This window comes from Chiloscyllium plagiosum, unplaced genomic scaffold, assembly GCF_037043375.1.
Source record: "Chiloscyllium plagiosum isolate Xiang-an unplaced genomic scaffold, Cpla_swu_hap1 HiC_scaffold_11, whole genome shotgun sequence".
NCBI lineage: Eukaryota > Metazoa > Chordata > Chondrichthyes > Orectolobiformes > Hemiscylliidae > Chiloscyllium > Chiloscyllium plagiosum.
In genome coordinates, this window is record NW_028270149.1 from 10,148,494 (window position 1) to 10,220,582 (window position 72,089).

Here is a 72,089-nt window from a genome sequence, read left to right on the forward strand (position 1 = left end):
TGAGAATGTACTCGTGGAAGACCACCATCATCCTGTCAGAGCCCGGTAGCTCTGACATCCATCATTATGAAATGCTTCCGGAGATTAGTTATGCCTCACGTCAACTCCACTAGGTGAAAGTGAGGACTGCAAATACTGGAGATTAGAGTCAATATTAGAATAGTGCTGGAAAAGCATAGCAGGTCAGGCAGCATCTGAGGAGTAGGAAAATCAACATTTCGGGCAGGTGCTAGTCATTGACATCAGGGAGTGGAGTGATCTCTTTCAGCATCAGAGAGTCGAGAGTTTTAAGTTCCTGGCAGGGATGATCACCAATAATCTGTCCTGGTCCACCACATTGATGCTACAGTCAAGAAAGCACAACAACACCTCTACTTCCTCAGGAGGCTAAGGAAATTCAGCATGTCCACAATGACTCTTACCAATTTTTATAGATTCACCATTGAAAGCATCCTGTCTGGTTGCATCACAGTGTGGTATGGCAACTGGTCTTTCCAAAACTACTAGAAACTACAGAGAGACGTGATCACAGCCCAGTCCATCACACAAACCAGCCTTCCATCCATTGACTCCACCCCCAAAGGGGCAGCATGGTGGCTCACTGGTTAGCACTGCTGCCTCATAGCACCAGTGACTCAGGTTTGATTCCTGCCTTGGGCAACTGTCTGTGTGGGGCTTGTACATTTTCCCCAAGTCTGCGTGGGTTTCCTCCGGGTACTCCAGTTTCCTCCTGAGATCCAAAGATGTGCAGGCCAGGTGAATTGACCATGCTAAATTGCCCATGTGATAGGCTCATTAGTCAGGGGTAAATGTAGGAATGGTTCTGGGTGGGTTACCCTTCGGAGGATCGGTGTGGACTTGTTGGGCTGCAGGGCATGTTTCCACATAGTAGGGAATCTAATCTAATCTTTACTTCCCACTGCCTAGGGAAAGCAGCCAACATAATCAAAGACACCTCCTATCCCCGTTAAACGTTTTTCCATCCTTTTCCATTAAGCAGAAGATATAAAATTTTGAATATACATACGAATAGATGCAAGAACAGCTTCTTCCTCTCTGTTATTAGATTAGATTCTCTACAGTGTGGAAATAGGCCCTTCGGCCCAACAAGTCCACACCGACCCTGCAAAGAGCAACCCACCCAGACCCATTCCCCTCTGACTAAGGTACATAACACTACGGGCAATTTAGCATGGCCAATTGACCTAACCTGCACATCTTTGGACTGTGGGAGGAAACCTGAGCACCCAGAGGAAACCCACGCAGACATGGGGAGAATGTGCAAACTCCACACAGACGGTTCCCTGAGGATGGGAATTGAACTCGGGTCCCTGGCGCTGTGAGGCAGCAGTGCTAACCACTGAGCCACCATGTGTTATCAGACTTTTGAATAGACGTCTCAAATGTTAATTCTGATCTCCCTCTCAGCAACTGTCCTGCACTCTTTTCTGCGACCCTGATGCACTTTGTATAGTATGAGCTGCTGGTACAGCACACAAAACAACACTTCTCACTCTGTTTTGCTACATGTGACAACAATGAATCAAACTCAAACTCAAACTTATGATGAGGTAACCTAATTCCGAAATTTCTTGAATTAACCCTCATCACCAGAAGAAACTATTTTTGTATCTAACCTCAGACAGTGAACTGTCAAAAACCTTTCCAATCCAAGGGCTTTCCCCAAAGTGAAAATAAATCAGTTGCTGATTCTTCTGAACCAAAAACAATCTACTGTTTTCCAAAGTTCATAAAACTCTCACAGTGCAAGCAAATTCCCATTATCACTTCAGGAGCTGTTGTCTGACAGATGCTGGTTTCAGACCCATGGCTTTAGAAAGAAGTTAATTATTAAATCCCTCTCATACTCTTGGACAATAAACATATGCCATTTGTTCAAAATCCAACCTTTAAAATAAGTGATATTAAAACATATAAATCACACACCTTACATCAGAAAAGGCAATTTGAGAAGGGCAATAAATGTTTATTTAGTGATATCCTCATCCCATGAATGAATCAAAGAAATTGCAGGTTTTTTGAAAGCTTGGACAAAAAAAAATTGTTGAAAGGATTCTGGAAAATAAATTGCTTTAGCACCTTTAATGCAAAGAGTAAATCATGAGGCATTTCAGAGGAGATAGTCCATGGAAATGGTGTTTGCAAAACTGTCCAAGAAGCTGTTATTTAGAGAAGTGTTTGATGACAGTGAGGAGGGAGGAAGGGAGCACAAAACAGAGGCAAAATAATTCAGACTGATACTCCAGAGACAGTCCAATGAAACACAAAGCATAAAAATAAAAGTTGTTATCTTAAAACTAGTCCTTGGCATATAGAAAATCACAATTTGTAAAATACACTCTGATATTATAATTGACTAGATATACAATGAATAAAGAATCAAATACAATCTCCATTAACGACAAATAATCATCTTCATGCAAATGTTTTTGTGATGGTGATCATAAAATGTTGTAGCTTTGGGACATTTTATGTTACTGAGCAATTTATGAATTCAGTTTTGACCTTGAGAATCCATACAATGAGAAACTATAAAGCGATAAGTTAATGGAGAAGAAATCAGCCCAATGAGTTTGCTCCACCATTCAATCACAGCTGACATGCTTCTCAACCCCACTCTCCTGCCTTCTTCCTGTAACCCTTGATCCCTTTACCCATCAAGAGCCTCTTCAGTACAAAATAAAAACCAAATGGACTGCAGATGCTGGGAATCAGAAACAAATGCTGAAATGTCTGGAAAAGCTTCACAGGCCTGGCAGTATGTTGGAGAGAAAGCAGAGTTAACACTTGGGATCCGGTGATCTGAGTTCTGATGGAAAGTTACTGGACCTGAAATGTCAACTTTGCTTTCTTTCCATCAGTGCTGTTTAGCCAGCTATTTCAGTCTAACAATGGAATATATTGCTACAAGTTGGGCTAGTATCGGTGGTGAGGACAAAGGGAGATTTAGTCAGCAACAGGTAGATGATTGATTTGTGACCAGCTGTGGATGACAAAGGCCATCAGCTTACCAACAACAGCGTGATTGCTTACTGAGTAGTTGAACAACTTGAAGATGTGAATGTGTTGCCTGTGAAATATGCTATATAGACACTTTTATCATGTTGTTATTCATAAAACACATTTACCCACATTTAATGTTTGCGACAATCAAAGGACTGTGATTCAAAATTAGTTTTATCAACATACTCACATGTTAAAGAAACAGCTCTTACACAAACTAAGCTCACTCTTCCCAGAGAAGGTTAACTTGATTGGGCAGCTAGATTCAATTTGCTGAGCTCTGTCAACAAGTGAATTCAGGGTCTTCTTTGTTCTCACATGGAGTCTTCACCGGATGAGTTTTCTCTGAAATTATGGTCACCAAATATCCCTGTTATCCCCCCTATCTGAGCCTTTCTGGAATGTTCTCTGGCTTCAGCCAATGGGGTCACAGGACATAAGTCACAGCATCACAATGTGATTAGGTCAGGTCATCCTAGGTGTACCGGTTCAAGAGATGATTATTCCATGCTTTCAAGGGGTCTAGCCAAAACTGGGGGTTATACAAACATAATATAGATCCGTATTGTTCTTGTTGAATGTGTTTCAGATCAACTCCACCATTGTTCAATATGCAATATAGATCTGTTCTGGTCTTTGTCTGCTTTTGAATTGTGGTAAAATTGGCCTCTTGGCTTTCCATCTGCCTTGCTTGCAAGAAACTGTTTAGTCGATTTTATATTTGGCCTTGTTGTTTGGGTCCTTAGCCACAAATGATATTGCCATTAGCCTTCAGATTTCTGGAAGTAGAGATGGTGTCTCTCTCTGCAGTAGAAAGCTGCCAAAGCCTGAAGTATGCCATCTCATTTTCCCTCACCATTTGCTGTAAGGTGTTTTTTTCCACCAATGAGTCAGTGTCTTTCTAAATTGTCAATTATAAATGGATGGCAGCAGTTCAAGAAGGCGACTCAGCAGCACCTACTCAAGGGCAGTTAAGGATGAATACTGATGCCCATGTCCTGTAAGTGAATTGAAAACAGACTGAGTCACTCTGTATCTCCTGCAAGGAAATGAAACATAATTGAAGAGATTGAAGAACATCAATGCCTGACAAGCAAAAGGATTGTCTTGGGGATGATTTAACTGCCTTCCCAGTTTTTCTCTCCAACCGTAACATCATTTTTTTTTGGTCTGTCTGCATGTGCCTAATAAGTGTGTAAAAAGTTAGAAGTCACGTGCCACCAGAGTAGATTTCTACAGGTTTATTTGAAATTACAAATTTTGGAGCGCTGTTCCTTCATTACTTCACCTGACAGAGGAGCAGCGCTCCGAAAGCCTTTGATTTCAAATAAACCTGTTGGACTATAACCTGGTGTCAGAATTCTGTCTTTGTCCACCCCAGACCAACACTAGGACCTCCACATCATAACTGCACGTAGGTAGAGCTTTATAAGGAAATTAGAGTTTTAGCTCGTAGACTTAAATATCAAAAGTTCATAGTTGTTTCTCTCCAGCTGAAATTGATTTATCAATCATGTCACAGAGTCATAGAGATGTACAGCATGGAAACAGACCCTTTGGTCCAACCCGTCCATGCAGACCAGATATCCCAACCCAATCTAGTCCCACCTGCCAGCACGCATATCCCTCCAAATCCTTCTTATTCATATACCCTTCCAAATGCCTCTTAAATGTTGCAATTGCACCAGCCTCCACCACATTCTCTGGCAGCTCATTCCATACACGTACCACCCTCTGCGTGAAAAAGTTGTCCCTTAGGACTCTTTTATATCTTTCCCCTCTTACCCTAAACCAATGCTCTCTAGTTCTGGATTCTCTGACCCCATGGAAAAGACTTTGCCTATTTATCCTATCCATGCCCCTCATAGTTTTGTAAACCTCTATACGGTCAACAAGTGTACAATGCATTCTGCCAGTGAGGTGTGACAGAGTCAGGGGCTGTTGCCAGGATTCGACTTGGAAACAGGGCCAGTGAGGAATTTGGTGTGGTGTTAGGTAAAAGTCACAGTTTAAAGGAAAGCACCAAGTTCCTGACCGACTGTGCTTCCCAGTCACACATTCCCGACACTGTTCTATCTATCTATCTTTGCCTTAAAAACATGCAACTGCTTCACCTGGGCAGGGAATTCCACAGATTCACAACCCTTTGGATGAAGAAGTTCCCCTTAACTCAGCCCTCAATCTGCTCCCCCTTATTTTGAGGCTATGGTTAATCATATAACTTGGAAAGACATCGATACTTTATTATATGTTCCCTCTTTTAAGGATCTATAAAATTAGTTGTACTCCTTTGCCATTTCCTCATAACTCGGTAACCCTTCTCCTTTCAAGCATGTATCGAATTTCTTTCTGAAAGTTACATTTCAATCTGCTTTACGAAATGGCACTGGAGATGCCAAACGATTGCCCACATGCAGCAGAATTTCCTGAAGGGAACTTTCTAAACCCACATAGTTTGAATTGGTAGAAAATTGGACGTAGCATTGCCTGGCAAAGCTAGGAAGGCATAAATAATTGATGCACTGGGCTGGGACGTGGATTAATGCAAACACAAGAGATGCAAGACATTCAGGGCAGTGACAAATGAAAATCAGGTGTTATCAGGTTACAGTTAAAACAGCTTTAGCGTGAGGGAACATAAAGAAAATTGAGATAGCAGAGAAAGTGAAATGGAAATGAAAAGAATGGAAATGAGACAACCAAAATTAGAATTGCATGAGAGAATGTGAATATAAGCTTAGAATTAGGCAGTTGCAACAGTGGATGTCAAATGCTTAAGCAAGCTGTAATGGGGAGAATCTGAATCATAACTTAAACTCCAGAGATGAAATGCTTGATTGAGAACAGGCCTGATCAAAATTTAAGGCAAAGGATATGGAGCTATCTTTCATGCCATTTGAGAAAATAATTAAACAAATGAATTGGGACAAAAGTAAAACTGGATGCTACTTATGCAGAATAGGTTAACAGGTAAAGTGTAGAAAATTTGTGTCTCAATTCCAGATGAAGTTTATCAAGAATATCACACAAACAAACAAATTCTACTGGCTGGATATGAGCTAATGATTGAGGTATATCAGCAAAGGTTCCAGAACTTAAGGAAGTATATCTGGAAAACTTACATTGAATTTAAAAGGGTTAAACAAAGCAATTTTGACAAGTGGATATGATCACCAGAAATTGAAACTATGTGTGAAACTTTTAGGGAGATTTGGAATTTAAAAGCTCACTACTTTCTGTAATAAGAACCCAAGTTAAGGATCAATTGCTGGACAGGCAGGAATAAGTATTGCTAATTAAGAGCTGACTAACCACTTCCTTTTTCAGTCTCATACACTTGAATGGGATGGAAAATGGGAGAGTGAAAGGAAAGCGAGTAGTCAGAGTGAAGAAGGAATCGTTGGGAATGCCTCGGGCTCTCTTCCGCAGATCAAGGAAGGAAAGTAATGAAGATGGAAATGAAGACCAGAAGACTAGATTTCTCCATCATGACAAGTTGAGGCATATTTGTTCAGAATGCTGGAAATTAGAAGGGAAATCCAGAGTGACTATAGGAGCTCATAAGAATGTTTCCAACAAAAGATGTGGGCAGGCACTCAGAATTCTGGTCTGGGAGATCATCTCAGGATCTGACTCCTCTGGATATTTTTGAAGCAGATTTGAAGGGAGGGTGGGATTGCCATTGTCACTTATAAGCAAATGCCTTGATCTCATTCGGAAACTCATCTGTACACATTTGATTTTTGTAATTGTTCCCAATGAACTGCTTTATTGACAAACAACTCTCAGCTTTTCCAAGTACTTTTCTTTGGTAGTGTTGCATTATGATTCATTTGAGGAGTCTGAGTTGTGATGGTTACAGGCATGTTTCCATGCATGTTTTGGTCTGGGGCTCAGAATGCTGATGGTAAAGCTTCAATGTTCTTCCTATCACACCATTGATCAGGAATCTCCCTCCACCTTACTACGTGTTCTTAACATGTACTGGAAGGATTTTCATGTTCATCCTCTATCTGTTTGGCTGCATTATGAACACACATTCCTTGACTATGAAATCCGAGAGTGGGACTCCAACTGCATCATCTGGCAAAAGAGATGGGAATATGACTCACTACAGCACAAAACCTTCAGATCCATATCTTTTAATTGTTCTTAAGCCTATCTGTTGGGCCAAATGGTGCCATGACAATCACTGTTCTATTGCTTCTTACCCATGGCTACCTTCTGCTGCATTCTGCCTCCAGGAACAGGAGACTTGAAATGTCTCTAATTAACCACTCTCAAATATAAGAACATAAGAAATAGGAACAGGAATAAGCAATCTAGCCTGTTGAGCTTGCTCCACCGTTCAATAAGATTATGGCTAATCTTTTGGTGGACTCAGCTCCACTTACTCACCCACTCGCCACTACCCTTAAATTCCTTTACTGTTCAAAAATCTATTAGGAGAAAGTGAGGACTGCAGATGCTGGAGATCAGAACCGATTGTGTGTTGCTGGGAAAGCACAGCTGGTCAGGCAACATCTGAGGAGCAGGAGAATCAATGTTTCGGGCCAAAGCCCTGACATTCCTGATGAAGGACTTATGCCTGAAACGTCAATTCTCCTGCTCCTTGGATGCTTCCTGACCGGCTGTGCTTTCCCAGTCACACACTTCTGACAGTATTCAAAAATCTATCTATCTTTGCCTTAAAAACATGCAATAAGGTAGCCTCAACTGCTTCATCTGGGCAGGGAATTCCACAGATTCACAACCCTTTGGGTGAAGAAGTTCCCCTTAACTCAGCCCTCAATCTGCTCCCCCTTATTTTGAGGCCATGGTTAATCATATAACTTGGAAAGACATCGCTAGTTTATTGTATGTTCCCTCTTTTAAGGAGCTATAAAATTAGTTGTACTCCCTTGCTGTTTCCCCACAACCTGGCAACCTTTCTCCATTCAAGCATGTATCGAATTTCTTTCTGAAAGTTACAATTGGATCTGCTTCAATTGCCCTTTGAGGCCATACACTCCAAATTGAAATAACGTGCTGAATAAAGTAACTTTCCCTTCAACTCCCCTTGTTCATCGAGCCATTATATGCTTTATTCCAGGAAAAAATACTTGAAATGTTTCACTTAACCATCTGAAATTTGGAAATTACTGTATCGGCAGGCAAATCCATTACATGTTAGTATCAATGTTTTTTTGACCTGTTTCTTGGATTAATGCCACTATTGAAATAGCAGAGAGAGGCCTTTTATTTGCATACTTTATACATTTGAATGCTCAGATAATTCACAGACGTTTCCTGAATATTTTAACAAATCTTGGCTCTGGATTGGACCGATTGAATTATAAAACAGCACGCGATCGTGATGGGATTACTCTTTAATTGTGAATGCACGAGTGAAATGCAGCATTCTAAAGGTCCACATTCTCCTCCTCTCTTTTACTTCTCAATTAGAATGTAAGGGACCACACATTTTCACTCTTTGGACTATAAACTGGAATGAAGTTTGGAGTCAACTGTACAGTTGAGATAACAGGAGAGGTTTGTAACTTAGAAGAATCAAGTGGTGCATATTTTTCGTCGTGCCAGACTACTACAACAGTCAGATTGTTACATAATTGAGTCAGAGCCTGATGACAGCACTCACATTAGACCAGTAACAGTTTATTACAGATCCAATCTTTGACTTCATAGCAAATGGAGACCTCTAGCGCCAGCAAATGGAAAATGTCTCTCACTCCTTTCCCTCAGAAAAATCCCAGTAAAACCCAGGGAAGGTAAGACATTGATCTCCAAAACAAGAGAAGACATAGGTCTATCACATCTAACATTGAAGTGAAGAGCAACCAGCACTTTACATATATTGGCAAGTTGTCATTGCTGGAATAAAAAAGAACTTTGAGAAATATCGCAGTCTACCCATAAAACCCAGCTTTCAGAATTTTCTTCTTCTTGTCTGCATTCTTCCATTTGTACAATTTGTCTCAAATTATCTGCCTGTTGCAATTATGAATGAGAGTGTGTGCCTTTGTGGTTTTAAAGGGATATTGTTCAAGGTGCATAATCATGGATTGGTAATCCTTGCTTTTCTCTGTGATTTATTAAATGTTATAATAACACAAATGAGTTTCTGTTAATGAGGAAACCTGGTGTGAATTAATTTTGTCCTGAAAAGCAGTCAGTTAGTCAGGCAAGTTGGTTGCTTTGGTGGTTTAATTAGGATTAGATATATTTTGAGATGGCTTATGTAACGGGGGGCTTTGATTGTTAGTGGATTTTTCTGGATAATTCATCATGGTGTAAGCTTGTTCTTTACTGCCCCAAACTAATAGATGTTGCTCATGTACTGATTATTTTCAAACCTTACCTCTCACATAAGATGAATTGGCTCATTGTGAGATGCCAAGCTTTTGTATTGAAATTTGTAAGACATTACATCTATGATGGGATTGGCTGGATGGAGTAGTTTGCATCTTCCTATTCACCGTTTGTCATTTCTTCAAATGATTAATAGTAGCTGGCTTTTAGCTCTTCTCTATATGGAACAGGAAAAATGTAAATCGAACTGAATAATTTCTTGACTATGAGAATTTCTTGACTATGAGACAGAAACGGATTCATTTCAGCAGCTTATTCCATGAAATGATGTCTCAAGGAAGAACTTGTTCTGTCAATGTTTACCAACTGTTTGAATTACTGATCTTGAGTTACCAATCTGGACTATGAAACCCTTTCCAAATATATTAAAATAGTCTTTGTGGAATAAACTTCTTCTCTTTATAACATCATTGGACGCAAAAGCAGGCCCTTTATTCCAACCAGTCCATGTCGATCATAATCCCACACTAAACAAAAATATGGAATGCCTCACAAATTTGTATGTTATCTCTGGTATATTTTAAATAACTCCTTTAATTGTTTCTTGTCCTTCCCAACAATTTTGGATCATTTGTGCATTTTTCCAAACTCTCGGTTACATTCAGCGATTTGTTTGGAATAGTTTTTTTTGTCCAATAGTGAAGATAGAGTTGCCACAGTCTTAACAGAGCATAAGGCCGCCCTCTTGCTATGGAGATACAGCTGGTGGTAATTGAACCTGAGGGTCACCATGCCTCAAATGAGGAAAGGGCTTGAGAAGGAGAATGCTTCATGGTGACCTGAGCCAGCGCAAGAACTGAACCTACTCTGTTGGTATCACTCTGCACTATAAACCAGCCGACCAGTCAAACACTTAACTGGAAAGCAAGTGAAGTGAACAGTGCAAAGTAATGTGGTGATGTCCTTAACAATTTAAATTAATTTGTTACCACTGCAATATTCCAACAAGTGAATTTTCCGTGCTCTACATGCTGGTTGCTTGTCTGGGATTAAGGGATAATTTTCAACAATGTGAACACAAGCACTGACTAGATGTTCAATGCTTCTTCTTTTTCCAAAGAGTAGAAAGACCCCGGGGAAATGTTTCAGAGTTGTTTGATAGGTATCTCCAAAGAGTATAAAAGTAGAATGGTTGTGCTAAAACTAAAGAAGGTATTAGTCAGACCACAGCTAGAAGACTGTGAGCAGTTTTATATCAAAGGAAAGACACACGAGCATTGGAGGCAGTCCAGGGAAGAGTGGAATAGCCTACTTCTGCCCTCAGGCCGCATGGTCTTAAGAATAAAAATTCTGGTTGAAAGAAAAAAACGCAGGAAATCACAATGGGTCAGGAAGCATCCATGAAGAGAGAGCAAGTTAACATTTTGAGTTTCGATGATTTTTCATTAGAGCTGAAGAAACTTAAGTAGAAACCCATGTGGGGTAAGTCTCAGTCATCTAGACTCGAAATGTTAGCTTGCCCTGTCTCCATGAATGCTTCCTGACTCACTGTGATCTCCAGCAATTTTGTTTTCAGTACAGATTCCAGCATCTGCGGTAACTTGCTTCTAAAAGTTTTGGACGCTATTTTTTAAAGAACTCCTGAGATTACTTTCGATTCTCTCTTGTCAGTTGGGCCTTACTGACTTCTTATCTCTACTTGTTACAATTTTCTTCACAGAGTGATTTGTTTGGATGTTGACAAATTGTCGTTGAAAATCAATCCTATTCAGCCTATACCCTCTGGAGTTCAGAAGAATGAAAGGAAATTCAATGGAGGGATATAAGATGCTAAATGGCATTGATAAAGTAGACTTAGAAAGGATTTTTGCTCTTGTGCGACACTCGGGACGGCCAGGTCACAGTTTTAGGATAAGCGCGAACAGATTTAAACAGAGATTTAAATTAGTTCTCTCAAAAGACAAAGAATCTGGAATTCTCTACTCCAGAATGTGGTGGTTGCTGAGCAAATTTAAGGAGAAGATAGATTTTTCATTAGAAATTGGGTTGAAGATTTATGGAGGGTAGAGTTGAGGCTGTGATGAGCTCAGCCATTATTGTATTAAATGGTGGAGCAAGCTGGAGGGGCTGAATTACCTACTCCTGCTCCTATTAAAGATAATTCCATTGCTGCAAGTTTGGAGTAACATGTAGGCCAGTTAACTACATTCACAGAATCCCTACAGTGTGAAAGCAGACCACTGGCTCCAAGTCCACACCGCCCCTCTGAAGAGCATCTCACCCAGACTCACCCTCCTAGACCCTAACCCTGAATTTCCCATAGCTAATCCACCTAGCCTGCGTGTCCCTGAATGCAAGGGAGAACTTATCATGGCCAATCCACCCTAACCGCAAGTCATAGAGTCATAGAGATGTACAGCACGGAAACAGACACTTTGGTCCAACTCATCCATGCTGACCAGATATCCCAACCCAATTTAGTCCCAACTGTCAGCACCTGGCCCATGTCCCTCAAAGCCCTTCCTATTCATTTACCCACCCAGATGCCCATTAAATGTTGCAATTGTACCAGCCTCCACCACTTCCTCTGGTAGCTCATTCCATCCATGTACCACCCTCTGAGTGAAAAAGTTGCCTCTTAAGTCTCTTTTATATGTTTCCCCTCTCACCCTAAACCTATGCCCTCTAGTTCTCGACTCCCCCGCCCCAGGGAGAAGACTTTGTATATTTACCCTATCCATGGCCCTCATGATTTTATCAACATCTATAAGGTCCCCCCTCAGTCTCTGATGCTCCAGGGAAAGCAGTCCTAGCCTATTCAACCTCTCCCTATCGCTCAAATCCTCCAACTCTGGCAATATCCTTGTAAAAGCTTTCTGAACCCTTTCAAGTTTCACAACATCTTTCCGATAGGAAGGAGACCAGAATTGCACACAATATTCCAACATTGGCCTAACCAATCTCCTGTACAGCCTTAACCTGTATAACGTAGGACTGTAGATGGGATTCGGAGCACCCAGAGGAAACCCACACAGACACGAAATGCAACCAAGGCTGGAATCAAACCCATGTCCCCCGTGCTGTGAGGCAGCAATGCTAACCACTGAGCCATCATGCCACCCACTTGAAAGACCAGAAGAACTTAATTTTATAACAATTGATGATAGTTCTGCTGTCAATGAAAGTAGTTTTATTTTCCAGATTTATAATTGAATTTAAATTCTTCCAGTTGCTCTTGGTACATTTTAATCCATGCCCTCAGGGCATTTGTCTGGGTCTCTGGATTGCCAAGTAAAGCCACCTAAGCATTTTTGAAATATAGTGAGAATTGCAATACTGGGTCAAGGGAGCCAACATTACATTTCGAAAATACAGTGATGACCAGATAATCTGTTTTATCAATGTTGGCGATGAACGCATATTGACCCAAACTCCAGACTTCTTTAAAGAATTGCATGGGTTGTTTCCATCCATTGATAGGGCCTCAGTGTGCAACTCAGTTGAGGGCAATGCTTCTGACTGTGCTCTGGTCGCTCAGTACTGTATTGTTATCGCAGGCCGAGTACAGTGCTCAAGCCTCAGCCATTAATTAATTATTCATTATTTATTTATTAAAGCATTGAGATGATGAGAGATAATTTGCAATATAGTGGTTACAACAGCTCAACCAGTGTCAGTAATCCTAATATCGAGAGAAAATTCTGTTAACGAGCAAATGACCCCACAAAGTGCTTAAAATAGAATCGTTGAGTACCATTGCACTTTGCAAAGAGAAAAACAGGATAGCTGCATGTGCATCTCAGTCAGATTTGTCAGTTATTTGCACCCAATATGCGGAGAGCATTAAGGCACTGGCATTCAATCTGCACAGATAACACAGAGGAAGTCTAATATTGGTTACAATAGATAAATTCAATAGGCAGCCAATGTCAGGGAAAAATGGATTTATCAAACAATAACTTGCCTTTCAGTGTGCAGATGATGGGGTCTCAATCATGAGAGTTTCACAAACTCAATTTATAGCTAGTGAATAAAGTTCAGAGATTTCAGAGATTTCATTATCACCTAAATTCCATAGATAGGTTTCAAATCTAAAGTTCTTCCTGAGGAGTCATTATCTATTTCACAAAACTACTATACTCCAAAACTACTATACTCCAGATCATCCAACTGGACTAGTCATATTAATACAGTGTTTACAAGAGCAGGTCAGAGGCTAGGAATACTGCAGTAGGTAACTCACACCCTGACGCCCTAACACCTATCCACCAGGTAAAAACAATGACTGCAGATGCTGGAAACCAGATTCTGGATCAGTGGTGCTGGAAGAGCACAGCAATTCAGGCAGCATCCGACGAGCAGCAAAATCGACGTTTCGGGCAAAAGCCCTGATGAAGGGCTTTTGCCCGAAACGTTGATTTTGCTGCTCATCGGATGCTGCCTGAATTGCTGTGCTCTTCCAGCACCACTGATCCAGGACCCTATCCACCAGCTACAAGGCACTAGTCAAGATTGTGACTGAATACTTTCTACTTGTCAATTCTGATGAAGGGTCACTCAACCCAAAACACTGACTTTGATTTCTCTCCACAGATGCTGCCAGTCCTGCTGAGTTTTTCCAGCAATTTCTGTTTTTGTTCCCCACCTGCTTAGTTCAGTGCAGCTCTAGCAACAGTCAAGAAGCTTATCACCACCCAGAACAAAGCAGCCCCCTTGATTAGCACCACTTCCGTAATCATTCACTTCCCCCACCACTGACCCAGTGTGTGCTATCTACAAAATGCACTACAGAAATTCACCAAAGATCCTTTGACAGTGCCTGCAGGGTTACATTGTACTTTGCTCAAAAACTGCATGCATTCATGTAGAACTCTCAGCTCAAAAACTGCATGAATTTATGTAAAACTCCGTTATCTCACCTTTTAGATTAGAATCAATCTAAGCATCATGGCATAGACAGAGAACACAGGGGGCCAACACCTTCAACATATTGTCTAGCTATCACCCATTGTTAACAGCTAACCCGAGAATGCAACTTTTTTAAAAAAGTTTTGTGATTTATACATGAAAGAAGTGAAACTATCACTGTATTCTAACAGATGAAAGGCTTAACAGACAATCAATTTTTCAATGTATAATTACAGTTACATCACACTGTAAATTTTTGCTATAAATTCTGTGTTAGGATTGAGCCCTCCACAATCACCTGATGAAGGACTGTCGCTCCGAAAGCTAGTGTGCTTCCAATTAAACCTGTTGGACTATAACCTGGTGTTGTGTGATTTTTAACTTTGCCCACCCCAATCCAACACCGGCATCTCCAAATCATTCCAAAAACACAACCTCTTCCATTTTCAAGAGCAAGGGCAACAGATACGTGGGGACATCGCTAACTTTGAGGATCCCTTCCAAGCCTCTCACCACCCAAACTTGGAAATATATCACCATTCCATTGGTGTCACTGGATCAAAATCTTGGAGTTCCCTCCCTCACGGCATTGTAGGTCAACCTACAGAACGTGGACTGTCGTAGTTGAAGAAGGCATCTCAGACCTTCTCAAGGGCAACTAGAGGCAGACAGGTCCAGGCAGCAATGCCCAGGTCCCACTAATGAATAAAAAAAACTTCAATTTTCTTTTCTTGTTTTGATTCTCAGCATATGATAACATGATTTGATTTGATTTATGTATGGCCATGTGTACTTTGTTACAAAATAGTCTGGAAAGTGTTCTACATTGTTCGCCACTCCTTAGCATCATGTTAAAACACAGAAATACCAACCAAAACCTAGAACATAAAGGCAGAAAAATAAAGAAATAAGAAGTGTCCAACTTTGCAGTCCTTCTTGTGATATGCTGCATTATGGGCTATGGGCCATTGGCCAAACACTTGTCCCCTTCACCCTGCCATTGCTGCCACAATGGAATTTGCCACCTTCAATGCCATCCTGCCACCATTGATGCCCTCCACACTATGAACCCTTGCTGGACCTCGCCAATGCAGATACCACAATGCTGCCGGGTACCACACCGGCCCAAAGTTGACTCTGCCACTGCCATGAGTCCGCTTCAGGCCCACCGGACCAAAGCAGCCACTGCCAATGTTGTTGGGACTCGCACTGGGCTCAAACTCACCTCCACTGCTATCTCCACCTGCAATGCTACAAGGAACCAAACTCATCTCCGCTGTTGCCGCCTCCAATCTGTGCTGGGCTCAGTTTCCTCGATGCCATTGTGCAACTTAGCTAATCAACAAGAGGTTAAGGACAACCAAAGTGTTAATGCAAAGTAAGTTGCAGGACATTGACCCTGCAACAGAGAAGGAACAACGATATATTCTAAGTCAGGGTGGTGAATGGCTTGGACAGGAACCTGCAGCTAGCGGTGTTCCCATGTACTTTGCTCAAAAACTGCATGCATTCATGTAGAACTCTCAGCTCAAAAACTGCATGAATTTATGTAAAACTCCGTTATCTCACCTTTTAGATTAGAATCAATCTAAGCATCATGGCATAGACAGAGAACACAGGGGGCCAACACCTTCAACATATTGTCTAGCTATCACCCATTGTTAACAGCTAACCCGAGAATGCAACTTTTTTAAAAAAGTTTTGTGATTTATACATGAAAGAAGTGAAACTATCACTGTATTCTAACAGATGAAAGGCTTAACAGACAATCAATTTTTCAATGTATAATTACAGTTACATCACACTGTAAATTTTTGCTATAAATTCTGTGTTAGGATTGAGCCCTCCACAATCACCTGATGAAGGACTGTCGCTCCGAAAGCTAGTGTGCTTCCAATTAAACCTGTTGGACTATAACCTGGTGTTGTGTGATTTTTAACTTTGCCCACCCCAATCCAACACCGGCATCTCCAAATCATTCCAAAAACACAACCTCTTCCATTTTCAAGAGCAAGGGCAACAGATACGTGGGGACATCGCTAACTTTGAGGATCCCTTCCAAGCCTCTCACCACCCAAACTTGGAAATATATCACCATTCCATTGGTGTCACTGGATCAAAATCTTGGAGTTCCCTCCCTCACGGCATTGTAGGTCAACCTACAGAACGTGGACTGTCGTAGTTGAAGAAGGCATCTCACCCAGACCTTCTCAAGGGCAACTAGAGGCAGACAGGTCCAGGCAGCAATGCCCAGGTCCCACTAATGAATAAAAAAAACTTCAATTTTCTTTTCTTGTTTTGATTCTCAGCATATGATAACATGATTTGATTTGATTTATGTATGGCCATGTGTACTTTGTTACAAAATAGTCTGGAAAGTGTTCTACATTGTTCGCCACTCCTTAGCATCATGTTAAAACACAGAAATACCAACCAAAACCTAGAACATAAAGGCAGAAAAATAAAGAAATAAGAAGTGTCCAACTTTGCAGTCCTTCTTGTGATATGCTGCATTATGGGCTATGGGCCATTGGCCAAACACTTGTCCCCTTCACCCTGCCATTGCTGCCACAATGGAATTTGCCACCTTCAATGCCATCCTGCCACCATTGATGCCCTCCACACTATGAACCCTTGCTGGACCTCGCCAATGCAGATACCACAATGCTGCCGGGTACCACACCGGCCCAAAGTTGACTCTGCCACTGCCATGAGTCCGCTTCAGGCCCACCGGACCAAAGCAGCCACTGCCAATGTTGTTGGGACTCGCACTGGGCTCAAACTCACCTCCACTGCTATCTCCACCTGCAATGCTACAAGGAACCAAACTCATCTCCGCTGTTGCCGCCTCCAATCTGTGCTGGGCTCAGTTTCCTCGATGCCATTGTGCAACTTAGCTAATCAACAAGAGGTTAAGGACAACCAAAGTGTTAATGCAAAGTAAGTTGCAGGACATTGACCCTGCAACAGAGAAGGAACAACGATATATTCTAAGTCAGGGTGGTGAATGGCTTGGACAGGAACCTGCAGCTAGCGGTGTTCCCATGTATTTGCTGTCCATTTCCCTGACTCAGAGTCTATGAGGAAGACCCAGAATATGGGTCTCCCTGACTCTTCCACGAGATCTGAAGTTGTTTTCCCACAAATCTCATATTGCATCAATGTTGTGGGTGGTACATTATCTTTACAGAACTCTGGCACCCCTACCGAATACTACCCATTAACCAACACATCACCAAAATAGTGCAGGATTTATATTCTCAGGAGCCCCTGGAAGATGAACACAAAGGTAAAAATACCAGTGCCAGAAGGCACGTTAATTGCAAGGTATCATTTCCAGCTTTGGCAATAAGGAATAGCAAGGAAAGATAGTGCAGCATAAATGTCAGCCACATTGCTGTGGCTCTGGAGTCACATGTAGGCCAGTCCAGATAAGGATGGCATGTATTGTTCCCTGAAGGACATTAGCAAACTATTGGGTTTTCATGGCAGTTAGCAACAGTCACCATGAGCCAATTGTTTTATCCCATGTTTTATTGAATTTGAATTTCACCATCTACCATTTGCATTTATATCCTCAGAACATTAGCTTGGCTGGAAGGGTGGCTGGTCCAGTAACATTGTCATTATGTCACTATGTCACTACCTTCTCATATTCAGGTTGATTAAAGTTATTGAAAGATTCTCTTTAGTCTTGTTGAAGAGGGCGGGTGGGATTTTAACAGGTGCATTATAGTTTCAGAGTCTGTCAATTTCAGAATCACTGAGAGTTAACAAGAAACAAAGAATAATACAGGACAGGAACAGGCCCTTGGGCCCTCCAAGCCTGTACCGACACATTTTGCCCTTCCATACTAAAACTGCCTTCACTTACAGGATCTATATATCTCTATTCCCTTCCTATTCATGTACTCATCCAGGTGCTTCTTGAATGCTGCTGTTGAATCTGCTTCCACCACCTCCTCTGACAGCGTATTCCAGGCACTCACCACTCTTTGTGTGAAAAACATGCCTCGTACATCTCTTTTAAACATCCCCTCTTCCCCCCAGCACCTTGAACCTGTGTTACCAAATAAGTGACCCCTCCACCCTGGGAAAAAGCCTCATACTTCCCAAACTATCCATGCCATTAACAATATTATAAACTTCTATCAGGTAGCCCCTCAACCACTTGTGTTCCAGTGAAAACAAACCTGAACTATCCAACCTTTCTTCATAGTGGGTGGCACGGTGGCACAGTGGTTAGCACTGCTGCTGCACAGCGCCAGAGACCTGGGTTCAATTCCTGACTCAGGCGACTGACTGTGTGGAGTTTACACATTCTCCCCGTGTCTGTGTGGGTTTCCATTGGGTGCTCCAGTTTCCTCCCACAGTCCAAAGATGTGCAGGTCAGGTGAATTGGCCATGCTAAATTGCCTGTAGTGTTGGGTAAATGTATGGGTGGATTGCGGGTCGGTGTGGACTTGTTGGGCCGAAGGGCCTGTTTCCACACTGTAAGTAATCTAATAGCTAAAATTCCCCGTACCTGGCAACATCCTGACCAACTTTTTCTGTACCCTCTCCAAAGCATCCACATCCTTCAATAATGTGGTGACCAGAACTGCGTGCAGTATTCCAAGTGTAGCCTAACTCAAGTTCTATAAAGATGCTGCATAACGTGTCTATCCTTATATTCAATGCTCCTTCCAGGAAGACCTGGGAGAGAAAAGACAATTGAGGTGAAATTCTCCGTTCAGTACTGACAGTTGAAGATGATGATAACTGAGAACCAGGGCCATGAGAGATTATGATTCTTAAGATCTTAATGCCTGTGGAACATGCTACCACAGAAACCAAAGCATTGATTCATGAATTAATGAATAACTCCATTGAATGCTTGAAGTTGCAGCTCCCTGACTGAGAATGCACAATTCTGCAGACTTTTTGTGATGCACCTACAGGACTGACTGTCACCCAGCCCTTGGACTGTAGTCTGACATATCTCCCAACTATGTCTGACATAGGTGGGCAACTGACCGCGGTCATGGTCATGGGATATATGTAGGCTGGGTGAGGCTGATGCAAATGAGATGCAGTGAGGTTCCTCCTGATATTGGGACAGGCATCGCTGAACAGTTGCATGATTTGTCCACTGATCTCATCATTGCCCTTTACAGGATTATTAAAGAATAATATTTATAGGATTCTGACCCTTAGGTCTGACTTCACAGAGGAAATATAAAAGGACACTCATTGAAACCAGAGAATTAAGAAGAAGTAGCCATACTGGAAACATACATGCCACTGAAATTTGATAAATTCGAGGGACTTGATGATCTTGATGTCAGAATGTTGAAAGGTGAGGCTGCAGAGATGCTTTGCTGCTCATATTCCCAGATTCTATTGCTTCTGAACTGGCTGCTCCATGATCGCAAATGTTAACTCACAATTTTAGAAAGAATGGAGAGGGAAAATGGCAGACTGCAGACCGGTTAACCTAACAGCAGGAGCAGCAAAATGCTGGAAATAGATTATAAATAGATTTTACAACTAGACAGCAAGGAAACAATTATAGGATTAGTCAGAGTAGCAAAGGGGAAAAAGAAAATTTAAAAACAACAGAAATACAGATTGGACACCTTTTATCCAAAAACCTTGGAACCAACTGATTTTTGGATCAAGAAAATTTTCAGTTTTTGAATACTTTAATCCCCATTCCCATTAGTCTTTTCTGGCCAAAGGAAGTTTATTTCCAAGGGTCATGAATTCACTATTTTTACAGATCCAGTCAGATTGCTTTGGTTCTTGGACATATTGATAAAGAATAGTTGAACTGTAGTTATTCAAACTCTCTTCATAGTGTAACAACTCCATCCTATCCTTGTGAATCTCCTCTACATGCCCTCCTGTGAAATCATATCCTTCCCATACTGTGGGGACCAGAAATACCAGAACTACCAGTACTGTGGCTATGGCCCAACCAAAGTTCTGTACAGCTTCAACATAACCTAATTGCTCTTATAATCTACACCATAACTGATCCCAAGCTTTAGTTCATTCCTCAGCACACATTCCAGGACCTTGGAATGTGTCAGCTTGCAACAATCGTTTGAGGTCAACTCCTTGTTCTGCAAGATGAACAAGTTGCAAGCAGACCAGGGAAAAGATCGCTGTCTCAGGTCTTCCTGTCTTCGTTAAATGGGGGTCTGTTCAGTTATCTGACTCTCCCAGTACCTCAAATATATGCAAATATAATCTTGCACAGGCAAGAAATGCCTTTGGTTTGTTTGTTAGATAGAGTTTGCTTGTTTCTCCATATGCTACTGTACAGAACCAAACTGGTTTGGTGAGTGGGTATGTATGTAAAGATTCTAGATTAGTTGTGCTGGAAGAGCACAGCAGTTCAGGCAGCAGAACAGAATCTGGTCTCCAGCATCTGCAGTCATTGTTTTTTACCATACTTTATTAAAAAAAGTACATTTTTGAAATAAAATAATCTATGCCATGACTGAAAGAGATTGGGAAATGTTGATATTCAAAGGGTGTCCTTGGTCATCAGTCACTGAAATTGAGCATGTAAGTGTAACAAGCAAAGGAAATGGTATATTGATGTCTGTCACAAGGAGGTTGGAGTGCATGCAGAAAGATGCTTTGCTCCAAGTATGACAAGATTGGCATAATAAGACTGCAACTGGGGCATCATTGTGCAAAGTGAGTCTTCTTCAAAAAGAGCAACTTACCTGAGAGAAAGTGCAACAAAGATTCACCAGATTTTTCCTGGGTGGGTGCGATTATCATATGACAACATTGGGCCAGCATTCTCTGGAGTCTGGAAGAATTAGAAAGGTACACAATATTTACAGAGGTTCGAGAGAAGGATGTTTCTCTGGGCCATGGGCACTAATACAAGGGGAGACTGTCTCAAAATCTTGGACAGGGCGAAAGTGATGACTGCAAATGCTGGAGATTAGAGTTGGGAGTGTGGTGCTGGAAAAGTACAGCAGATATAGAGGGTGGTGGTGGAACGTTGTTTTTCAGACTGGAGGCCTGTGACCAGTGGAGTGCCACAAGGATTGGTGCTGGGTCTACTACTTTTTGTCATTTATATAAATGATTTGGATGTCAGCATAAGAGGTACAGTTAGTAAGTTTGCAGATGACACCAAACTTGGGAAAGCAAATCTTAGCAGGACTTAATGGTAAGGTCCTAGGGAGTGTTGCTGAACAAAGAGACTTTGGAGTGCAGATTCATAGTTCCTTGAAAGTGGAATTGAAAGTAGATAGGATAGTGAAGAAGGCGTTTGGTATGCTTTTCTTTATTGGTCAGAGTATTGAGTAGAGGAGTTGGGAGGTCATGTTACAGCTGTACAGGACATTAGTTTGGCAACTTTTGGAATATTGCGTGCAATTCTGGTCTCCTTCCTACAGGAAGGATGTTGTGAATCTTGAAAGGGTTCAGAAAAGATTTACAAGAATGTTGCCAGGCTTGGAAGATTTGAGCTATAGTGAGAAGTTGAATCAATTGGAATTGTTTTCCCTGGAGTGTCGGAGGCTGAGGGGTGACTTTATAGAGGTTTATAAAATCATGAGGGGCATGGATAGGATAGATATACAAAGTCTTTTCCCTGGAATAATGGAGTCCAAAACCAGAGGGCATAGGTTTAGGGTGAGAGGAGAAAGATATAAAAGAGACCTAAGGAGCATTTGTTTCATACAGAGGGTGGTATGTGTATGGAATGAGTTGCCAGAGAAAGTGGTGGACACTAATATGATTGTAACATTTGAAAGGCATCTGGATGGTTATATGAATAAGAATGGTTTGGAGGAATATGGACCAGGTGCTGGCAGATGGAATTAAATTGGGTTGAGATATCTGGTCAGCATGGACAAGTTGGACTGAAGGGCCTGTTTCCATGCTGTATATATCTATGTCTCTATGACTCTATGAGGTCAGGCAGTATCCGAAGAGCAGGAGAATCGATATTTCGGGCAAAAGCCCTTCATCAGGAATGAGGCCTCACTCCTTTTGAAGGGCTTTTGCCTGAAACATTAATTGCCCTGCTCCTCAGATGCTGCCTGACCTGCTGAGCTTTTCCAGCAACACACTCTCGACTCAAAATCATGCACAGGCCATTTAGGACTGAGATGAGAAAAATATTTTCATTTTGAGGGCAGTGAGTCTTTCAAATTCTTGACCACAGACAACCGTGAAGGTTCAGTCATTGAGTACATTCAATACAGAGAGTGATAGATTTCTTGATATTAATAAGATGGCTAAAGCATGCTGCAGTCAAATGCAGCATGATAAAGTAAATGGTCAGCCATGATCTAATTTAATGGCAGAACAGGCTCAATGAGCTGAATGGCCTCCTCCTGTTCCTGTTTCTTATGTAACAATAGTGAATGCCTGACAATGTTAATCCTTAATACCATTGATCAAGTGCGATGTGAGACTTTTCACTTATGGTACAGAGAAATGACATAAATAATTTTCTGAGGAACTGCTTAGAGAAATATTAGCACGTTGCCAAATCCATCATTCTATCTTTTCATGCTCTCATGTAGTGCAAGAGCGTATTAACTGAAAGAAAAGCAACATATTAATAGATTTCCTAGCTTGGCTACATTGTTTTTCTGGGGAAGGATTGTCAGCATGGCCATGACCATGAAATCCAATTGCATTGCAGCCACAACAAAAATGCTGCATGGCAGAAAGATTAAAACAGTTCAATAAGTCTCAGTTTTAAAGTTGTAGAAAAACTGATTTGGCAAGAGGACTGTGCACTGCTTTGCTTCCCTCCTTTCCTACAAACACCGTGAGGTCCATGTTCAATTTGATCTGGGGATAATGGTACTCATAGTAACATTTGAGGTACAGAAAAAGCCCATTCAGCTTTGTGGGCTGACTGGAGAAGATCTTGCTTGGTTAATCTCAACTTTCAGCTCCTGTTGCATGGTCTTGAGGTTAGGACAACTTAAATATAGCTGAGAGAACATCTCAGAAGATCGAAATCAATTGTAAATATTGAAATGAAGCAATTAAAAAACAACAGTATGAATGAATGAAAGTTGAAGACCCCAAATCTTGGCAAATTATAGAATCCCAACAGTGCTGAAAGAGGCCATTTGGCCCATCGAAGTTGCATTAACCCTCTGAAGAGCATCCCACCCAGACCCACCCTAACCCCATAACCCTGCATTTACCATGGTTAATCCAATTAACTTGCATAGAACGGCAATTTATCACAGATAATCCACCTAGCCTGTGTATCGTTGGACTATGGGAGGAGACCCACACAGGCACAGGGAGGATGCACAAACTCCACACAGAAAGTCACCAAAGGCTGGAATCAGACCCATGTCTGTGGTGCTAGGAGGTCATAGTACTATGCATTGAGCCACTGTGCTATCCCTGAAGTTAGGAAGTAATGGAAAAATCGAAAAGTGAAAGTGATATTCTGGGAATTCAAGTTCAACATCCCAATACAACATCTGGTGAAGTTTCAATTCAAATCTGAAATTGGAAACTAATTTGGGTACTGATTGCAATGAAGGCATCTTTGTTTAATGCAAAGGATGATCTGGTTCACCAATGTATCGTCTTTTAGGGAAGAAAATCTTTTATCTTGCTCCATCCTAGGGGTGAGATGGTTCAGTACTTAGCACTGCTGTCTCACAGTGTCAAAGACCTGGGTTCAATTCCAGTCTTGGGTTACTATCTATGCAGAGTTTGCACATTCTTCCCTTGTCTGTGTAGGTTTCCTCTCACAGTCCAAAGATATGCAAGTTAGGTGAATTTCCCAGGCTTAATTGCCCTGTCATGTCCAGGAATGTGCAGGTTAGCTGTGTTAGCCATGGGAAGTATTGAATGGGGGTGGGGGGAGGGGGGTGGGTCTGGGTAGGATGTCCTTCACAGGGTTGGTGTGGGCTTGTTGGGCGAAATGACTTGTTTCCACTCTGTAGGGATTCTATTCTATTCTAACTCTAATTTGATGTGACTCCAGACCCAAAGCAATGTGACTAACTCTAAGTGTCCACTGGCATTTGGGGTGGCATGGTGGCTCAGTGGTTAGCACTGCTGCCTCACAGCACCACGGACCTGAGATCGATTCCAGCCTTGGGTGACTGTCTGCGTGGAGTTTGCACATTTGCTGCTTGTCTGTGTGGGTTTCCATTGAGTGCTCTGGTTTCCTCCCACAATCCAAAGCTGTGCAGGTTAGGTGAGTTGGTCATGCTAATTTGCCTACAGTGTTCAGGGATGTGTAGGTTAGGGGTAAATATGGGGGAATGGGTCTGGCTGGGTTACTATTCAAAGGGTTGATGTGGACTTGCTTGACTGAAGGGCCTGTCTCCACACTGTTCGGATTCTATGACATTGCCAAGCAAGCCATTCATTTCACGGCAATTGAGAGATAGGCTGTGCCTCATCATTTGCAGGAATGTATAATATTTTAAAAGTAAATTCCAAGTTTGAGAGTGATTGTTAAACCTACACAAGCTTTAAACATACAGTTAATAATGCAATGGGGAAATTAAACATTCATTGTTCTTTTGCTAATTTATTGCTGATGTAAAGTCTGTCAAAAAAATAATGAATAAATGTCAAATAAACTCTTCTTTAACAAGATAGGATTGAGACGTTTTCACAAGTCACTTGTGACAAACAAGAAATGTTTATTATAGTGCTATATTCTCACTGTTACAATGTAATTTTCTTTAATTCATTGGAAGAGGTTAAGCTATAAGAAGGTGCATTCATAAGCTGAAATGCAAGTTGAACACTTGGGAAATGGATGGGACAGTGTACAGGAAATTGACAAAACAGTAACGAGCGTCCCCTTACTCTGTAATTCAGTCTCTTAGTTCGAGACTCTCCCCACGAGTGGAAATCTACCCTGTCAAGCCTCCTCAGAATCTTATATGCTTCAATAAGACCACCCCCACCCCCATTTAGTTAAATTCTAATGAATAAATGCTTAATCTATTGAACCAATCTATGTTGTAAAGGCTCTGCTAATATCACTTGATGTAGATGAGTGGGAGGCAACATCTCGACCTTCATAACCACTGATATAGATTTGATTGGCTGAATGACCCAAATCTGCTTTATAAATCCCATTTAACTCTTGTGTAATGTCTCGGCCGTCAGCATGTATAAGGTACAATGCTGAGAAAACATTGGCTTAAATCTGTTGTAGGACTTGCCTCTAACAGGATGTTTTATCTGATGGGCTATGCTTATGCAATCCCTTACAATATAAGAAACTAATGTGGAAAACGTAATATTGAAGAATCTAACAGATGTCTCTAACAGCAGGCCAGAATATGCAATTATATGTTCACAAGCGTACAAATGACAGGACTAATATTAGCCTCAAAAATAAAAGTTGCTGAAAAAACTCAGCAGGTCTGGCAGCATCTGTGGAGAGAAATCAGAGTTAACTGATTTTGGACAACATGGTGGCTCAGTGGTTAGCACTGCTGCTTTACAGTGCCAGGAACCCAGATTCGATTCCAGCCTCAGGCAACTGTCCATGTGGAGTTTGCACATTCTCCCCATCTCCCCCATGTGCCCTGGTTTCCTCCCACAGTCCAAAGATGTGCAGGTCAGGTGAATTGCTCGTACTGTTAGGTGCATTAGTCAGATGGAAATGGGTCTGGGTGGGTTACTCTTTGAAGGGACTTGATGGGCTGAAGGGCCTGTTTTCACACTGTAGGGAATCTAATCTTAACATTTTGGTTCGAGTGACCCTTCCTCAGAATTTTACTCTATTCATTTGTAATGAAAAACACTCTTCTTTCAACATGCCATGGTTCAAGTGATCTCCAATAGGAGTCTGATATCTTTATACCACCAGTCTGCGTGGTATGATAGAGCTTTATTACCATGAGCCTGTTTCTGTTGTCTAGTCAGATCATTCTCTCTCATTACAGAAAGACAGCTGGTGACAAGTTTAACCTGAAGGCCACTGTGCCCAGGGCGAGGGGGTGAAATTGAGAAGATAGGAAATTCTTGGTGACCTCAGCTGGTGTGGGATTTCATTAGCTCCATTGGCTGGATGGATATTTAGTGATACAGAGTGATGCAAACAACTAGGATTAAGAACTGTTAGACTGGCTGTGAAATATAACATGACACTGTCCTTTTTTCAAACAAAAATAAATACCTCAAACAGCTATTCATGGTTGTACATCAGCATGTGCTGTTAATTAAGTAAATATGCAAACAGGTAAGCCAGTCCCTTTTGTGGCACAGTGGTAGTGCCCATATCTCTGGATGGGTGACTGGTTTCAAGTCCCACCTGCTCCAGAGGTGAGCTATAACATCTCTACACAGGTTGATTAGAAAAGTAGGTTAAATAAGAAAACAGGTAAAGCAGAGGTTAAAAATTCAAGCTTTAATGCAATGTTTTATAGGTCTGACAACTTGTCTGGGGACCTTATAAATGTCTGTTGCTCATATTTGACAGCTAGGTTGTCTTGTTGCTGGTTGCTGTCACTCAACATCTCTTCATCATCATTGATTCATACCTCCTCATTCTCTTCAAGTATAATTGCTGTGCCATTGATTAATTTGAGCTGGTTTCTGTTCCTTTGTAAGATAGCATCATCGTCAGTGATAATTTTGTATGATCTGAATTGGCTGCATATTCCAGAAGCCTCTTGCTGGCATCCAATGCTTTTGTTTCTAAATCACACTCTCCGCCTAGTGTGCGATTATAATTGTTCTCAATTTGTTCATTTGTTCTGTATCTAATTCAATCTCCTTTGTTTTTGAAGAACAATATCCTGTGTCTCAGAATGGTTAAACAATTGGCTGCTGGACAAGATCCTTCTGAATATAACTTGTGCTGGGGATAGCACTGCCTTCTCAGTTTGTATTGCACATCAGTACAGTAATGCAGAGCACACATCTGGCTTTGATTCTCAACATTTACTGATCATTAATTGGATAATATATACCATAAAATCTGCTATTTCTTTGAGCATAGATAGTTGGACGACAATAAATGTGTCATTTTCCAATTTGTAAACATGTCTTTAAATGGCTTGAAAGTGAACTGCAGTTTGTTGTCAGACACTATCCATTGCAGGATATCGAATAAACTGAAAATAGTGTTGATCATGTCATCAGTAGTCATGCTCATTGTGTTACCAAGATGTTAAACAATGGGAAATTTGAAGAAGTAATCTGAGATGAGTTTATAATGTCTCAATGCCTGGTGAATAAATCTGACACTACTTCCATCCAAAAAGTGGATGGAGTCTCGTTTGGATACAGAGATTCTCTCTGCTGCTAGAGTTGATGTGTTTGGCAGGTCTCACATGCATTCACAAGTATTGAATTTCTAATTCATTCACAGACAAATACACAGATTCTTGTGCTCGCTGTCTTGTGTAATCAATACAATGGTGTAACACAGACATGATATCTTAGCATGGTACATTTTGTATGAGGGCTTCTTTGTCCTTGGAAATTACTTATTAAGATACACCAATTTCATCTCCATATGGCTGCAATCTCCTCAGGTACATCTTTAATATAGTCAGGCCATCCCTGGACAGTGATCTTTGGAAGTTTGTTCAGTTGTTCATCTTTGGTAGTTATGATTGGTCGCAGTGGCTCTGACCAAAGTGTGACAGATCAACATTGAGAATGTGCTTTACTGCAGAATTTGGGACATCAGTGTGTAAACCAAGAGGAATATCTTGGTCTTTGTTTGGGCTGGGTAATCTGCTCAGTGTGTCAGACATAATCACCTTGGCACAAAATCAGAAATTGCTGAAAAAGCTTAGCAGTTCTTTGGAGAGAAATTAGCATTAATGTTTTGGGTCCAGTGACCCTTCCTCAGAACTGATGGCAGCTAGGAAAATGTTGTTTCTTTTATGTAGAAGACAGGGCGGGGGGGGGGGGGGGCGTCGGTAAGGAGTAACTGTTTCTGATTGCCAGCATCTGCAGTTTGTTCAGTGATCATTTCGGCATGAATTTTACAAATCTTTGACTCAATTGCATAACTTGTGGCTTGTTTCACCAGAGTGTTTGTGTTTTGAATCTCATGAATTGTGACTAAACTGGGTTCTGCCCACTGATAGTTCTTTCATTGTAAGAGTATGGGATCCACCTGATTCCAGATTTCAACAGGAACTTTCCTACTGTCACTGCAGTGTGACTCTACCACATCATGAACTTGTTAATCTGTTATACTCGGAGAGAAATCCTCTTGTAGATTGTACCATGGGACACTGCTTACTGAGTACTTGTCTTTAAGGATGCATAGGGGAAATATGAGTATTAGCTCCTGCATTGACTCAGCTTTTAAAGTATGGCATTCTGCTTTCTCAGGACATTTGATATTAATGATTGTAAAAGCTTCTGATTGCTTAATACCATGGACAAGGTGTGTGAGGTTAGCAGTATGGAAGCTTAATTATTTTCTGACATTCCCCTTTCAGAGAATAGAACCATAGAATCTCAATAGTGAGGAACAAGAAATTTGGCCTCTTTACCAACTCACTGAAAAGTATCCTACCCAGATCCCAACCCCTTACTCTGTCCTCAAAACCGTGCATTTACCATGGCTAACCCACCTAGCCTTCAAATCCAAATACACTACAGACAATTTAGCATGAGGTCACCTAACTTGCACTTCTTTGGACTTGGTTGGACGTTCACTTGGTTTGAAAGTTAACTTCATTCTATGTTTGCGTGAGTATATATTCTTGAAACTTCCCTTGATTGTAGTATTGTAATGCTTTATTAGTCACTATGTTTTGTTTTTATTCATTCACAGATGAGGGCATTACTTGCTAGGCCAGCATTTATTGCCCAGCTCTAATTGCACAGAGGGCAGTTGAGAGTCATAGGGTGAACCACATGGATCAGGTTGAGAATCAAATATCAGGTAAGGATTTCATTCCCTAAAGGGTATTAATGAGCCAAACGTTGTTTCCTTTTTCCTGAAAGTTGTTTCATTTTCATCATTAGACTTTTCATTCCAGATTTTTATTGAATTTAAATTACACAATCTGCTATAGTGGATTTGGAATCCAGGTCCCCAAACTGCTTGGTCTCTGGTTTAATAGTCTAGCGATAATGCCATTAAGCCAGCGCTTCCCTGTAAGCACACTTTGTATCTTTAGCTGCATTTTTATTCAGGGAAACTTGGGAGCTATGCGATTAGAATCATTTAACTGTGTCTTTTAGATTTTAGAATTCTTTTTAGAATTTAGATCAGAAACATGCTTTTCTGTATGTTTTGTTCGAGAGAGAGTCCAAAACATCACTTATGCCCTTATGCAGCTTTTTGTTTCCATTATATTGGTAACTACTGCCTTTTTTATTGTTAAGTATGTGGTATGTAATTATTAAGGAAGATCTTGTAACGTGGAGAAACTTAGATTTTAATCAAACATATGTTAGCTTTGCTTTCTCATTGGTGAATGCCATATCTACAAATCCATATGGATATCTCAACTCACAGAAGTGTCATGAGGCTGTTTGTGCAAATTTGTTGATGTTCTGTTGTCCAGTTGGTCTTCAAGTAATTTTCCACAGCATGGGAGGTTGAGAGGTGACTCTACAGAGGTTTCTAAAATCATGAGGGGTGTAGATAGGGTTAATGGTAGGAGTCTTTTCCTGACAATGGGGAATTCCAAGACGAGGGAGCACATTTTTAAGGTGAGAGGAGAGAGTTATAAAAAGACATGAGGGGCAAATGTGTTACACAGAGGGTGGTCCACATCTGGAATGAACTTCCTGAGGAAGTGGTCGATGTGGGCGCATAACTTTTGAAAGACACTTACATGAATAGGAAAGGTTTGCAGGGTTATAAGCCAGGAGCTGGCAGGTGGGGCAAGTTTAGTTTGGGGTTATTATGTTCAGCATGGACTGATGAGTCTGTTTCCATGCTGCAGATTCTATGAGTTAATATCTGCCACATTGACACGTACAGCACAGAAACAAATCCTTCGGTCCAACTTGTCCATGCCAACCAGATATCTTAACCTAATCTCGTCTCATATCCCTCTGAATCCTTCCAAATCATATAGCCGTCTAGCTGCCTTTTGATGAGATTTCCTACAGTGTGGACAAAGGCCATTTGCCCTGCAATTCACGCCAACCCTCTGATGAATATCCCACCCAGATCATTCCCCCAACCTTTTTTAACCCTTACTAATGCATCTAAACTGCACATCCCTGAACATGGCTAATCTTCCTGACCTGCACATCTTTGGACTGTGGGAGGAAACCAGAGCACCCGAAGGAAATCCACGCAGACACGTGAAAAATGTGCAAACTCCACACAGACAGCTGCCCAAGGCAGGAATCGAACCTTGGTTCCCGGCACTGTGAAGCAGCAGTGCTAACCACTGAGCCACCATGCCGCTCTTTTAAATGCTGTAATTGTACGAGCCTCCACCACTTCCTCTGTCAGCTCATTCCATACACGTACCACCCTCTGCGTGAAAATGTTGTCCTTAGGTCCCTTTTATATTTTTCCCCTCTCACCCTAAACCTATGCCCTCTAATTCTAGACTCCCCCACCCCAGGGAAAAGACCTTGTCTATTTATTCTATCCATGCCCCTCATGATTTCATAAACCTCTATAAGGTCACCCCCCAGCCTCCGATGCTCCAGGGAAAACAGCCCCAGCCAATTCAAATCAGCTCACCCTATAGCTCAAATCCTCCAACCCTGGCAATATCCTTGTAAAACTTTTCTGAACCCTTTCAAGATTCATAACATCCTTCTGATAGGAAGGAGACCAGAATTGCATGCAATATTCCAAAAGTGGACTAACCCCCAATATCCTGTACAGCCATGACATGACCTCCCAGCTCTGATACTCAATGCTCTGACCAATAAAGGAAAGCATACCAAATGCCATCTTCACTATCCTATCTATCTTTGACTCTATTTTCAAGGAGCTATGAACCTGCACTCCAAGGTCTCTTTGTTCAGCAACACTCTCTAGGACCTTACCATTAACTGAACTGTGGCTAACCATAATGTGGCTTTTGTCCCCAACAAAATATGTTGCCTGATCTAACAATGCTTATATTCTCCATCGTAACATAATAAACTATGCATGGATAAAGTGGTATTGAAGAATCCAAAGGACATTCATTTCAGATGAACCTTATAAACAATAGTTAATTAACATTATTAATAATGAACAATTTGCAACAAGTGTCTGGGTTAAAGTTGGGCCATTCAGTTACAAAGCGCCCAACATTTCTAACGGAACATGAGGCATTCTGAGGAAGGGTCACCGGAACCAATACGTTAACTCTATTTTTTCTTCACAGATGCTTCCAGCTGAGCTTTTCCAACAATTTCTGTTTTTGTGTCATTATATTATGCTTCAAGTGAGTCCTAGTGAAAAGGACTCTGAGTTCCCTATACCACTAATCACCGACTATGATACAGTCATGGGCAAGTCTCCTAAAGTTGTACAGACATACTGACCCTAAGGCTTAATACATCAAAATCTGAGCACCTTGTTGCATTTAAAGGGTTATACTTGGTGATCAGATGGATGCAGTATTGAAAGTGTTCAATTTTAGTGGCATCATCAAGTACTCCTTGCTCTCATATAATAAAAGTGGCCATAAGGAATGTCAGATCAGCCACAAATCTATTGAACATGGGATTAGTCTCAAGGAACTGTTTGGCCTCCTCCTGCTACTATTTCTTATGGTCTTAGGTCATACACAGAATGAATTTCCTGTACTCAGAGAGCAATGCTGGCTCATGGGCTTAGAGAAAATGCAGCAAGACAATTCTTTTTCATTGTCCATGCTTTATTCTGTTACAGATTTCTAATTCATGCTAATTTAGGGATAGTTTTATGTTTTAGGCCCATTACTACATGGAATTGGTGAAAAATGGCCCCAATTCATTTTGGAATCCTTACATTCAGAAGATACAGGAGACTGTCATCCCATCAGTGAGACTGACTGGGATTCACTGCACATCCAGTTCCAAGCACAGTGCAGTCACGAATACAGAAGAAAGACTGTCATTTATCTGTAGCATGTTTCACAGCCTCAGAGTCCCAAAGTGCTGGAGAGCTACAGAAACACTTTTTGAAGTATAGTCATTGTTGAAATATAACAGGCTCAAATATTACAATAATTCTGTTTTGGAATTACAATGATAAAGCATTCAGTTGGCTCAGTTTGACAAGAACAAATGGTAATATTCAGCCTTAAAGAGTTCAATAGGTGCTTAGTGAAATTGGCGTTTGTACTTCATATAGCAAGGTAGCAGGAAGCAATTATATGCTTCAGGGATTAAGCATACAATTTTGATAACAATGCATAAAGACCCAATGACCTTGTTGATGAGGCAGCAAGGAAATTAATATAACATATCAGTCCAGCCTTTTTGTCTGAGATGCTGATTCAGGCCCCTGAAGTATAACTTCAATAAACCATTTCCTTTGTAGGCTTTTATCTTGCTGCTCAATTCAGTTGTTACACCATCTGTTTCTCCTGAGCCTCTGTTCTTAAAGAAGCACTGTTTCCAGGTCTATCCGTCTCTGTGCAGTCTATTGATGTTATTTTCACGTGTTCTCCTATGATTTTTTTTTTACAATCACTATTAATATTCTTAAGCCAAAATTGTGAATTTGTTTTTGAACAGACCATTCATGAATTACATTTATCCACATTATTTGAAAGGAAAAAAAACCAGTCATGTTCATTGATTGTGCAGCAGTGCAAATATTTTTATCACACAGTTTAGAAACAGTGAAATCTGATTTCTGATCAAAGAATGCCTGATCACCAAATCAGAGCAGGACTTATACACTTACTGGTAGGGTCCTGGGGAGTTATGCCAAACAAAGAGACTTTGGGTGCATAGTTCAAGGTAGACAGGGTGATAAAGAAGGCATTTGGTACCCTGGCCCTTATTAGTCAGTGTATTGAGTGTAGGAGTTGGGAGGTTATGCTGCAGCTGTACAGGACATTAGTTAAGGCCACGTTTGGAACACTGCAAACAGTTTTGGACTCCCCGCTATGGCAAAGATGTTGTTAAACTGGAAAGGATTCAGAAATGTTTACGAGGATGTTGCCGAGGTGGAAGGTTTGAGCTGTAGGAAGAGGCTGAACAGGCTGAGGCTGTTTTCCCTGGACCACCAGAGGCTGAGGGGTGACCTTATAGAGGTTTATAAAACCATAAGGCACATGGATAAGGTGAATAGCCATTTTTTTTCTCAGGGTAGGGGAGTCTAAAACTCGATGGCATAGGTTTAGGGTGAGAGGGGAAAGATATATAAGGGGCCTAAGGGGCAACTTGTACATACAGAGGGTGGTGCATGTATGGAATAAGCCTCCAGAGGAAGTGGGGTGGAGGCTGGTGCAATTGCAATATTTAAAAGGCAACTGGATGGGTGTATGAATAGGAAGGGTTTAAATGGACATAGATCAAATGCTGGCAAATGGAACTAGATTAATTCAGGATATCTGGTCAGCATGAGTTGGACCAAAAGGTCTGTTTCCATGCCGTACATCTCTATGACTGTGACCTGTGAAAAGGGGAGATTGCTGCAGCTACGGCAATATATGAGAATCATCTCCTTCCCAACCTAATCATTGCAAAGGAAATGTGGGTGTAATGAAATGACAGCAGTGAGGGTGTTGGTGCTGAGTAATCTACTAATATAAACTGACAAAATATATCAGTAAGTAAGTTAAAAATGTGAATTGAAGCATTTTTGGAGAACTGACAAAGCAAGGGTGATCCCGGCTGAGAAGTGTCGAACAGAAGGACTTTGGTACACATGATCACAGATATGAGTGTTGGCTAGCTCATTTGGCTGATGGGCTGGTTTGTGATGACAACAGCGAGGGTTCACTTCCTGCACTGGCTGATGTTAGCATGAAGGGCTCTCCTTTTCAACCTTTCCCATCATCTGAGACATGGTGACATCGGGTTAAATCCCCATCAGTCACCTCTCTCTGGTGAGAGAGCAGTGTTGAACTACGGTAACTTTACCTTTAGATTCTTGAGGTTGAGAGAGATGTGGTTCAGAAGGTCTATCGGACATTTGGCTTTATTAGTTGAGGCATTGAATATAACAGTAGGGAGGCTGTGATTAAAACGTATTTAAGTTTACACCTGGAGCACTGTGATCAGTTCTGGTCACCACACTCTCGGAATATTGTGATTGCACAGGAGCAGGTGCAAAGGAGATTCACCAAGGTGTTACATGGACTCGAGTGATTCAGCCACGAAGGCAGACTAAATAGGCTGTTTTTCTCAGAGTGGAGAAGCTGAGAGTGGGTCAGATTGACGTGTGTAAATTTAGGAAGGGCATACAAAGGGTAGATAGGAAGAAATGATTCCCTTTCAGGGGCAAATAACCATCAGTATGGATTTAAGATAAGGAGCAAGAGGTTTATGGGGGATTTGAAGAAAAATGTTTTCACCTAGAGAAAAATAGGTATCTGGAACTCTGTGTCTGGAAGAGTGGTAGAGGCAGGAACCCTCATAACAGTTAAGAAATATTTAGACGAGCACTTGAAAATGCTATAACATATAAGTAAATGGGCCAAGTGCTGGAAAATGGAATTTGAATATATTGGTGCTGGATGACTAACACAAAGAAGTTGGAATGAAGGGCCTTTTTATCAGGCTGTAAACGCTATGTCAGGGAAAATGTTTCACAGCCCCTCCCTGATGTGAGAATATTTTGGAAAATCCTCAAGAGTTTGATCTGTCCGCATGATTTCAACTATCATAAAGTTTGGTGTGCAGACCCCTGTCCTACACCATGGGGGGGTTACTGCCTTACTGTGTCTCCTGGTTGTACGTCATTCTAATGGTTTGCTCCTTTTCTCTCAGTACTACAGTCTGACTCTGGTAGCTTTATGCACACGCTATCATTCACACAGTAATGATCTCTGTAATACAACTCTCCATTACAGGTTATTCTACCATTTCTTCACCACCTCTGACATGTGGCTGCTTATGTCACTGTTAATCGTGTCATGTATCACCATCGCATGGTTATAATCATTCCCATGATACATGGGATGTTTGTGTTGCTGGCTGGCCCTGTATTTATTGCCTGACCCTAGTTGTCTCTCCTGTTCCTCAGATGCTGCCTGACCAGCTGTGCCTTTCCATCACCACACTCTTTGACTGATCTCCAGCATCTGCAGTCCTCACTTTCTCTAAGGTGGTGGTGAGCTGCCTTCTTGAACTGCTGCCGTCTATGTGCTGTACGTAGGCCCTCAATGCCCTTAGGGAGGGAGTTCCAGGATTCTGAACCAGTGACAGTCAAGAAACGGTGATGTATTTCGAAGTTAGGATGGTGTGTGGCGTGAAGAGTTGCTTGCAGGTGATGGTGTTCCCAAGTATCCGCTGCCTTTGTCCTTCCAAATGGACGTAGTTATATTCATGGCATCTCAAGTCCCCTAATGATGTTAGCTTGAATCTATCTTAAGGAGTTTCCCTTCACTGCACTGAGACTACCCAAAGTCACTTACATTATACTCTTTTTCTCAGGGGTGGTCCTAGATTGATTGTTGATTTCTTTATTTCAAAACACATTATCAACTGTCAAGTTTTTTGTACACACTATGGGATGAGAAACTAATCCCATTGGTTTACCTGTAGCTTTCTAAGCCTTCAAAAGGAACTTCTGGTCTTGATCAATTGCTCTCTCTGTATCCTTATTGCATCCTCTCAAGCTGTTCTCTCTGACCTGTTTCATGTGCCTAAAAAAACATTCCATGTCCAGCCTTCAAGATTAACATGCAGCATTTTTGTTAAGTCATTTCTATCTTATCACTATTTATTTATGGATCAAGCTGTTCATGTTAATGAACTGTAAAGTATGGCTGCGCCGTCTATCTGTTTTAATCTCTTATCAGATTATTGAACCATAGGCTGTTCACTAAAGAAACTCCTATTCCATTTTAACACACTAATGAACTTACGTCTTTCAGCAAGCATCTTAATTAGGTGAGATTAAATGGCAGACTCAATGCAGCTTTGCAAAATGGTTGTTAATTTTAAGTACTACCAATTGCTCGCCCCTTCCATTTGAAAGGAAGCTTTAACCTGACCATCGATGTCTTTTCAAGCTGGTTATTATAACTATAAGCTGAGAATGATTGCATTGATTTGTTTCCAAAGACCTGAATTCTCAAACAGTTTACTGCAAAACAAGACTAACAGAGTATATTCCTTTGCATAAGTACATATCGAAAACCACCATCCTAATTTGTCAGACAGTGGATGGCTGGTTTTGCAAGTAATTCCACATTTGTCAATTAGTCCTCCTCTGAAACCATTGATAATTCATTTAATGTCCTATTACTACCCACTTTGCCTTGGGCCACCATCCCATCCCATCAATCTCTCCCACATGGCACCCTGTCACAGATTTTCCCGTTTGCTCTTTGTCCTCACTTCCCTTCATCCTTGTTTTGCCTTGTATCCTCCTAGCCTTTATGGGGCCCTGGTTCTCCCAATGACCCAGATCTATACATAATACTAGTTCACATACCTGACCTCTTGCCACTGTGCAGCCTGACATTCTATTGCCTAGCACTCTAGCCTCTACACAACTGGCACCTCATCAAGACAGCATCCTAATTACCTAACAATCTACCCCCAAAACAGTTGGTGCCCTACTTACCCACCGCATTACTCCCTGCTGACCTTTTATTTGATTTATTCATGGGACAATAAATGCTACGCCAGCACTTATTGCCCATCTCAAAATTTCCCAGAGAGTAGTTGAGAGTCAACCACATTGCTGTGGGTCTGAAGTCACATGAGGCCAGACCAGGTAAGAACAGCAGCTTCCTTCACTAAAGGGCATAAGTGAACCAAATGGGTTTTTCCTACAATTGACAATTCATGGTCATCATCTGACTCATAATTCCAGATTTTTCATTGAAGTCAAATTCCACCATCTGTCATGGCAGGATTCAAACCAGGTCCCTAGAACATTACCTGGATCTCTGGATTAACAGTCCAGTGAGAATACCATGAGGCCATCACTTCCCCAAGCACCTGGCATGCTACCTCTCCAGCTCAGAAGAATTTATTAAGCATTAGCATGCAGCTAAACTCAATAAAACAGGCTGTATATTAGTTTGAGTGGGGCTACAGTGCAGGGTAGGACTCAATGCACATTCTTCACTTATTTGTTGCTGAAAGGTTGTTCTTTGTGATGGGCTTCCACCCTCTTGTAATGAGAGTTTATGCTCCATTCCTTTAATTGAGTTGATTTGGATGTGAGCATAAGAGGTACAGTTAGTAAGTTTGCAGATGACACCAAAATTGGAGATGTAGTGGACAGCAAAGAGGGTTACCTCAGATTACAACAGGATCTTGACCAGATGGGCCAAAGGGCTGAGAAGTGGCAGATGGAGTTTAATTCAGATAAATGCGAGGTGCTGCATTTTGGAAAAGCAAATCTTAGCAGGACTTACACACTTAATGGTCTGGTCCTTGGGAGTGTTGCTGAACAAAGAGACCTTGGAGTGCAGGTTCATAGCTCCTTAAAAGTGAAGTCGCAGTTAGATAGGATAGTGAAGGCGGTGTTTGGTATGCCTTCCTTTGTTGGTCAGAGTATTGAGTACAGGAATTGGGAGGTCATGTTGCGGCTGTACAGGACATTGGTTAGGCCACTGTTGGAATATTGCATACAATTCTGGTCTCCTTCCTATTGGAAAGATGTTGTGAAACTTGAAAGGTTCAGAAAAGATTTACAAGGATGTTGCCAGGGTTGGAGGATTTGAGCTACAGGGAGAGGCTGAACAGCATTGACAGGTTGGACCGAAGGGTCCATCTGTATATCTCTATGACTCTATGACTCAATGCTTGAGTGACATGATTCATACGTGATTTGAGTATGTAGGGCCTAAGCTCTTTGTGATTTGTACTTTGTGTCATTGACTTTGCCCTGACTATCCAAAGCGTCCATTTCCAGCAAAGTCCATGTGGCATTTTGGTCATACAGTCAGGATCAGGAATTAATGATGTTTTCAATCATGCTTAAGCGGTTGCACCTGAGTACCTGAGTATTTTTTTAAAGTTTAAAATGGTTAAAATTAAACAGTCTAAAACACATAAAACTAATCACCCTTAGAGCTCTCAGCATTTCGAAAACGAATGTTAACATGATTACATGTTGAGTATAATTGAACATAATCATTTTGATTATTAACACAATTAGAAGAATTGAATCCCAGCGAAATTCACTTACAATTCATTGAGAAAATGGTTATTGGTGCCATAGATTAATTTGGGGATTATCATCGCTACTGTCAAGGGTAACTAAGGTGTCGCTGATTTAATCCAATTCAGCTTTTCACTGGAATATTTCGCAGCTGTGCCAATGAAAGACAGAGAGCTATTGATTGAGGTGAATATAGTTTATGGTTAAGGGTTTAATACAAGTGATCTCCTGGATATATAGCTCTTGCTGCTGATTATTGTGAATGGCAATATTGAGTTTTGGACTAAAGATTGAGGAGTTTGGGTCTCTTTGCTTCAGAGAAGAAAAGGTGAAAGAGTAACCCACCGGTACCTGGGAAATACTGGCCACAGACTGTCCAAAGTGGAGGAGGAACATCCGTCCCAATGAATGTCCAACCCGAAACATTGAATCTCCTGTTCCTCAGATGCTGCCTGACCTGTTGTGTCATCTCCAGCACCACACTTTATTAACCCTGACTCTCCAGCATCTGCAGTCCTCACTTTCTCTGAGGAGCAGCCAGGAAGGCAGACAGCACCTCGAGACCTGCCATTGGGAAAAAGCGGAAAGCGGATTCAAACAGCGAATGGTGCGCGCTGTCACACCAACACCCCACACACCCCTCTCCATGACCATCACTTACCCCAAGTGTAACAGAGCCTGAGGTCACCCCATCAGTCTGTGCAGCCACCTACTCCCACCTCAACCTGTGAGTGGAAGAGAGTCACCATCGCCTGCGATGACGATGATGAAAATGATGGTTGATCCTTCAACTCAGTAACCTATTTCCCCTTTTCCATCACATCCTTCCACCCCTTTAGCCTTAAGAATTATATCTAACTCCTTCTGAAAACATTCAATCTTCCTCAACCTTTTTCTGTGGCACAGAATTCCACAAGCTCACCTCTCTCCAATTGAAGACATTTCTCCTCACCTCAGTCCTAAATGCTGTATCCTGTATCCTGAGACAGTAATTCCTGATTCTGGACTCCCTGGTCACCTGGAATATCTGTCCTGTATTGACCTTTTAGTGACCCCTAAAAAAATGTTTCTGTATCTCTTCAGTCTTTTTTTTAAAATAAGTACTTCTTACAATCTTCCAAATAGAAATCCTAAGAAAAAAGAATGTCATCACAATTTTGTACTGCCTGAAACAGCTGTTATTGTGGATTGAGAAGTCATTGCTGGTTGGCTGTTTAGCCAGTTGATGTTTGAAATGTGGTTGACCATTTCACAGATCCTATGAGGCTACAAGATGGATAATAATTACATTTTCCCTGAGGTCCCATCTGCCTATCAATTAAAAGATCTTTGATCAAAACTGAACAAATTTCCTGCTCCAAGGGACTACCATTTAGTTTAGCCACTCTCTTCCTTTTTTATACACTTATAGAAGCTTTTGCTATCCATTTTCATATTTTGTGCTAGATTTCTGTCATAATTTACCTTTGCTGTTTTGATTTTTTTCGAGCAATCTTTTGCTGGTCATTTAAAAGTTTCCCAATCTTTCAGCCTATCATTAACCTTTGAAATGTAAGATGCCTTCTTTTATGTCTTTATAATATCTTTAACTGCCTTCATTAGTTGTGGATGTGTTTTGTCCCTCTTACAATCTTTCTTCCTTTCTGAAATATATTCCAGTTTATTTTAATTGGGAGCATGTCAGTATCTCCTTAAACACCTTCCAAGCCTCATCAACTGTCCCATCTTTAACTCTTCCTGCTGAGTCTACTAGGGCCTGATCTGTCTTCATGCCAAGACAAATACCTTATTTTAACTTCAGAATGCTAATGTAGGACTCCAGATTCTCACCCTCTAATTGAATTTGATATTATTGCATGCTATGATCACTCTTCTTCTGGGGAAGGTGGGACCTGTACAAGCAGGACAGGTTGCTCCTGAACCAGAAGGGCACCAATATCCTGGGAGGTAGGTTTGCTGGCACTCTTCGGGGGGGGGGTTTAAACTAATTTGGCAGGGGGATGGGATCCAGACTTGTAGTCCAGCAAGTAGGTTAGCTGTTTTTCAGGATGTCCAAGAATGTAGGGAGGCTGTGGAGAAGGTAGCACTGACAGGGAATACTTGCGGACACAGAGATGGGTTCAAGTGTGTATACTTCAACGCAAGGAGTATCAGAAATAAGGTGGGTGAACTTAAGACGTGGATTGATATTTGGGACTACGATGATGTGGCCATCACGGAAACATGGATAGAAGAGGGACAGGAATGGTTGTTGGAGGTTCCTGGTTACAGATGTTTCAGTAAGATTAGGGAGGGTGGTAAAAAAGGAGGGGGTGTGGCGTTGCTAATTAGAAATGGTATAACGGCTGCAGAAAGGCAGTTCGAGGGGGATCTGCCTTTGGAGGTAGTACGGGCTAAAGTCAGAAATAGGAAAGGTGCAGTCACCTTGTTGGGTGTTTACTATAGGCCCCCCAATAGCAGCAGAGATGTGGAGAAACAGATTGGGAAACAGATTTTGGAAAGGTGCAGAAGCCACAGGGTAGTAGTCATGGGCGATTTCAACTTCCCAAATATTGATTGGAAGCTCTTTAGATCAAATAGATTGGACAGGGCAGTGTTTGTGCAGTGTGTCCAGGAAGCTTTTCTAACTCAGTATGTAGATTGTCCGACCAGAGGGGAGGCCATATTGGATTTGGTACTCGGTAACAAACCACGACAAGTAATGGGATTGTTAGTGGGTGAGCATTTTGGTGATGGTGACCACAATTCTGTGACTTTCACATTGGTTATGGAGAGAGATAGGTGCATGCAACAGGGTAGGTTTTACAATTGGGGGAAGGGTAAATACGATGCTGCAAGACAGGATCTGAGGAGCATACGTTGGGAGCATAGGATGTCAGGGAAGGATGTCATTGAAATGTGGAACTTTTTCAAGGAACAGATACAACGTGTTCTTGATATGCATGTACCTGTCAGGCAGGAAAGAGATGGTCATGTGAGGGAACCTTGGTTGACGAGGGAGGTTGAATGTCTTGTAAAGAGAAAGAAGGAGGCTTACATAAGGTTGAGGAAACAAGGTTCAGACAGAGCAGTGGAGGGATACAGGATAGCCAGGAGGGAGCTGAAGAAAGGGATTAGGAGAGCTAAGAGAGGGCATGAAAAATCTTTGGCGGATAGGATCAAGGATAACCCCAAGGCTTTTTATGCATATGTGAGAAACATGAGAATGACGAGAACGAGGGTAGGTCCGATCAAGGACAGTAGTGGGAGACTGTGTATTGAGTCGGAAGAGATAGGAGGGGTCTTGAATGAGTACTTTTCTTCAGTATTTACAAATGAGAGGGACCGTATTGTTGAAGAGGAGAGTATGAAACAGACTGGTAAGCTAGAGGAGATACTTGTTAGGAAGGAAGATGTGTTGGGCATTTTGAAAAACTTGAGGATAGATAAGTCCCCCGGGCCTGACGGGATATATCCTAGGATTATGTGGGAAGTAAGAGAGGAAATTGCAGAACTGTTGGCAATGATCTTTTCGACTTCACTGTCAATGGGGGTGGTACCAGGGGACTGGAGAATGGCGAATGTTGTGCCCCTGTTCAAAAAAGGGAATAGGGATAACCCGGGAATTACACGCCAGTTAGTCTTACTTTGGTAGTAGGCAAAGTAATGGAAAGGGTACTGAGGGATAGGATTCATGAGTATCTGGAAAGACACTGATTGATTAGGTACAGCCAGCGCGGATTTGTGAGGGGTAGGTCTTGCCTTACAAGTCTTATTGAATTCTTTGAGGAGGTGACCAAGCATGTGGATGAGGGAAGAGTAGTAGATGTAGTGTACATGGATTTTAGTAAGGCATTTGATAAGGTTCCCCATGGTAGGCTTATGCGGAAAGTCAGGAGGCATGGGATAGTGGGAAATTTGGCCAGTTGGATAGAGAACTGGCTAACCGGTCGAAGTCAGAGAGTGGTGGTAGATGGTAAATATTCAGCCTGGAGCCCAGTTACAAGTGGAGTTCCACAGGGATCAGTTCTGGGTCCTCTGCTGTTTGTAATTTTTATTAATGACTTGGAAGAGGGAGTCGAAGGGTGGGTCAGTAAATTTGCAGACGATACGAAGATTGGTGGAGTTGTGGATAGTGAGGAGGGCTCTTGTCGGCTGTAAAGGGACTTAGATATGATGCAGAGCTGGGCTGAGGAGTGGCAGATGGAGTTCAACCCTGTCAAGTGTGAGGTTGTCCATTTTGGAAGGACAAATAAGAATGCGGAATACAGGGTTAACGGTAGGGTTCTTAGTAAGGTGGAGGAGCAGAGGGATCTTGGGGTCTATGTTCATAGCTCTTTGAAAGTTGCCACTCAGGTGGATAGAGCTTGTAAGAAGGCCTATGGTGTATTAGCGTTCATTAGCAGAGGGATTGAATTCAAGAGTCGTGAGGTGATGTTGCAGCTGTACAGGACCTTGGTAAGGCCACATTTGGAGTACTGTGTGCAGTTCTGGTCGCCTCACTTTAGGAAAGATGTGGAAGCTTTGGAGAGGGTGCAGAGAAGATTTACCAGGATGTTGCCTGGAATGGAGAATAGGTTGTACGAGGATAGGTTGAGAGTGCTAGGCCTTTTCTCATTGGAAAGGCGAAGGATGAGGGGTGACTTGATGGAGGTTTATAAGATGATCAGAGGAATAGATAGAGTAGACAGTCAGAGACTTTTTCCCCGGGTACAACAGGGTGTTACAAGGGGACATAAATTTAAGGTGAAGGGTGGAAGGTATAGATTAGATTAGATTACATTACATTACATTACATTGTGGAAACAGGCCCTTCGGCCCAACAAATCCACACCGACCCGCCGAAGCGTAACCCACCCATACCCTTACATTTACCCCTTACCTAACACTATGGGCAATTTGGCATGGCCAATTCACCTGACCTGCACATCTTTGGACTGTGGGAGGAAACCGGAGCACCCGGAGGAAACCCACGCAGACACGGGGAGAACGTGCAAACTCCACACAGTCAGTCGCCTGAGGCGGGAATTGAACCCGGGTCTCAGGCGCTGTGAGGCAGCAGTACTAACCACTGTGCCACCGTATCGCCCACAATGGATGTGCTCTCTCCCAGCTGCTTGTGTGAAGCTTATTAGTATGCCAGAGTGAGACTTGTTCCAGGGAGTGAAATTCTGTGAATTTGGAGCACCATGGGAATTTGGTTCAGGAGGAAAAGGTGCTTGTTGTTTATTTTTTCATTCATAGTTTGTACTTTTTTTTAACAGGATAAATTGCAGACTATGTATACTCACATAGTCGCACCCTCCTCTCCCCGACCACCTCCTCTCCCTGACCACTGACCAAATGTAAAGTAATTGATCCAAGAGATATGACAGTGTCCAGGTAACTAGCTTCTCCCCCTCTTCTCCCCACCCCCAACCAGCTGGATTTCCTCCAGCAGCCAATATTTGTTACGGATTGTGACTCTTATGAATCATGGCGGAGTTCATCAGCTCTCACATCATATAGCTACAACGCATTGCCTGACCCTGCATTTCTCTTTCACTTACTGAGTTCTTAATTCATTTTCACGTTAACTTTCTTCTGGTCTTTAGTTTTTTTTAATCTGTAAAATATTTCTCCTATTTATGCCTGAGAATTAGATCCAGACCATTTAGGAGAGATGTTCAAAAGCATTTCTGCACATAAGGGGTAGTAGATGTTTAGAATTGTCTTATAGAGGCATATGGCACAGAAACAGACTCTTTGGTCCAACCAGTCCATGCCAAATATAATCACAAACTAAACTAGTTCTACCTGCCTACCCCTGGCCCATATCCCACCAAACCTTTCCTAATCATATATTCATTCAAAAATCTTTTAAACATTGTAATAGTACCCACATGCACCACTTCATCACAATGTTCATTCTATTCTCAAACCACACTCTGTGTAAAAAATTTGCCCCTCGTGTTTTTTTTAAAATCCCTCCCTCTCACCTTAAAAGTGTGCCCCCTAGTTTTGAAATCTCCCATCCTAGGGAAAAGGCAACTATCATTAACTCTATCTGTACCTCTCATTATTTTATAAACCTCTAGAATGTCGCCTCTCAATCTCCTAAGCTCCAGTGAAAAAAGTCACAGTCTATCCAGCCTTTCTTTATAACTCAAACCTTCCATATCCAGGAGCCTCCTGGTAAATCTCTTCTGAACCCTTAATAATAAGCTTAATAATATCCTTCCTATAACTCGGTGACCAGAACTTGGCACAATATTCCAGAAGACACCTCACCAATGTCCTAGAACATAGAACATTACAGCACAGTACAGGCCCTTCGGCCCCCGATGATGCACCGACCTGTGGAACCAATCTGTAGCCCATCTATCTGACACTATTGCATTTTCATCCATATGTTTATCCAATGACCATTTAAATGGTATTAACGTTGATGTTACTGTTGCAGACATGACATTCCTCACCCCAATACTCTTTGATTAGATTAGATTACCTACAGTGTGGAAACAGCCCTTCGGCCCAACAAGTCCACACCAACCTGCCGAAGCGTAACCCACCCAGACCCATTCTCCTACATTTACCCCTTCACCTAACACTACGGGCAATTTAGTGTGGCCAATTCACCTAACCTGCACATTTTCGGATTGTGGGAGGAAACCGGAGCATCCGGAGGAAACCCACGCAGACACGGGGAGAATGTGCAAACTCCACACAGAGAGTCGCCTGAGGCGGGAATTGAATGCGGGTCTCTGGCGCTGCGAGGCAGCAGTGCTAACCACTGTGCCACCGTGCCGCCCTCGATTAAAGAAACTCTAACATCTGTCTTATATCTATCACCCCTCAATTTAAAGTTATGACCACTCCTGTTAACCATCACCATCCAAAGAAAAAGGCTTTCACTGTCCAACCTATCTAACCTTCTGATTATCTTACATGTCTCAACTAAGTCAGCTCTCAACCTTCTTCTCTCTACCGAAAACAGCTTCAAGTCCCTCAGCTTTTCCTCGTAATACATACTCTCCATACCAACCTTGTAAATTTCCTCTAAACCCTTTCCAAATCTTTTACATCCTTGCTACAAAGTTGTCCTGTACAACATCAACCTGATGCTGAATCAGTTGTTAATTTTAAATCAGAAACAGATTTTGTTTTTGTTAAGCAAAGGTATTAATGGTTATGTGACAAAGGCAGGGAACATAGAGTTGGGCTACAGATCAGCCATGACCTTATTGAATGGCAGAGGAATCTCAAGGGGATGACTCCTGTTCCTATGTTCCTATGTGTACAATAACATCACTGAACTTGCTGATTAGAAAATTATTGATAAGATGCTCAACGGAATCAGAATCTGAGTCCCTGGTTCTGTGGAAAATGCTGATGAGTCAAGTTCTCAGATCCTCTTGTCTTTAGGTTTCTCAGAGTCAAAGCAGCCCCTGAATCCTAAGTTGCATTGTTGTTTCTGTGTCAGTGAATAGACGGACATCATTAGTGTAAAGGAACATATTAATAAAGAATTTGGACTCTTAAATTGAGCATTACTAACTGTGTATTGCAAGAGCATGTTTGCAGGTGCCTTTTCACATCGACTGCTGTAAAAGACAAAATCATTTCCTTTAAGTGTCGTTTTACAAGCGTGAACATGAACATTACTTGAAAGGGACAAATATCTGACTAGGAAGATTGACAAGAGTATGGGGAAATGATGGGATATGAGTTAAGAGTCATGAGCTGAAGAATTGCTATCACCACTAAAAAACTGAATTTATGCAGAGAATTCTTTCTCTTACTTTTATTTTTCAAGACACTTTTCATTAAACATGCAAAACAAAGCAATAACCTTATCTCTGAGATTCCATTTCTTTCACCCTGTTGTGTGAAGCCTTGTATTAAATCCTTGACAATCTGCAATGGCTTTTGCTCCACTCTGTTGATGTGAAATAATCAATAATGTTCCAAACAAACATTGGATTGTGACAAGGTGATATACAAACCTTGGTACAAAACACAATGTTCCAGCTGTACTGTGATTTTAAACAACTTTGGGAGATCAAGTAATCACACATTTGAGAATTATAGGGCAGACATCTTTGAGCAATACTGTTGTCATTCAACTATTTAATGTTCGAACAACAGGTTCATCACTTGTCCTAAAATAATAAAGACTAATATCCTGGTATATAAGAAGGACAGATGTTTTGCACCAGTGGCCTTGATTTTATCTGTCTTTGTCTACAAAAGCTGGACAAACGCTTAAATTAGAGATAGAGGACTTAATTGTTTGCCATGATTTTAGCTCCATTTTAATCATGTGTTTTTACGAATATGCAGAATTTGCCCGATTCATAACTTCAGTTCAAATTCACACCATCTTGAGAATTAAATTCAGCGTGTCACCAATTACAACTCTGACACTCTGTTCTGAATAAATGAATCATATATTCTGAAATTCATAGCAGCAGAGAAAGTTCTATTGGCCTTTAAGGGATGTAATCTGCTGCTATGACAAAGTCTGAAACTTGCGCGTCTCCAGATTGGTTGACTTCTAACTGCTTTCTTGAGAGCAAAAAAAGGCTGGGGTTCGGGGGGCTGACTGAAGTGTATAAGATTATGAGGGACATTAGCAGGGTGGATGGGAAGCAGTTATTCCCCATTTTTGAAGGGTCAATAATAAGGGGTGGAATTTTAGGAAAAGGACAGAAGGTTTAGAGAGGGTTTCAGGAAATCCTTTTTCATCCTGGTGATGATGGGGGTCAGGAATGCAATGTGTGGGAGGGTAATAGAGGCAAGACACCTTACAATATTGAAAAAGGTAATCACAGTGGGTCAGAGCTGATGAAGACCCATCTCAACTTGAAACGTTAGCTTGCTCTCGCTCCATGGATGCTGCCTGATTTGCTGTGATTTTCAGCATTTTTTGTTTTCAGTACAGATTCCAGCAACTGCAGTAATGTGCTCTTCTATTCAAAATTAATTGAAAATTAATACTCAAGATTATGGGCCAAGTGTTGGAAAGTTGGATTTATGTGGATTGGTCTGCATAGGTTCAATAGACTGAAAGGCCTCTTCTGTGCTGTATGACTCTCTAAAACAATCTTTTTTTATTCATTCACAGGATGTCAGCAGGTCTGGCCAGGCCAACATTTCTGCTCATGTCGTAATGTACAGAGGGCAGTTAAGAGTCAACCACATTGCTGTCACATGTAGGCCAGACCAAGTAAGGATGGCAATTTCCTTCCCTAAAGAACCTTTCCTGAACCAGGTGTGTTGTTCCCAACAATCAACAATGAATTCATGATTAGACTATTAATTCCAGACTTTTTATTGAATTCAAATGCCACCGTTCTACCGTGACGAGATTTGAACCAAGGTTCCCAGAACCTTAGCTGTGTTTCCAGATTAATAGCTTGGCGATAACACCACAAAGCCATTGCTTGCCCCAAATGGATAAGATACTCAGTTGTCTCAAATTGCAATGAACATCATAAGAAATATAATTTCTTATAGAGCAGACATTGACCACATAGCACCACCACTGCACTCCCCATCTCCCAAGCTTTCCTAGTTGCTCATTGCTCATTCAGAAATGCACCAAAAACATCAAAAGACATAGTTGGGGTTCTGCAGAGCAATGCTGTGGCAACGGATGGAGCACACAAACCTTCAAGTGACCACCTCCACCAACCCAAGTGCCACTTGCCTTGAACGTAGGACAGTCTGCTGCTCACGTATTGGATTTATAAGCAGTCTCACATCCCATCAAACCAGGGTGGAGACAAGTCATCTTTGAATTTGAGGAACCACTTAAAAAGAAAGGTACCTGCTTATAGAAAATAGAACATGGGAAAGTACTGCACAGAACAGGCCCTTTGGCCCACGATGTTGTGCCGAGGAGTTTTCCTAATCTAAAATATAATAACCTAACCTAAGCACCCCTCAACTCACTGCTATCCATGTGCATGTCCAGCAGTCACTTAAATGTTCCTAATGACTCTGCTTCCACCACCACTGCTGGCAACGCATTCCATGCATTCACAACTATCTGCATAAAGAACCTACCTCTGACATCTCCTCCATACCTTCCTCCTAATATTTTAAAACTATGACTCCTCATGCCAGTAAATCCTGCCCTGGGGAAAAGTGTCTGGCTATTGACTCTATTCATGTCTCTCATTACCTTGTATACCTCGATCAGGGCACCTCTCTACCTCCTTCTCTCCAGAAAGAAAAGTCCGAGCTTAGTCAACCACTCTTCACATGACAAGCCCTCCAGTCCAGGCAGTATCCTGGTAAACCTTCTTTGCAACCTCTCCAAAGCCTCTGTATCTTTCCTGTAATAGGGCGACCAGAACTGGACACAATATTCCAAGTGTGGTCTCACGAGGGACTTGTAGAGTTGCAGCAAAACCTCGCAGCTCTTAAACTTGATCCCCCTGTTAATGAAAGCCAAAACACCTTATGCTTTCTTAACAACCCTATCCATTTGGGTGGCAACTTTGAGGAATCTATGCACTTGAACACCAAAATCCCTCTGTTCCTCCACACTGCCAAGAATCCTGTCTTTAATCCTATATTCAGCATTCGAGTTCGGCCTTCCAAAATGCATCACTTCGCATTTATCCAGGTTGAACTCCATCTACCATTTCTCAGCCCAGCTCTGCATCCTGTCTATGTCGCGCTGCAGCTGCAATAGCCCTTGATACTATCAACTGCACCTCCAACCTTTGTGTCATCGGCAAATTTACTTACCCACCCCTCAATCTCCTCATCTAAGTCATTTATAGAAACTACAAAGAGCAGAGGCCCAAGAACAGAGCCCTGTAGGACACCACCCACCAGGCAGAATACTTTCCATCTACAACCACTCTCTGCCTTCCGTCAGCCAACCAATTCTGAATCTAGAAAGCCAAATCTCCCTGTATCCCATACTTCCTGATTTTGTGAATGAACTTACCATGAGTAACCTTATCAAATGCCTTGCTGAAATCCATATACACCACATCCACTGCTTGACCTTCGTTGACCTGTCTCATCACCTCCTCAAAGAACTCAATAAGATTTGTGAGGCATGACCTGCCCCTCACAAAGCCATGCTGACTGCCTTTAATCACGCTCTGCTTTTACAAATAGTCATAAATCTTATCCCTCAGAATTATTTCCAAAATCTTGCTGAACACAGACATAAGACTGACTGGTCTGTAATTGCCAGGGAATTCCCTATTCCCCTTCTTGAAAAGAGGAACAACATTCACCTCCCTCCAATTCTCCTGTAGGATGCCCGTGGAGAGTGAGGAAGCAAAGATCTTCCAGTGGCTTAGCAACCTCTTTTCTCGCTTCCCGGAGCAACCCAGGATAGATCTGGTCTGGTCCTGGGGACTTATCAATCTTAATGTTTGCCAAAACTTCCAGCACATCAACTTCATCAATCTTGATCTGTTCAATCCTGTTTCCCAGCTCCTCAAAGTTCTCATTCACAACAAGGTCCCTTTCCTTAGTGAAAACCGAAGCAAAAAAACTCCTCTGGGGCTTTCCCAATCTGTTCGGACTCCCCACACAAGTTCCCTCCGCTATCCCTGACCAGCTTTACCTTCTCCCTGATCATTCTCTTATTCCTCATGTATGAGTAAAATGCGTTTAGGTTCTCCCTAATCCTTCCTGCCAAGCCTTTTTTGTGCCCCCCTCCTGGATCTCCTCAGTCCATTTCTATGGTCTTTTCTAGTAAGCTTGTAATCCTCTAAAGCTGTGCTAGATCCTTGCTTCCTCCACCTTACATAAACTGTCTTCCTTTTGACAAGAAGATCCTCTGTTCTCATCATCCAAGGCTCATTAATCTTACCACTTCTTGCCTGTCTCAGAGGAACAAATTTGTGCATGACTAGCAACAACTGCTCCTTAAACACTCTCCACATGTCTGTTGTGCCCTTTCTGTGGAACAATTGCTCCCAATCTGTACTTCCCAACTCTGATAGTGTCATAATTTCCTTTTCCCCAATTAAATATCTTCCCATGATAACTGCTCCTTTCCCTCTCCAAAGCTATGGTAAATGTAAGCCAGTTGTCACTATCACCAAAGTGCTCTCCCACGGCGAGATCTGCCACCTGTCCTAGCTCATTGCCGAGCACCAAATCCACAATGCCCTTTCCCCTCATTGGCATGTCTACATACTGAGTAAGGAAACCCTCCAGAATACACCTGACAACAATGGCTCCATCCAAACTATCTGCACTCAGGAGGTCCCAGTCAATATTCGGAAAGTTGAAGTTACCCATAACAACAACCCTGCTACATCTGAAATTTTCCAAAAACTGTCAGCCTATGAGTTCTTCACTCTTCCTACTGTTATTAGGTGGTCACTAGAAAACCCCCAATGAGGTGGCTGTTCCCTTGCTGTTCCTAACTTTCACCCATACTGACTCAGTAGACAAACCTTCCTCAATAACCTTCGTTTCTGTAGCTGTGATGCACTCTCTGATTAGCAATGCTACACACCCTCCTCTTCTTCCACCCTCCCTGTTCTTTTTAAATTTTCTAAACCCTGAAACATCTAGCAACCATTCCTGCCCCTGTGAAACCTACATCTCCCAGTCCCAAGTACTGATCCATGCTCTAAGTTCATCACTCTTATTTCTGACACTCCTTGCGTTAAACCAGACAGACTTTAACCGATCCCTTTGTTTCATCACGTGAAAAACCTTCCCAATAGATTCACTACATCCTGTCACTGCCCCATCTTCAACTGCCACCCTTTCAGATATGTAGCGCTCATTCCCACCCCTTTATCAAACTAGTTTAAACCCTCCCGAGCCACACAAACAGATCTCCCACACAGGGCGCTTGTGCTTGAAATACAGGTGAGGCCACAGTGCCAACAGGAAGGGAGTTACACGATTTTAATTGAAGTATTGGAGGCAACCAAACGATGTTGTCTGGTTTCTGAGAGAACATGGAGGCTCTGATGTTCATGAGCTTCTACTACCCTCCGCCCAAGTAGTGATGGTTTTGAGTTTGGGAGGGACTATCCAAGGAGGTTCATTGGAGCTACGGCAAGAGGGGAGTTTTCCATCACATTCCAGACTGATGCTTTGTGGGTCATGTCAGGATGGACAGGGCAATGCTAATGTTAATGCTGGATTTTATGGGGACGTTTGTTGATGACCGCACAGCATTCAGATCTATTTGCAGCTATCAGGTACTGAAGCAGTCCATGCAAACATGACACTGAGTTGGGCAGATTAGTTACCATTAAAACTTACACCACATAAGTGCCAGGCAATGACCACTGGATGGGACTAGCTCCAAAAATATTCCAGAACTCCACACTATCCAGCACAAAGCACCTTGCTTGGTTGATGTCTGTCCACTGTCTTGAACATTCACTCTTTCTAATACAGATGCACAGTGGCAGTCGTGTGTACCATCTACAAGATGCACTACGCAACTTGCGAAGGCTTCGATAAAAACATTTCCAAATCTCTAAATTCTAAGAGAACAATGGTAACAGGTGAATGTTAACATTATCATTTCAGAGTTTATTGTCATCACATCTCAACCTGACTGGGAATATCATCATTCCTTCAGTGTTTCTACATCATAATCCTGAAATTCCTTACCTCACAGTGTTCTGAATAGCTTGTCATCAGTTCTGCTGCACACCTGCAGTGGCTCTCAGGCCAATAGCTACTCGAGTTAAATTTGGGACAGTCAATAAATGTTGACCATGCCAAATGAATCATGGGGTCTTACACAGATTTTTTGAGTAAGGAAACCAATGGTTATGGAGAGGAGAGGAAAGTGAGGTTGATGGTTATCAAATGAAAAATGACAGAACAGCAGACGCTGTCAATCAGAAATAAAAAGAGAAGTTTTTGGAAAAACTCAGCAGGTCTGGGGGCATCTGCAAAGAGGAATCAGAGATAACATTTCGGGTCCAGTGACCCTTCCTCAGACCCAAGATGTTAACTCTGATTTCTTTTCATAATCCTGATGAAAAGCTTATGCTTGAAACGTCGACTCTCCTGCTCCTCAGATGCTGCCCGACTGGCTGTGCATTTCCAGCACCACACTTTTCGACTCTTCACACACACTGCCAAACCTGCTGAGCTTTTCCAGTAACTTCGGTTTTTGTTGTTGAGGATTATCAGGTCAGTCTTATCTCATTGAATAGCAGGGCAGACTCGATGGACTAAATGGTCTACTTCTGCTCTTATATTTTATGGTCTTATGGCTTTTCATGTCATGAATGAATAAGAATGTGGTCATTCCACACAATGAACTTGCACAAGCTCTCTGTTATATTTGAGTTCCAATGACCTGACGAACTGTTGCAGGGGATTAATTATGAAGGAACAACTCCCTTGATAGTTTAACAAAGTGAATTAGCTGATTTTGACTGGGCAGCAGTTTGCATGTTGCAAATAGCCAAACCCATCACGGATTAATAGAGAAAAATCATCATGACCATTGACATTCCTGAATTTTATGTGGAGACCGTTGGAAATGAGATCACGCAGACATTTGTTGAGTTTACAGATGATAAGTTGGATTTAGGAGGTTTCATGTACCAGCCAAAAGTGATATGGAGGTTGGACTACTCCCAAGTTACCCAATTGTTTTTTCATCAGGTGCCACCTTTTACACTGCATGATTTGTAGAAGTATATCCCATCACTGCCTTCACCCTCACTTGTAAATTCTTCCCAATCAATAGTTAGAACATAGAACATAGAACATAGAACAATACAGAACAGGCCCTTCGGCCCACGATGTTGTGCTGAACATTTGTCCTAGCTTAAGCACCCATCCATGTACCTATCCAATTGCCGCTTAAAGGTCACCAAAGATTCTGACTCTACCACTCCCGCAGGCAGCGCATTCCATGCACCCACCACTCTCTGGGTAAAGAACCCACCCCTGACATCTCCCCTATACCGTCCACCCTTCACCTTAAATTTATGTCCCTTTGTAACACTCTGTTGTACCCGGGGAAAAAGTTTCTGACTGTCTACTCTATGTATTCCTCTGATCATCTTATAAACCTCTATCAAGTCACCCCTCATCCTTCGCCGTTCCAACGAGAAAAGGCCTAGCAATCTCAACCTATCCTCGTACAACCTATTCTCCATTCCAGGCAACATCCTGGTAAATCTTCTCTGCACCCTCTCCAAAGCTTCCACATCTTTCCTAAAGTGAGGCGACCAGAACTGCACACAGTACTCCAAATGTGGCCTCTACAGTTGCAACATCACTTCACGACTCTTGAATTCAATCCCTCTGTTAATGAATGCTAATACACCATAGGCCTTCTTACAAGCTCTATCCACCTGAGTGGCAACTTTCAAAGAGCTATGAACATAGACCCCAAGATCCCTCTGTTCCTCCACCTCACTAAGAACCCTACCGTTAACCCTGTATTCCGCATTCTTATTTGTCTTTCCAAAATGGCAGGGTTGAACTCCATCTGCCACTCCTCAGCCCAGCTCTGCATCATATCTAAGTCCCTTTGCAGCCGACAACAGCCCTCCTCACTATCCACAACTCCACCAATCTTTGTATCATCTGCAAATTTACTGACCCACCCGTCGACTCCCTCATCCAAGTCATTAATAAAAATTACAAACAGCAGAGGACCCAGAACTGATTCCTGCAGAACTCCACTTGTAACTGGGCTCCAGGCTGAATATTTACCATCTACCACCACTCTCTGACCGGTTAGCCAGTTTTCTATCCAATTGGCCAAATTTCCCTCTATCCCATGCCTCCTGACTTTCCGCATAAGCCTACCATGGGGAATTTTATCAAATGCCTTACTAAAATCCATGTATACGACATCCACTGCGCTACCCTCATCCACATGCTTGGTCACCTCCTCAAAGAATTCAATAAGACTTGTAAGGCAAGACCTACCCTTCCCAAATCCATGCTGGCTGTCCCTAATCAAGCAGTGTCTTTCCAGATACTCATAAATCCTATCCCTCAGTACCCTTTCCATTACTTTGCCTACCACCGAAGTAAGACTAACTGGCCTGTAATTCCCGGAGTTATCCCTATTCCCTTTTTTGAACAGGGGCACAACATTCGCCACTCTCCAGTCTCCTAGTACCACCCCCATTGACAGTGAAGACGACAGTACTGCAATTTCCTCTCTTGCTTCCCACATAATCCTAGGATATATCCCGTTAGGCCCGGGGGACTTGTCAATCCTCAAGTTGTTCAAAATGTCCAACACATCTTCCTTCCTAACAAGTATCTCCTCTAGCTTACCAGTCCGTTTCACACTCTCCTCTTCAACAATACGGTCCCTCTCGTTCATAAATACTGAAGAAAAGTATTCATTCAAGATCTCTCCTATCTCTTCCGACTCAATACACAGTTTCCCACTACTGTCCTTGATCGGACCTACCCTCGTTCTCGTCATTCTCATGTTTCTCACATATGCATAAAATGCCTTTGGGTTATCCTTGATCCTATCCGCCAAAGATTTTTCATGCCCTCTCTTAGCTCTCCTAATCCCTTTCTTCAGCTCCCTTCTGGCTATCCTGTATCCCTCCACTGCTCTGTCTGAACCTTGTTTCCTCAACCTTATGTAAGCCTCCTTCTTCCTCTTTACAAGATATTCAACCTCCCTCGTCAACCAAGGTTCCCTCACACGACCATTTCTTTCCTGCCTGACAGGTACATACATATCAAGGACACGTCGTATCTGTTCCTTGAAAAAGTTCCACATTTCCACGACATCCTTCCCTGACAGCCTATGCTCCCAACTTATGCTCCTCAGATCCTGTCTTACAGCATCGTAATTACCCTTCCCCCAATTGTAAAACCTACCCTGTTGCATGCACCTATCTCTCTCCATAACCAAGGTGAAAGTCACAGAATTGTGGTCACCATCACCAAAATGTTCACCGACTAACAAGCCCATCACTTGTCCCGGTTCATTACCGAGTACCAAATCCAATATAGCCTCCCCTCTGGTCGGACAATCTACATACTGAGTTAGAAAAGCTTCCTGGACACACTGCGCAAACACCGCCCCATCCAATCTACTTGATCTAAAGAGCTTCCAATCAATATTTGGCAAGTTGAAATCACCCATGACTACTACCCTGTGGCTTCTGCACCTTTCCAAAATCTGTTTCCCAATCTGTTTCTCCACATCTCTGCTGCTATTGGGGGGCCTATAGTAAACACCCAACAAGGTGACTGCACCTTTCCTATTTCTGACTTCAGCCCATACTACCTCCAAAGGCAGATCCCCCTCAAACTGCCTTTCTGCAGCCGTTATACCATTTCTAATTAGCAACGCCACCCCCCCTCCTTTTTTACCACCTTCCCTAATCTTACTGAAACATCTGTAACCAGGAACCTCCAACAACCATTCCTGTCCCTCTTCTATCCACGTTCCGTGATGGCCACAACATCGTAGTCCCAGGTACCGATCCACACCTTAAGTTCACCCACCTTATTTCTGATACTCCTTGCGTTGAAGTATACGCACTTGAACCCATCTCTGTGTCCGCAAGTATTCCCTGTCAGTGCTGCCTTCTTCACATCCTCCCTACATTCTTCGACATCCTGACAAACAGCTAGCCTACTTGCTGGACTACAAGTCCGGATCCCATCCCCCTGCCAAATTAGTTTAAACCCCCCCAAAGAGTACTAGCAAACCTACCCCCCAGGATATTGGTGCCCTTCTGGTTCAGGTGCAACCCGTCCTGCTTGTACAGGTCCCACCTTCCCCAGAATGCAGTCCAATTGTCCAAATACCTGAAGCCCTCCCTCCTACACCATCCTTGCAGCCACGTGTTCAACTGCACTCTCTCCCTATTCCTTGCCTCACTGTCACGTGGCACCGGCAACAACCCAGAGATGACGACTCTGTCTGTCCTAGCTTTTAGCTTCCAGCCTAACTCCCTGAGCTCTTGAATGACCTCCCCACCCATCTTCCTCCCTATGTCGTTGGTGCCAACGTGCACCACGACTTCTGGCTGCACAGCCTTCCCCTTAAGGATTCTGAAGACACGGTCCGAGACGTCTCGGACCCTGGCACTCGGGAGGCAACAAACCATCTGAGAGTCTCGCCCATGTCCACAGAACCGCCTGTCTGTCCCTCTAACTAGAGAGTCTCGTATAACTAGCGCGCTCCTCCTCTCCCCCTTTCCCTTCTGAGTCTCAGAACCAGACCTCGCGCCACAGACCCAGTCACTGCAGCTTACCCCTGCTAGGCCGTCCCCCCCAACAGTATCCAAAGCGGTATACTTATTGTTTCGGGGAACGACCACAGGGGATCCCTGCACTGCCTGCTTCCTTCCCTTCCCACCTCTAACTGTTACCCAGCTACCTCTGTTCTCTGGCGTAGCTATGTCCCTGTAGCTTCTATCTATCACCCTCTCAGCCTCTCAAATAATCCTCAGTTCATCCAACTCCAGTTCCAGTTCCCTAACTCGTTCTGTGAGGAGCAGGATCTGACTGCATTTCCTGCAGATGAAGTCGGCAGGAGTATTGGTGGTTACCCCTACCTCAAACATCCTGCAGGAGGAACATTCCACTGCCTGCGCTGCCATTACTCTACACCTCATCTCCAAAACAAGAACACTGAGTAGCTTACCTGTGGACTTTAAAATTAGGTTAGAGGAGGAGGATGGGAGGGAGGCCCTACTGTATAGGGCCTGGGGTCTAGAACACACCCACTCAAATATCAATCACTTACCTTCCCGACCAGCTCTGCGCTCCAACCTCACTTCCGCCCAGCTCACGCCACTCTCTGCTGTGAAAAGTTGCTGCAAGTGACTGATGGAAGCATGAAAACATCTTTGGAACAAAATAATATTTCTGTGACTTTTAAACTTTTGTTTTGGTATGTTATGTGACGGCGATAATGGCAAAATGTTTTTAAGATTCGTTATTATGCCAGTAGCAGTGCCTGTTTCTGTTTCAGGCCGCTGAACCAATTAGTTTATCTTGCGCGGTGGCTCAGTGGTTAGCACGGCTGCCTCACAGTACCAGGGACCCAGGTTTGCTTCTAGCCTTGGGCAACTGCCTGGGTGGAGTTTGCACATTCTCCCCGTGTCTGCGTGGGTTTCCTCCGGGTGCTCCGGTTTCCCCCCACATTCCAAAGTTGTGCAGGCCAGGTGAATTGGCCATGCTAAATTGTCCAGACTTGTTAGAAACATTAGTCAGAGAGGGGCGGGGTTCTCTTCGGAGGGTCGGTGTGGAGTTGTTGGGCCGAAGGGCTTGTTTACACACTGTAGGGAATCTAATCTCATCTAATCTCGTTACTGAACAGCATCATCTTCAGAATGTGTTCATGATTCTCTACATCTTTCTGTCCAAAGTATGACGCTCCATTACACTCCAGTAATTCAACTTTACTATTTAGTTTTTAAAAACAAATTAACTTACGTTTCTAATTAAACTGTTCAGAAGTATCATTACACGTCTCTGGAACAGGTGGGACTTGAACCCAGCCCTCCTGCTCCAGGGATAGGGACACTATTCATCAAAGAGTTGTCAGACCTACTGGAATATATTTGCTCCATCATTCTGTACTGAGCTGTTTTCCATATTCATGGTGTTTTATCATGTACTTTTGCTGCTTTTTGTATTTTCTTTAACTAATCTGCCTAACACTGCAAAAAAACTACAGAGAGTTGTGAACACAGCCCAGTCCATCACACAAACCAACCTCCATCCATTGACTCTCTCTATACTTCCCACTGACTCGGGAAAGCAGCCAACATAATCAAAGGTCCCTCCCAGCCCGGTTATACTTTATCCACTCTCTTCCATCGGACAAAAGATACAGAAGTTTGAAAACACATACCAACAGATTCAAGAGCAGCTTGTTCCTGCTAACAGGCTAATGAACTGACCTCTTATATTTCAGAGTTTATCTTTCTCTGCACCTTCTCTGTAGCTGTAACAGTATATTTTGAATTATTCCTTTTGCCCTAATGTATTTATGTAAGGCATGATTTGCCTGGGTAGCATGCAAAACAATACTTTGCACTGCATCTTGGTACATGAGATAATAATAAATCAAATCATTCTCAGGATTTGACTGTTGCTGACAATGTCAGTATTTATTGGCCATCTTAATTTACCCTGACCTCAGACAGCAATGAAGAATTGAACATTTTGTGTAGGACTCGAGTTATTACAGGTTAGACCATAGAATGGTTTTAGTGTATTAGTGAAAGGGTTTTGTGATACTTGAAGACCAATGCCAGCTTTATTTTTAAAAAAGTAACTGCCAAATATACCCATCATGCCTTGGAACCAATGTACATTGGGAAGACCAAAATGAAGAGATGGGGAATTCCCGTTTTAAGAATTCCGGCCTCCACTTTCTGACATGAGCCAATTTTACTGTTCAGCCACCAGTGGGAGTGTCCTATTTGTGGTCCACAGCTTCTGATGAAGGGCTTATGCCTGAAATGTCAATTCTTCTGCTTCTCAGATGCTGCCTGACGGACTGTGCTTTTCCAGCAACACACTCCACAACTCCTCAAGTCCTCCACAGACGTCAGTGCTGTGCTTTGTGCCTCAGAGATAATGTAGAGGTGACTGACAAGGTTTCATGAACTCAGCTCCAAGAGCGCTCAAGAAGCTTGACAAAACAGCCTCTAGGTCATTCTGCTATAATACACATTTTGTTGATGCAAATTCACCGTAACATGATTGACAAACTGGGGACAATGTTTCTAAAGTGCAAACTTTTAAAGCGTGTATTGGTTATAACATGATTCCGGCCCCATTAGTTTAAATGGTGCAGCTATTACACGATTTTCTTATAACATGAGATTGCATGAGAATGGAACTACCGCGTTATAGCAGAATTGATTGCATTTGAATGACACCCTTTCCCCAAACCAATGATGCTCAGTAGCTGCTGTGTATACTATCTACACGATGCACTGCAGAAATTCACCAAAGATTCTTGGACAGTCCTTTCCAAGCCCATGACCACTTCCATTTAGATAGATAAGGGCAGCAGATACATGGGAACACCACCACCTGAAAGTTCCCCTCCAAGCCACTCAGCATCCTGATTTGAAGATACATCACCATACTTTCAGTGTTTCTGGGTCAAAGCCTTGGAATGCCCCCCACTAATTATCTGTGAGTGTCCATAAACCACAAGGACTGCAGCGGCTCAAGAAGGCAGCTCATAAACACCATCTCCAGGTCAACAAATCAGTGAACATGACGTTCAAAAAATGAATCAGAGTATTTTTATTCCATGTTTCAAATAATCTGAACTCATGCTTACAGCAGATTGCTTCACTTTAGTTATTTTCAGTAGCCACAAACGATGTTAACAAATCACATGCAGTGAACTGAGACTAGACCCACATATCCAAACAGCAAAAAATTGAACAGTTGAACACCATATTTATTCCTGCTTGTAGATCTATAGATTTTACTGTAAATTATTCCAAGCAGCAAACATACATACTTGGTGTACTTTCCGAGACTTTGGTCTATTTGTTTTCTTTCACTGCAGAAGGACCAAATTGTGATTTGTATGATCAATATAGAGCACAAACTTTCAATTAAAGAGGTATAGCATGCATCAAAGTTTACAAACAAAGATACTGGCTCGTACTGCCTGCTGTCCAGTGGTGTTTTTACATACAGATTCTAACAACAAACATGAGCAAAAAAAGTTGGTTATTCACTTCCTCCAATGAACTGTGAGTGTTCAGTTGCACTTCCTGATGCATTTGTTGTAACATGTGTTTCTGCAGGTGGCTTGAAATGTGTGAGATACTGATGGAGATTCTACCTTCACTTTTAATGTGTCTGATGCAGTTTGCTGTGGGAATCGCCCTTTCGAACTGTGTATCTTTGTACTGGAGTTTCTGAAGACAATTTCCATATGCTTGGACAGAAATTTGTTGTACATGTTGATAGTAGAAGCATTTAGTAAGGAAATTGATCCTTTGTTCCAACTAATCCATACTAACCATGCTCCCAAGCTAAATTCGTCCCATCTGCCTGCGCTTGGCCCATTTCCCTTCAAACCTTTCCTATTCATGTACTTGTCTAAATGTCCTTTAAATGTTGAAACTGTGCCTTCATTTCCCGTGTCCTTTGGAAGTTCATTCCATACAAACCACTCTTTGTTGAACTTTTAGCTTACTCCTTTATTTTCCTCGTTTAAATTCAGAAAGACTTTAATGTTAACTATTACCTTATTTCTTTATTTTTCAACTTATTCTACGAAGTGATGCTTAACTTCTTAACTCTGGTCTTCTCACTATTGTGTACCTCAGCTTTTTTGCACTGAGGTACTTTGGTACCTAAGATGGCGCCTTGATCTGGTGACATTTACACATTTTTCACTGTAATCCTGTACTTCTGTACTTCAGAATACAAAACAATAAAATCTAAAATCTAAATCTGTGTTAAAAAATTGTTAAACAAATAGGACTGAAGAATGATGACAACTTCCATATTAAAAGGAGTTGGAAGTGTATGAATGCCTTTGATGTAATAATGTGTGGGCTTTACTTCAATTGCTAAAGACTGTAATTTCCCTTCCCACGTGATTGAAGATGCCTCCCAACATATCTCATCCACGTCCCAACCTCCGCCCTCAAACCCCATCCCTCCAACCACAACAAAGACGGAACCCCCCCGGTCCTCACCTTCCACTCCACCAACCTCCACATAAACCGCATTATCCGCCGACATTTCCGCCACCTACAAATGCACCCCACCAGCAGGGATATATTTCCCTCCTCACCCCTATCCGCTTTCCGCAAAAACTGTTCCCTCTGTGACTACCTGGTCAGGTTCATACCCCCCCAACAACCTATCCTCCCCTCCTGACACCTTCCCCTGTCACCGCAGAAATTGCAAAACCTGCAGCCACACCTCCTCCCTCACTTCCAGGCAAGGCCCCAAAGGAGCCTTCCTCATCCATCAAAGTTTCACCTGCACTTCCACCAATGTCATTTATTGTATCCGTTGCTCCTGATGTGGTCTCCTTTACATTGGAGACACTGGACGCCTCCTCGCAGGCCACCTTAGAGAACATCTCCGGGACACCCGCACTAATCAACCCCACTGCCCTGTGACCGAACGTTTCAACTCCCCGTCCCACTCTGCTAAGGACATGCAAGTCCTGGGCCTTCACACCACCGATGCCTGGAGGAAAAACGCCTCATCTTCTGCCTCGGAACACTTCAACCCCAGGGCATCAATGTGGACTTCACCAGTTTCCACATTTCCCCTCCCCCCACCTTACCGCAGATCCAAACTTCCAGCTCAGTACCATCCTCATGACTTGTCCCACTTGTCAATCTTCGAGGAGAAAGTGAGGTCTGCAGACGCTGGAGATCAAAGCTGAAACTTTATTGCTGGAACAGCACAGCAGGTCAGGCAGCATCCAGGGAACAGAAGATTCGACGTTTCGGGCACATGCTATTCCTGAAGAAGGGCATGTGCCCGAAACGTCGAATCTTCTGTTCCCTGGATGCTGCCTGACCTGCTGTGCTGTTCCAGCAATAAAGTTTCAGCCACTTGTCAATCTTCCTTCCCACCTATCTGCTCCACCCTCCTCTCTGACCTATCACCTTTACCCCTACCTCTAGCCATCTATTGTACTCCCTGCTACCTTCTCCCCAGCACCACCCCCTCCCAATCATCTCTCTAACCCTGAGGCTTCCAGCCTCATTCTTGATGAAGGGCTCCTGCCTGAAATGTCGATTTTCCTGTTCCTGAGATGCTGCCTGACATGCTGTGCTTTTCCAGCACCACTCTCAACTTAACCCTGGAAAGTCAATGTTTGATGGCACAAAGTTGCATCTGTCCTTGCTGAGTGTCAACTTATAACATGTGAGTTGAGTGGACACCACATGAGACAGTGCAGGTAGACCCTGTTCAGCCTTGTATAACATAGATTGACTCTGTTTCACGACTATAGGGGACAGCATTGAGGACACAGACTTGGAAGATTCACCGTTTCACATTGTGAGTCTCAAAGGAATGTCTTTGACAGGCTGCAGGCAAGGAGAGAGTGAATGACAGAACATTTAGTCTTAAGTGGCCTGGAAGTATAGTAATAGGACAAAAAAGGAAGTAAAGAAACAAAGAACATATCTATAGCTTCATGTATCATGTATCCTTTTATCTCAAGTTCCAAAAAGGAAGCCACCAGGACAACATTGGTGGGTTTATTTTATACTTCGTCAATCTATCATGCCCATTTTTGAAAGAATGGTTTGAGGTTTCAAAGGTTGACCGAAACATTGAAATCTACGGTATTTAATATGAGTTTACCATTCAATCAATTCTTTCACTGTTCAAACTGCAGCCATATTTCACAGAATTTTTCGTACATAATATTGTTGCATAAATATTAACATCACCCATTCTAACTTGTACAATTTCCTCCAGCTTCGGAGATTGCGACACTCCATTGTTACTGGTTTCTTGACCATCCAGTATTTCAATCTCCACCATTTCTGACTGCCCCTTAAACTGCCAAGCTCGGGAACTCCCCTCATAGACTTTGCTGACCTTACTTTCCCCCTTTGAAATGCTACCTAAAGCCCAGCTCCTTATTTTGGTTTACCTGCCTTCTCTTAACATCTCCTTCCTTGGTTTTGTTGCAGAATGACAGAATTGTTCAATTTCAATAGGTTGGAACTGGCTCTCTAAATAAATAATTTGCTTTGTGCCACCTTCTTGTCTTTTCCCTTTGACTCTGCCCACTCTTTCTCCAGATAGAAATCAATTTGGGGAGGCATATTGGTAATATCACTGGATTAGTAATCCAGAACTCCAGGCTAATGTTGCTGAGGTCATGAGTTCAGATCCCCTTGATGGGAGAGGGTGAAATTTGAATTAATCAATATCTGGAATTAACTGTTGGTCGAATGGAATCCATATAACCATGCATTATCATAAAAATGGAGCTGGTTCATAAAATGTCCTTTGGGGATAGAAATCTGCTCTCCTTACCTGATCTGGCCCACATGTGACTCCATACCCACAACAATGTAGTTGATTCCTAATTGTGGGTTGGCATTAAATACAGTCCTAACCTATGATGCCCACACCGAATGAACAAATAAAAATACGTAATTTTGCAAATATGTGGATTGAACTTTCCTACACTACACTCTGAGGCAATACATTCCAATTAAAGAGTCATAATACAGCACAGAAGCAGACCCTTTGGTCCAGCTTGTCCATGCTAACCAGATATCCTAACCTAATCTAGTCCCATTTGCCAGCATTTGACCCATATCCCTCTAAACCTTTCCTATTCATGTACCCATCCAGATGCCTTTTAAATGTTGTAATCGTACCAACCTCTACCACTTCCTCTGGCAGCTCATTTCCACATACGCACCACTCCCTGCGTGAAAATGTTGCCCCTTTAGACTCTTTTATATCTTTCCCCTTTGACCCTAAACCTATGCCCTCTAGTTCTGGACTCCCCCACCACAGCAAAAAGACCTTGTCTATTTACCCTATCCATGCCCCTCATGTTTTTATAAACCTCTATAAGGTCACCCCTCAGCCTCCGACGCTCCAGGGAAAACAGCCCCAGCCGATTCAGCTCTCCCGATTGTATTAAGTTATTCTTGGTAAATTTCCTGAGAAGTGCCTGAGGATATTTTATCCTGCTGAAGGCACTATATGCACAGACAAATTGTTGTAGCTTCTATAATTAGCTGTGCCTATCATTTAAGCAATGTCTACAGACGTAGCATCCAAGTGACAGCTGAAGTCTCTCATTCTCAATTCATTAACATGATGCTCTATCAGATCTCATCACTGCTCATCATTGACCCCACAGCACAGCAGCTGTGAAGCTTCCTAATCAACATTAAACAGTAAAAGTTTAATCAGTGATAGCTTATTTATTTTAGAAATGACAGGAAGCAATTATTAGCAAGGTAATAAACAGACTGAGACGTCGCTTTGGCACAGATCTCTATAGCCCCCAGCACATCATGATGACTCTCATGCTTATGTAACATCATCAGCATCAAACCATTTCCTGTTGGTTTCGCACAGATTTATTCTATCCATTGATTAGATAGGCCTGCTATTGGTGAAAGTAAAAAAAAAAATTACAAATCACAAACCAGTCTGTGACATGGTTGTTTCAGAATTGATTTAGCAAACATCAATGTTCTATCAAGATCAGCTTGCAAGCAGAACCAGTGAGCATGAAATCCAGTTAGTTATCCATTCATTCACAGAGACAGCCAATCACTAATTACAAGTGGATGTTATAAAATGTTATGGTCATGATAGAGCTGCTGCAACTCTCTGCGATGCTATCGAGTTCTTTCAGGTACCTCTTGATTTTGGGAATCTTGCCAGATTCAATCAGCAGCATCTATCTACATGTCAACAATGACTTTGGGGTTCCAAAGCACTTCAAATCCTTTCTTGAGCAAAGGGTTGAATATGCATTCCTCATTTAGCTTGCCAGTGGTTTCGCATCTCACTCTTAAATGTCATTTTGGGTCTAAACAGTCCATCAGAATAAATGATGTGGAGGTGCCAGTGTTGGACTGGGGTGGACAAAGTTAAAAATCACACAACACCAAGTTATGGTGTATTTGGAAGCACTAGCTTTTGGAGAGCTGCTCCTTCATCAGAATAAATGACAAGAACACAAACAACAACGATTTAATGAATACTTAGATCAGCACTTGAAACACCGTAGCTTTTCAACTATGACGAAAGTGAGGACTGCAGATGCTGGAGATCAGAGTCGAGAGTGTGGTGCTGGAAAAGCACAGCAGGTCAGGCAGCATCCGAGGAGCAGGAGAATCGATGTTTTGTAAAGGAGCAGGACAGTCAATGTTTCCTGATGAAGGGCTTTTGCCCGAAACATTGACTCTCCTGCTCCTCGGATGCTGCCTGATCTGCTGTGCTTTTCCAGCACCACACTCTCGACTTTTAAACAATGGGCCAGGTGCTGGTAAATCAGAACTGGAAGAACTGCAGATGTTGTAAATCAGAAACAAAAATAGAAGTTGCTGGAAAAGATCAGCAAGTCCGGCAGCATCTGTGAAGGGAAATCAGAGTTAACATTTCAGAACAGGAAGGGTCACCAGACCTGAAACATGAACTCTGATTTCTCTTCACAGATGCTGCCAGACCTGCTGGGCTTTTCCAGCAAGTTCTGTTTTTGTTGCTGGTATGGGATCATGTTCAAATAATGACCAAAATGAGTGAGTGGTGAAAATAGCCTTGTTATTCCACAACTGCAGTAGCACAGCTCGAGGTGGCGATAGAATCCTGAAATACAGTTCTTCTAATAGCTTCTTTCTACACGGCTCTTCCATACTTTAAAATTCTATCATAATAGTGTCACATAGTTCTATCTATTGTACACAACTGTTTGTGTGACATCTATCCTGGGGAGGCAGGAGATTGTTCAGCCATTTGTTAAGTGCTGGGTGTAACTCAGAAGAATGTCTGGCCAATCATAATTAAGAGGCATTCGTCCTTTTATCGTTTAAGTTATTAAATATTAGTAAAAATACGAGACTTATATGCTCTAAATAAATTAGAAATTATACATGTACTTAATAAAAGAATAAAGGATACTAAACTGATCACTGCAGCTGTGTGGTGAGATTTTATTTACTACTTGCTGCTGTGAGTTTCATTCATTCATGCAGTTTCACAAAAGGGCTGTTTCACTCGTAAGTTTCACGGCCCTGTTTAATGTGCATTCAACAAGTACATTCTAGTTGAGGAAATTGTTTGATGTTCTATAATTTATTCAGGTCCTGAGAGACAGTTGGTAAGGGCTGATTAATATTATAATCTTTCCATAATGTGGAGGAGCCAGTGTTGGACTGGAGTGGAGAAAGTTAAAAATCACACAACACCAGGTTATAGTCCAACAGGTTTATTTGGAACCACTAGCTTTTGGAGCGCTCCAAAAGCTAGTGCTTCCAAATGAAACTATTGGACTATAACCAGATGTTGTGTGATTTTTTTTAACTAAATCTTTCTGCATTTTCAGCTGGGTTGTGGAGATATTGTGGTGGTCAGGGTATTGTTTCTGAGAGCTAAGTAGTCTTTGATATTTATTCAGAGGTAGCTTTTGATGTAAATAGGTCTGATAAGGGTTGAAAGTGTGAAGAAGCAGTCATAGGTTTGAAAGGAATGTTTTAAGTTAGTCCACCTTGCAATATAAAATAAACTGAAAAACCATAGTTTTATGAGCAAAAACACATTGAGTAAACAGTGAGTTAATTATGGGTTATGAATGAATGAATGGGAATGTGGTATTAGTAAATATAGTGAGTTGGTGAGTGAATTAGTAAAAAGACTGCTAGCACAATATCTTACACTGGTAAATTGAATTACTTGATAACATCAGCTGACATAATGGATTGAAGGGCCTTTTCCAATGCTGATGAAAACACTATGATTCCCCAGCCGCATTGCACTCATAAAATACTCTTAATTTAGGTGGTTTATAGTCTCCGTGTTCATACTTCTGCACCAGCAACTTTCAAATTGGTTGGTAATCTGTAAAGTAGAGAGGGGGTTAAAAAGAAATTATCAGATTAGCAGTGAAATACAGTGTAGAACCAGATAAAAGATAGAACAGAAGGAGACCATTCATCCCATGGAGTCTGTTCTGAAGAGTGAGCCAGTTCATCACATTATTCCTCTCTTTCCCTACATCAGTCCAACGTTCCCTCCGCCATGGACCAATTTCCTTTTGAAACCCACTATTGGATCCATATCAATCACTCCGCCAGGCACTTTGTTCCAAATCATAATGACTCAGAGCATCGATTACTGTGCTTTTTTTATTATTCTTGAAGAGGACCTGCGAGTCACTAGAAAGGGCAGCATCTGTTACCCATCCCTTTGAGGAGATGTTAGTGCAATGTCTTCTTGAATTGCAGCAGTCTATCTAGCATGGCCAATCTAAAAATGCAGGTCTGAAGGGAGCTCCAGGATATTGACTTAAATAGTGATACCTCATCAACCATTCAAATATGTAACTTCTGATTGTCAACCCTCCAACCACTGGAAATCATTTCTCCAAATTTTCTTCATCTAAATTTTTCACAGTTTTAAAGGTTTCAATCAAATTTCCTCTCAACTCTTCTGCTCTGAGAGGAATCATGATGTGGAGGTGTCGGTGTTGGACTGAAGTGGACAAAGTTAAAAATCACACAACACCAGGTTTTTGTCCAACAGCTTTATTTGGAAGCACTAGCTTTCGGAGCACTGCTCCTTCACCTGATGAAGGAGCAGCACTTTGAAAGCTAGTGCTTTCAAATAAATCTTTTGGACTATAACCTAGTGTTGTGTGAGTTTTAGCTTTAAGAGGAACAATTCTACTTTCTCTAGTCTTTCTGCATAACTGTAAACCCTCATCCCAAGTACGATCTTGGTAAATCTCTTCTGCATTCTCCACAAAGCTTTCACTTGCTTTCTAAAGTGTGATAGATGGAGATGAACACAGTCCTCCAGGTGGGTCTGTCTGAGTATTCTTGCAATAACATCCTTGTATTTATGCACGATGTGCTGAATCTTCATCTCAGCTTCAGCAAACAGTGGTCATAAAGAACGAAGGAAATAAGAGCAGAAGGAGACCATTCAGTGACTACGTGCCAGATCAGCACATGATCAACACTCTATGGGGCAGCATGATGGCTCAGTGGTTAGCACTGCTGCCTCATACCCCCCGTGACCCAGCTTAAATCCCATCTCAGGCACCTGCCTTTGTGGAGTTTGCACATTCTCCCCACGTTTGTGAGGGTTTACTCCCACAGTCCAAAGATGTGCAAGCTATTGGACATGCTAATTTTCCCACAGCATCAGGAATGTGTAGCCTATGTAGAATAGTCATGGGAAATGCTGAGTTACAAGGGCGGGATCGTTTGGATCTGTATGGGATGCTCGTCAGAGGGTTGGTCTGCACTCAATGGGCCAAAGGGCCTGCTTCTACATTGTTAGATTCTATAATATTTCAAAAATCTACCTATCTTCTGATTAAATGCTTTCAATTATTTAATCTCCACAAAACTCTGAAGCAGCGAATTCCTGACATTGCAATGTAATCAATGTACTATTTGCCTTCCTAATTGTTTGCCATAACTATCAATTAACTTTATGTGATTTGTGTCCAAGGATCACCCAAATCCCTCTCTCCACAGGTCTTTCACCAGAGTTGTCTCCACTGTGGATAATTGCACACTTGCCACATTATATCCCATCTGCCACCTCTTACTCACTCAACCAGTCTGTATCTTTCTGAAGTCTCTTCGCATTTTAACAGCTTAACTTCCTCACACAACATGGAAACTGTCAGCAATCTACCCAATACATATTCACAGGAGTGTGCAAAATGCACCACCATAACTCACCAAGTATCCCTCAGCAGCACTTTCCAAGTCCACATAGAAGGACAAGGGCAGCAGATTTATAGGAACACACCATCAGCAAGTTCCTCTCTAAGCTACTTGTTGTCCTAACTTGGAACTGTATCACCAGTCCTTCATTGTCATTGGACTAAAATCCTGGATCTCCCTTCTGAGCAGCGCTTGTCCATACACCTCAAGACTACAGCATTTTAAGAAGAGTTAGCAATAAACGAATTAGGGTCAGATGTTGTAGAATCTGTGTGGGTAGAGTTGAGGAACCACAAAGGTTAAATAAAACCCATAATGGGAGTTATTATTAGGCCTCCAAACAGTAGTCAGGATTTGGGGCATAACATACACCAAGAAACAGAAAAGGCACTGTTACAGTGATCATGGGGGATTTCGATATGCAGGTGGACTGGGAAAATCAGGTTGGGTGGATCGCAGGAAAAGAAAGTTCTGAAATATCTACAAGATGATATTTTGGAGCAGCTTGTGGTGGGGCCCATGAGGGAAGAGGCAATACTGGATTTAGTGTTAATTTTTGAGGAGCTGGTGTTGGATTGGTGTGGACAAATTTCAAAATCACACAACACCAGGCTATATTCCAGCAAGCGTTTTGGAAGCATTAGCATTCTGAGCGCTGCTCCTTCATCGGGTAGCTGTGGAGCAGGATCATAAGATACAGAATTTATAGCAAAAGATTACAGTCTCAAGCAGCTGGAACGATATATTGAACAAACCTAATAAATTGTTAAGTCTTCCATCTTTTTGCTCGTTTTGCTTCTTTAATTTGTAAATCCCCAAACTTCTTTTAAGTTACATTCTCAAGATAACTTAAGGTTTTATAACAGAAGGTGACATCTCAGTTCAGACAATGCCTTACAGGTGTGAGGTTAGATCTGTCTGTACCCCAACCTTGAGTCAGACTGATTTTAGTTCCAAAATGGAATTTATAAAATATTACATGGATTGACTGTCTGCATGTTCTGCATTTTTGAGCAAAATAGAATGTATCTTCAAATATAATTCTGCAAATACAAATTCACCCAATAGACTTATAAATGTGTGCGTGCAGGAGACAGAGACAGAGTGAGTCTGCATGTGAGTGTGAGTACACATGAGAGAGCGTGTGTTCTCGTGAGTGCAAACTTGGTAAAGTGTGTGTATGAGTTTGATGTGGTATAAGCCTGTGACAGGGTGCGTGCATGGATGTGAGTGTGGGGTGGGATGACAGAGAGGTCATGTATGAGAGAGGGTCTGTGAGTATGTAAGAGTGTGTGTGCGTGTACATACACACACACACACATATATATATATATATATATATATATAGTGATATGGGGTCACCTGTAGTATGACTTAAACCCAAGGTCCCAGTTGTGGCCATCCCCATGGGTGCCAAACTTGGCTATCAGCCTCTGCTCAGCCACTTTGCGTTGTTGCCCATCCCAATGTGCGCCTTGGAGAATGGTCATCCGAAGGTCCAAGACCAAATGTCCTGGACCGCTGAAGTGTTTCCCGACTGGGAAGTAACACTCCTGTCTGGTGATTGTTGTGCGTTGTCCATTCAGCTGTTAGAGTGTCTCTCAGTCTCGTCAATGTACCACGCCTTGGGGCATCCTTACCTGCAGCGTATGAGTTAGACAACGTAGGCTGAGTACCTGCCACATGCATGGTACCATCGACACCAATAACTATCGGCTCAAAGTGGAGAGGATCTCCACGAAGATCACACATTTCAACGCAGACATCAAGTTTCTGCAGAAATGCAAGAAAGCAGGAAAGATCCCAAAAGGATTACGGATCACAAATGCACTCAAGTCGACCTACAACACAGACTACGCTCAGAGACTTTGCCGCCACACCTCTGGCAAACTCAATCATCGCATGCACCAACTCTACAGCAGGCATCATAACCTTGAAATCAAGATAAGTTTCCATACTTTCAGCCTGCACTCAGGATACAGTAGTACAGTTACGGGACATTTTCCAGCACCACTCTGATCTAAACCCCAGTTGCGGGACATTGTCAAATTGACAAGGCAACAGGACTACACCACGTACATGCACACCAAGAACAAGAAACTGGAAAAACTTGGTGTCAACACCAGCAGTAGCAAAGCTTCCCTGGCACCACAGTGGAAAACGTTATCACTGAGGGGAAATCAATTGTCAACTTATCGGACCACACCCTTCAACCGGAAGAGATTGAAGTTCTTAGCAGACTGCTCAATTTCAGCCCCACCACCAAAATGGTCCGCATGAGTCTTGCAGCAGACATGAAAGAATTCATCAGACGAATGAGACTCTGGGAATTCTTTCACGATGCCAGCAGTGATCCCAGTGAGCCCACTGAGGAACCAGAACAGTCATCACCGGGATCCGTACAGGAGTGATCAAAGAAAGAGTCAACTTGGATCCCACCGGAGTGCCACTGCCCTGGGCTTGACATGTATGCTCAAACCGTCAGGAAATGTGTAAATGCCAGATTCATCAGCTGCACCAACAAGGTAGAGCAAAACATCACCCAATCACAATGCAACACCACCCATGTTCTCAAAACCAATCTCAATATTGTCATCAAACCAGCAGATAAAGGAGAAGGCATCACCATCCAGAATAGAACAGACTACTGGAAGGAAGTGTACTGAACAGCCAGGAACACTGCAGGCAACTACCGGCCAATCGGACCAAAGAGCACACCTATGAACTAAACACATTGATCAAGACTTTTGACCCAGTCCTTCAGAGTTCCTATGCGCTCTCATCTCACATACTTCTCGTGTAGGAGACTTCTACCTCCTTCTGAAGGTACACAAAGCCAACACAGTAGGGCGTCCCATTGGATCAGGCAATGGGACCCTGTGTGAGAACCTCTCTGGCTATGTTGAAGGCATCTTGAAACTCATTGTACTGGGGACCTCCAGCTTCTGTCATGACAGTATAGATTTCTTACAGAAACTCAGCACCCATGGACCAATTGAACTGGGAACATTCTTCGTCATAATGGACATGTCAGTACTCTATCCACAATGATGGAATCGTGGCAAACAGACTCAGTATTCAACACCAACAACTGCCAATCTCCAAGCACCACCCTACAACTCAACCACAACATTTTCACCTTTGACAAACAGTTCTTCATCCAGACACACAGAACAGCCATGGGGACCAAATTTGCACCCCAATATGCCAACATTTTCATGTTCAGGTTCAAGCAAGACTTCTTTTCTGCACAGGACCTCCAACCAACACTATACACCAGACATATTGACAACATTTTCTTCCTCTGGAGCCATGGTGAGGAGTCACTC